Source organism: Protomyctophum parallelum (genome assembly GCF_964188405.1).
Source record: "Protomyctophum parallelum genome assembly, chromosome: 1".
NCBI classification, from domain to species: Eukaryota; Metazoa; Chordata; class Actinopteri; order Myctophiformes; family Myctophidae; genus Protomyctophum; species Protomyctophum parallelum.
In genome coordinates this window covers 61934237-62006325 of record NC_139697.1, presented here as the reverse complement: position 1 = coordinate 62006325, position 72089 = coordinate 61934237, and the positions used below count along the sequence as shown (strand labels likewise).

Genomic DNA, 72089 nt, shown 5'->3' with positions numbered 1-72089 from the left:
ACTTTGCTAAACCTCTTATCTTCTCACCCCTTGTGCTGGACAACTCACGGGGCCTATATGGGCAGTAAAAGTCAAATCTCATGGAAAGCCTCAAGGACACGGCTCTGGAGACGGTTCTTAATCAACAGCTCATCTCCACATGGACATTCGAGAAGAAACAACTGAAGCGATGAGACAGGTCGGTTGAAGATATACAAAAGGATAAAATAGGTGTACAATCTTAAATGTTATTGGCAGTGTGATACTGTAGCCAGCCTATCATTGAAGTCTTTATAGTTCCAAACACAGGGGAAAAAAACAAATAAAACAATGTATTAGGAAGCTATAACTACATTTGGGTTAAAGTAGGCCTAAATGTAAAGGTCTGTACTATGGCATCCCACATGGAACACACAGAATATAGCGCACATTATATATATATATATATATATACACATACGGTATATATGTATATAAAATATATGCACATTGCAAGCTTCCGTTCAATTCTTAAACACTTATTTCCTATTTTATGGAATTCCTTTCTAAATGAAATTACTTTGAAAGAAATCTTTGATTTGTTTTTAATTAATGATTGTTTCCCCTTTTTGAGAGGGGGGGGGGGGGTCAATAATATTAAATGTAGGAAACAAAAAGATAAAATAAAAGGGACCCATAAAAATTGGTCTGTGACTCACAAATAGGTCCCGACCCACTGTTTGGGAAACAGTGGCCTACAGTATAAACTCAGTATGTGGTATGTAGTATGTAGTATAACTTTTGGTTCAGAAAGAAAATAGAATACATAAAACAAATTATGTGGTATGGTAATAAAATAAAATCTTGTAGGACTAATGATACTAGTGGTGCTTAAAGGACAACTTTTGTTTTAGGTTGTTATTAGAGAAACTAAAAGGTGAGTGTTAATTTTCTTTCATTTGCTGCTTTCTTTCGTTTTGGGGATTTTAGCAGTTTTTGACAGGGGGGCGGGGGCATTCGAGCATGGGGCAAAATATGTATTTTTTTACAAAATATTATGGCGATTTATTATTTTATTATTTACTATAGTCCTAATATACCCCAGGAAATTACATCTGGCCACAGAAGATCACAGGATCTACTGAATGTGATCTACCTACTGGGGGAAGGCTTATACTGTGTGTATAGGCTCAATATGTCAGTTTGTCACATTCAATAGATCCTGTTATCTAATGTGGTCAGATGTAATTTCTTGGGGTTTATTAGGACTATAGTAAATAATAAAAAAATCGCCATAATATTTAGCTCGAATTCATGCTCGAATGCCCCCGTCCCCCTGTCAAAAACTGCTAAAATACCCAAAACAAAAGAAAGCAGCAAATGAAAGAAAATTAACACTCACCTTTTAGTTTCTGTAATAAACCTAAAACATGAACCTTGGTTGAAAAAAACTAAAGTTGTCCTTTAACATGTGCAGAGGCATTGAAGGAAGAGTTACAACTACTTCATGGGGCCAGTCCAATGGCGGCCCCTGCTGGCATAGCAACGAGCAGTGTCTGTGATGGATAGCCTAGGTGCTCTTGGTGGATTGATAACAGGAGCTGTTGGAGGAGCTATATGGTGACGGTGAACGATGGCGACATGATGCAAGGGGCTGAGATGAGGCTGAGTGGAGTAGCCGAGTGTAGGTGAACAACAGGAATGCCTACTGTGTTCATAGAAACAAGCAGTGGGTTGGACAGTGTGCCGGGTGCTTTTGGTGGTTTGTTGGCCCGCCTGCCGGGTGCTTTTGGTGGTTTGCTCATAACGGGAGCTTTTTTAGCTTTTTTGGTTTTTTGGCCTCCATCATGTCCATCAGATTTTCGTTTTTTCTTTTCACCCTGTATCTTTTTTGACTCAGCTCCTCCATTCTGATTGCAGCTTTTTCGCTTGGCTCCACTCTGTCCAGGAAGTCGACTAGAAACTCTTTGTCGACCTGGTAGCTCCCACTTTTTACTGTCAGAAGAATCAAACTGCCCAACCGATATTAATCTCAGTGCTTTATGAAATCCCACTGGAGTCGGCATAGGATTCCTGTATCGTACACAGCTGAATACACCCTCCAGACAGTCCAGGGTGAACCTACCCGTTAGGACAAACGTATGTCCTTTAGTTAGCATCTCCTCCTGTATTGCCAGCATAGAGCGGGTCGCCATTTCAACCCCCGTTTGTATGGGTGTCAAATCATCAGTCGTCCCAATCGAAATTTTGCCGAACAGATCAACTATGCCGTTGAGGAAGACCTTGGCGTTCTCATACTCCGGAGTCTTTAGACTGCTCAGTGCCGTAACTGGATGGCGGAAGGACATCAGATCAAACCAACGACTGACCTGCTCTAGGAACCATGCTGTTGCTAAATGGGATTGGGGTCGTCCTTCTTTCTCCACCATGTGTTTCAGCCCAGCACTAGTTGAGGTGCTGAAAACATCCTTGGCAGGGCCAACTTTCATGTTTTCTAAAGTAGACTCAATGGATTTCCTGGACAGCTTTGGGGCTATTTTTAGTGCCGTCCCTTCCTGGAAGTTTACGAGATCCTTAATGGGCTCTAGTGACACTGTGTTAGATGGCAAATTCTCTTTTTCCACAACATCATCAGGAATTGTGATCACGTGGACAAGGGCATTCATCATGTTTGTTACCAGATGGGGGACATCAGGCATAAAATACAGCTGCCTGTCAGGCGTCACAGGATGTGGGACGGATGTGTTGCTGTGGTCCACCCCAAAAGCTCTCCACATGGCTTGGTTGGGGCCAGCCATGTCAGTGGTGACGTCGACGACATGCAGCCCAATGGCTTGGGCTCTCTGGATGATCTCTAGGATGATAGGTTTGTACACTTCGCCTTGGGTTAAATTGCCACTGTAGTGGTAAGCTACAATCTGTTGCCACTGTGTTGTTGTAGAGCCAGCCAACATGAAAACGCAAGCGTGTGTTGCTGGCCCAGTGTGACCTGGCAGAGTGACATCCCCATACTGCCGTCCTGAGCCCTTGTGTACTTCAACACTGGGAGTGAGGGCCATCTCGCCCAGCGTTAAAACGCACTCCCTTTCCAGTTCACTCATCCCCACTGCCTTAATTTTCAGAATGTCAAAGACCTCCTCTAAAATCCCTGGCTCAAATTTAACCCCTTGCATTCTCCTCTGCAGTGTCCTTATTGCAGGCAGAGGGATGTGCAGATCTTGGAGGGCCTTGTAGCCCGTTGGTCCTGCAGCAAACATGATTTGTAATGCCCTTTCGATGGTGCCATTACTCCACAACATTCCCTGTGTATTACCTCTGCCTAATGCCCTAATCTGGTCTTCGGAAAATACTTTGGACAATTTCCTATCCTTGCATTCCATTCTCTTTAGCAAAGCTGCCTTTTCTTTTCTTACTCTTTTTAATGTGCGCCGTGCCTTATTGGCCTCCCTCTGTGCTTTCTGAGTAGCCCTCTGTTGCTTTTCTAACATTAACTCCAGCTTTCTTAGATTCATCGTGCCGATTCCTGCCGGTTGTGCTCTTTTTTCTTTTTTCTCATCGATCAGAGGTTCTTCTCTGTCAGCTGTCGGTCTATCCTCGCTTGGAATTCCCGTTTCTGTCCCGTCATTGGTTAGAATTCCTGTTTCTGCCCTGTCCTCGCTTGGAATTCCCGGTTCTGTCCCGTCCTTGGTTGGAATTCCTGTTTCTGCCCTGTCCTCGCTTGGAATTCCTGTTTCTGCCCTGCCATGGGTTGGAATTCCTGTTTCTGCCCTGTCCTCGCTTGGAATTCCTGTTCCCGCCCCGTCCTTGGTTGGAATTCCTGTTTCTGCTGTGTCCTTCTGTGGAATTCCTGTTTCTGCTCGGTCCTTGCTTGGAATTCCTGTTGCTGCACTGTCCTTGCTTGGAATTTCTCTTTTCACTCTGCGCTTCCTTGGCATTTCTTCTTCACCTCTGTCCTTGCGTTCACATTTAATCTCTGAAATGGATGTAAAGAATAGAGGCCACATAGTTAGGATTAGAGGACACAATGTCAGTATGAAATATAACTGCAAATAGATGTTCCCATATACCTGTGCCAGCTGCAGCTGTGTAATTGTGCTCTCCAGGAACAGGTACACCGGTGGTTCTAACTGTAGGTGGCTTTCTTTTTTTCACTTTGGCACAATGTGCAAATAGAGTAGGGATTGCATCTTTCCTTAGCCTTTTCTTGCCCTTTTTTGTTGTTTTGAATTGATCTTCCTCAAAGTGTGCCTGTAGAGTAAACCTTTGTTTATTTTTTGATTATTGTACACAAACACTACACATCAACATTATTTAGTACAGTGTCCTCACATTACCTCACATAGCTTTCTGTTTTTGGTGACATCTTTCAAGTCCATTCGCTTCACTTTAATCAGCCATTTCTTCTTTCTTTCAGGATCTACTGGGAAGGCGTACATTTTCATTCCTTTCTCCGAGCGGCTGCTGCATCCGACCGCCTCACAACCACCCATGTTGCAAGAAGCTGTCTAGAAGGAAAGAATGAGCAGAGCCCAAGCATTGACTTTATTAAACCATTAAGAAGACATTCTACAAATGTCTTCTAAATCATGACATCTTTATGAAAAACCTATGTTTCTTATCAGTGGTTTTCAAACTATTTCATGTCAAGGACCTCAAAAATGATATGTATTTGGCCACCGACCCATCTCAAAATATGTTGTACCAGGGAACCCCCAGAAGAAGCAAAGATATGTGTTCTGTGATAGTATATATTATTATTATATTCAAAGATTTGCGCCACATTTTCATGACTTTTCAAAAATTGACGCGTTGTGAGCTTGTATATTGGCTATTTTCAGCAAGTGTAAAAACAGACATTACGATGGCATCAAGGCCCGCCAAAATACATTTTACACGACCAAATCAACTGTAGATTTAGTTTACTAAAATCATATAATATTTAGTCCACTAAAACTAGACTAACACTAAAATGCGTAACTAAATAGGTAACTAAAATGTGACTAAAACAAAATGAAAACTATTTAAGAGACTGACTAAAACAAAAATCAAAATTTGCTGTCAAAATCAACACTGGCTTATAGACCCAAGTGTCATTAGATTGTGTTTAGAGTTAATTATCTCATTATGTTAACGTATGCTTCATTGCATTTATAATCTATGCAGACTTCTAAATTGTACTAGTCCTGTCAACGTCTGTGTAGGTAATGATGATGACAGCGTTTATTTTAAATTCCTTTAAACCCAGTTTGTGTGACTCTGTTCACTCTAAAACAATAACAGTACCATTTGGTCAATAGGTGGCAGTGCAAGACCACACAGATCAGACCTGAGAGGCAGAGATGTGTAGGCACTGGGCAGACCGGAGGGGCGGGCGGAAGTGGCTCAGGGGTAGAGTGGCCGGATGGGAAACGCAAGGTTGCCAGTTCGAACCCCCAGAGTTAGCCTCGGTACCCAGGCATTTATTTTCGCTTGCTACAGCTGAAAAAATAAAAGCCTGGGGGAACTCATGACATTTCATGGTGTAGGAGTGGGAGTGAACTACAGTGTAGAGGGGCGTCACTCTTCCACTGTTTGCCACCAGGGAGTGTAGGGGGTAGGGGGGGCGCTTGGGCGGTGAACCAATATTTCTCAAGCGCTTGCTCCATGCGTGCCCGCCCCTCTAGACCAGAAAGTACGCTGGCTGGGCCAGGCTACCCCAGAGCTAGTGTCGAACTGTTCTTGAGCAAGACTGGACCCCTAATTGCTCCTGATGTGCAGGGTGCCTTGCATGGTTTCCTCTGTTAGCGGTGTGTGAATGGGTGAATGTAATACACAATCTGTGTATGTGTGCCTTGGATAAAGGCTCTATATAAATGCACCATTTAGCCGTTGCTAACAGTCAAAACCCAGCTTCTTTGTTGATGTAAAGAAATATTACAGTTACGTCTTGTGTGTGTATAAGTAATATTACTGCTATTGGCCCAATACTAAAAATCATTATAGAAGAGTGACATACCTCCTGTCTTGGAAGAGTGACAGAACTCGCCCTTCTGTCTCAGAAGAGGACAGGTGAGAATTGACCCGTAGCCTTGGACAGCTGGAGGCGGATCCACTAACCGAGGTTCGACTGGCACACTAAAGGTGTTCTTTTCTTCAGCCACTGGATGGACCTGTTAAGCAGTGGTGGAAAAAGTACTGAAATGTTTTACTCAAGTAAAAGTATCAATACTGCAATATAGATACAAGTAGAAGTCCCGTATTCAAAATGTACTCAAGTAAGAGTACAAAAGGATCAAGATAAAAATGTGTACACAATCTTTTGAAAATAGCTTATCTACAAGCACACAATGTGTCGCATCGCAACACTTGAGCTTATAGATCTGCTATTTTAAAATTGAAATTACAAATTACAAATTTCAAATTATTGTAGTGGAGTAAAAGTATTGGAAATTACTCAAAAAATTGTACAGTACTTAGTTACTTTGTGTTTTCATGGTTTTAAACAAACCAGGATAGTATAATAGTAACTGTGAATGCAATAATACCATACACATATAATCAAGATGTCATAAAATGGCTGCTGGAAATAACTGACAGAACACAAGTTGGCAGTTACTGTACAATACTTTAAACAGTTGTGTTGCATACATACCTAAAATTGCCAATATTGGCGCGGCTTGCGCCGCTCTCGATGAAAACAATGTGTTCACTCCTGCTTGTCACTCTGGCGCTGTTTTCTGCCCCCTCAATGAAGCAACTCTCCTTCAGCCTCTCTGAAACATGTGTAAAGAAAATTGGTGATAGGTTACCCTGCGCGGACTCAGTTCATTTGCATTGTATTATAGGTTCAAGATTAAGACTGGACTGAAACTTTAGAGTTGTTGTGGTTGTTGTTGACAGCACCGGAAGATTTAGAAGTGGGTGTTACATATAAATATGTCCGGGCTGCAGCTGCACGCTGCATTATCAGTTCCTATACTTGTAGACTACTGCAGCATGGCTTAGAGGGGCGTTGGACGTAGAATAGATTCACGCGTGGTCAAATGTAACCTGACGGGGCAGCAGAGAGTACACTGGGTTCCCCAGAGAGTACACTGGGTACTCTCTGCTGCCCCATCTGGCGAAGTCAGGTTAGGTCAAATGCTCATATCAAATCAATGGCCAATGAAGCCACCTGGTGGATAAAAAATGCTACTGCCGTATGCTACTGTACTAAGACAAAACAGCCCTTGATAATGCCATTCCCTAGTATTTTTTTTTTTTTGGGGTGGGGTATAATGGGTATTTTACTAACCAGAATGCTTTTAAGAACTGTATCATGTAGCCATTTTGTGTTGATTTACCAGAGGTGCAACTGGGCTTGCATTTGAGGCCCAACATTTGGAGCTAAATTCATGCTAACTTTGGGACTTCTTATCTACGCTTTAGTTCGGAGCTAAAGCGTAGACATGAGGTTCCGAACGAAGATAGTTTCATGCTTGTGTGAATACAATACTCCTTTTCAAGTCCTCTATATTTGTCTTGTAATTATTATTGTACAGACAGTGTTATGCATACTTAGCTAATGTTGTTACTCCCGTGGTTGGAATGGCGACGCGTCTCGGAATGGAATGCCACTGTGACTGTCTCAGTCTGTTCCCCTTTTGCCCTAAACGTCTCTGAGGCTAAATGACTTCAGATTAAAGTTTAAACTCTGTACCTTTTCACCAACTAAGTAGAGAATGGTTACGGGCCGGCCGGCCATAGAGTAAGACAACTCCGTTCACTGCATGGGGTCAGACTCGGTACAATGGCGGCTCTTCTACATAGAATTGTATTGGCGAATAGGGACACCGGAAGTTTACAGAATGCATTGGAGTCTATGGGCTCGCGCGAGTACATGAACCACGTGACCGGGCAGTTTTCTGCCCACTCAATGTCGCAACTCTACTGCGTAGAGTTTCCATAGAGTAGAGTCTGGCTCTGGTTTTTACAGACAGTAAACAAACATACAGTAAGTATATTATGAATGAGCACGAAGCCATGCACAGCACCACCCAACAACCAAGCTTCCTTGCAACCGCAGTACCCCAAGGACTGTATAAAGAGGACAGGAAGCGAAGACCGTACGGGTGCCGCCATGTTGCTACATGGTGCTCCATGGAAGGAAAGAAACATGCGCAGTTGAGACCAGGAAGTTGGACATGCATATGGCACAAATGGCCCAGCAGATGGCGTGAGGTGACTAAAGACCTTGCTGAATGTAGGGACGCTTGTAAAGTTGTTTCTCACTCTTCTGCTAGCCTATATGCTGAAGCCAGCTTGGCTCAGTGCTCACCATGAACGGACTGACTGAGACAGCCGTGTCATGATCAGTGGATTCAGTGCAACTATAATATCTATATAATAGAATAATCAATTAAGGGGACAAGAGTGAATCAAAACGTATGTTTAGGAATATAATATGTTCAGTAGGCCAGTCCCGGAGACACACTATTCAAACCGAACTGTATGCCCGATGAATAAATCAACATGTAAAATTGATTTTGCCCATTGTATTGTACAAAATAATTGAAGCCTCCTGTAGCATGTGCCTGGATTCCCCGGTACCACGGTGTGATCATTCATTGCAGGCTTGGCATGGTATCATTTGCATGACATTCAGTAGAAAATACAAGAAGCCCTATAGGTCTACGCCTACCATCACATTGTAAGGAATAGAGTTAAAGCCTATAATAGTTTGAGAGCACATAACCCTAATAATTGCCTTTATAATATCATTCGGCTAGCCTACCTCTCTAACCTTTAGAGTTTAGAGTAGACCATACAACATGTAGGCCTATATTGCGTAGACATAAAAGTACAGAAAAGGGACTTGTGGCACATCCAGTCATTTATTTGATAAATGCAGACACATTTCCAAACAGATAAATAAAAGTAGGCTGACGTGAGCATGCAATAAATAACATTCTTCTTTCTTTTCTTTTCAAAATATTTTATTAAAGTTTTTGTGACAAACCCAGGGGCAAGTATTAAACAGAGTAGACATATCAAATATGAAAATAAAATTTAAACTCAATCCCCTATCCCACCCACCCAACCACCCACAATCCCAAGGATGGTCGGAAAGACAGTCAAAATAAATAACATTCTTTTAAACGAAAATCATGCTGGCCATAATAGGAAATAGTGCCATAACGGGAGACACTTGGAAAGGTAGCCTACCATTGACAAATGGTAAAATAAATGTATGTGTATATAAATAAATAAATAACACTTTAGTGCTGGCCATAGTTGATCAAAATAACAATTATTCTACATTCTCTTGTGTAGACTTATTATACAGATCTTTAACAATAATTGAACTCTTGAGAGTTTAAAATGAAACCAAATGGACGGGTTACGCTCTCAAGAGTTAAAGATCTATAAGAGTCCATTTGGTTACCAAGCTGGGGACTACCTAGCTGAAACCCCCTCAAGGGTGCTGGTGGTCCCCAGACCAGGTTGAAAACCACTGTATTACATAAAATTATATAGATATTATAGTTGCACTGATCATGACACGGCTGTCTCAGTCAGTCCGTTCATTGTGAGCACTGAGCCAAGCTGGCTTCAGCATATAGGCTGGCAGAAGAGTTAGATACAACTTTACAAGCGTCCCTACATTCAGCAAGGTCTTAAGTCACCTCACGCCATCTGCTGGGCCATTTGTGCCATATGCATGTCCAACTTCCTGGTCTCAACTGCGCATGTTTCTTTCCTTCCATGGAGCACCATGTAGCAACATGGCGGCACCCGTACGGTCTTCGCTTCCTGTCCTCTTTATACAGTCCTTGAGTACCCAAGGAAGACAAACAGCCAGTCTTGCCAGATTGTGTGAGAGAAATAAGCATCCTGCAGGACAAACCTGGTCTATAAAACAAACCAAAAAGAAGCGACTAGGCTCTTTGAAAATATTGTCGCCATTGTGAGCTTGTAGATCGGCTATTTTCAACAAGACAAATATTGGAAATAAGTGACAAATGTGTAATATTTTAACGACATAAATCAGGTATAGTCTTGTTCACGAGTGAGGGGAGGACGGAGAAGGAGAGCACTGTTGTGACGAAAAGAGAGTTGAGCCAAGGCAAAGCTCTCCGTCTACCGATCAATCTTCGTTCCTACTCTCACCTATGGTCATGAAGTATGGGTCATGACCGAAAGAATAAGGTCGCGAATACAAGCAGCCGAAATGAGTTTTCTTCGAAGAGTGGCTGACATCTCCCTTAGAGATAGGGTGAGAACTGAGAAGTTCAGTCACACGAGAGAGACTCAGAGTAGAACCGCTGCTCCTTCACCTGGAAAGGAGCCAGCTGAGGTGGTTCGGGCATCTGGTAAGGATGCCTCTCGGGCACCTCCCTAGGCAGGTCCGACGCACGTCCCACTGGGAGGAGACCCCGGGGCAGACCATGGCGCATTTGGAGGAAACACATCGATGGCCTTGGAACGTATCGGAATCCCCCTGGAGCAAGTCGCTGATGTTGCTCTGGAGAGGGAAGTCTGGAGCACTCTGGTGGAGCTGTTGCCCCTGCGACCCGACTACGGATAAGCGGTTGAAGATGGATGGATGGATGGAAATCAGGTATACAAAATATTTTTTAGATCTAGGGTCCTTTTGGACAAATACATTAGCAACTACACTTTAGAAACAAGCCCAAAGTAGCTTATAATTAGCGGACGTGGCAACATTGCAAACAGCCCTTCCACTGTTCACTTCGTCGTGCTACGGTGTCGCGGGCCGAATGTAGCCAATCTACAAGCTCACAGCGCGTCGCATCGCAACCGATCACGACGCGCTGTGAGCTTGTAGATCGGCTATATTCGGCATCAGGCTGCACACACCCACGGAAGTCATCGTAGAATCCGATTGGTCCGCCAATATGGAAACCAGAGAAATAGAACACATAGAAACTGATCAATTGACAGAATCTGTACACTTTGTACAATGCATATATTATAACAAAAAATCAATTTAAGGGCTTGTTTCCATTGTGTGGTGGAAATGGAAACAAGCCCTTATTAATTGAATAAAACCTAAAACGATGGCATGCATTGATTGATTGATTGATTGATTGAAATATTTATTAACAGTTTGCAGAATTACAGTACATTTCAAGCACAAACTCAATACAAAGACTGTTAACTGTGAGTGGACGACCCAATTAAGCATTACACTTGTTTACAACAGGGTCCACCATGTTCAATTCATCAAAACATTTAGAGACGTACAAATAGACACTTCTATATAGTTAAAGAACAGAACAGGAATTCATCATAAAGGAAGCAAAAAGGGAAAAGAAACATATACAGTGAGGGGGAAAAAGGGGGGGGGGGATTCAGATTTTACGGGGGCCAGTTTCGAATTGCAGCCGTCCGTAGGTGCCCTTTGAGAGCGGTTTTGAAGGAGTCAAGGGATTCACATGTCTTAATGACTGTTGGTAGGGCGTTCCACATTTTGGTGGCATAGGAGCGAAAATAATTTAGTCCCTTGTTTGTGCCGAATCTGGGTTGTACATGGTTTGTTGCACTCCCTCTGGTGTTGTGGGTGTGGAATTCGTTTACATTAAGGAAGTATTTAGACAGGTACATGGGTATCTTGGTGGTGTATCGAATCTTGTGGACCAGACCCATTGCAAGATGCTGTACTCTGTCGTCGACCCTAAGCCATCCCAGCCTGTCAAAGTGGGCAGGGGTGAGGTGGGTTCGGGGGGTGAGGCCAAGTAGGAGCCTGACCAGTTTGTTTTGGGAGGTCTGGAGCCTTGTTTTAAGGGCCTTTGAGGTGCTGTGGTACCAAGAGGTGCATGCATAGTCAAGAAACCTTGTATGAGGGCTCCTGTTAAGGTCTTCAAGGTGTTTTTGTTGACCAGTGAGGAGATCCTGTAAAGGAATCTTGATCTTTGATTGACTTTTTTGATTACGTTGGTGGCCATTTTATCACCGGAAAGATTGGCCTTCAGGATGGAACCTAGGTAGATAATTTCATCTTTTCGCGTGATAATATTGTCACCCACTCTAACCAAGAAGCCATCTGCCTTACTTTTTTTTTTTTTTTAAGATATTTTTTTGCGGCTTACGCCTTTTATTGATTTTTGAAGGGACAGACAGTAGACTGACAGGAAACGGGAGAGAGATGGGGGGATGACATGCAGTAAAGGCCGTGTCGGGTCCGGGAGTCGAACCCGCGGCACACTGCGACTGGATTACCAGTCCGGTGCCCAGACCGTTACGCTACGGCCTGGGCCGCCATCTGCCTTACTGAGATTACTATTTGATCTGAAGAGAATGGATTCAGTTTTTCCCAGGTGTAAGGATAGTTTGTCATCAGCGAGCCAGGTGCAGATCCTACTGAGTTCAGAGCTGAGGGTCTTTTCAACCTGCAGTTGCAATGCAGCAGCACTGCAGTGGGCAGCCATTTGAATCTAATTATCAGCTCTTAGCTATTAGGATACATAGGCTACGTGTATTATTTTTGATATGATGTATGATTCTGTGAAAGTAAATTATATATATATATATATATATATATATATATATATATATATATATATATATATATATATATATATAGAGAGAGAGAGAGAGAGAGAGAGAGAGAGAGAGAGAGAGAGAGAGAGAGAGAGAGAGAGAGAGAGAGAGAGAGAGAGAAACAAAAAAACTGTACATTTTGTACAGTAGGAGGTGTCTCTCTCTACTTGTTGTAGTTCTATGGCGGAAGCGGGGGTTCGGTTCAGAGGTGAATGGCCACTAGTAACCCGCTGGCGCATCACATCATGATCACACCACTTCTCTGCTGTTACATCGGCCCCTTGTAGTTGTATGTATGAGCTCATCATGATGTGACTTTTCTTTTTTCATCGTCATCTGCGTGAAAGAAATGTCAATGGAACACATTGAGTAACTTGTCTTTTGGAATCAACGTTTCAGGATTACGTGTCGGTATATCTCAGACGGTGAGTTAATCTGCCTGTCAAACTAACCCCTGCCTCGGTTCTGAACATCTCTGTTAAGACCACGCGTGGGTATTTCTGTTTAACCAGTGACCCAACTTAAACGATATAGTAAGGCGAACAGAACGGTTGTTGTGTCTGCAATGAGAGCTCATTTGTATTAGCATGGGGTAGTTTTCGAGTATAACCCGCAGTTGTCTCAGACAGTTGGTGTCGGTGATGTATTATAGTTGGCTCGCATTTTGTCTGACTGCTGCACTGCTCGGCTTGTTTTTCTGGTCTCGCCAGCAGCTATCGATAGGTAAGGAAGGTGTGCCTATACAGACTGCCCCACTACACTTGCATGACCATGGCACTGAGTGCACTTGTCATTTTGTGCTGCTGAAACTAGACCCAGCCCCAGGGTTAGCTCTCGCATTAGAGATATGGATCAGAGCTCAGCTACCCCAGGGTATCCTAGAGTTGGTGATACATTGGTCACATTCTGTGGTTAATTGTCGCAATGTTAGCAATGCATCCCTAAGCAGGCTACTATGCCTATAGCTATATATAGGGAGACAGCCTGTAAGAATACACTAACTATATTGATGTGTAGGCCAGGACACCATCATACTGTCTTTAAATCCCAGTAAAAGCAGCCTCGGAATTGTGCCATCATGTCACAAATTCCTCTGGGAATACTTATTGAAGCTCCCCGTTGTGCAGAGTATATGTTTGTATTGCCAGTATATTATATATTGATATAATAACTGTGCAAACAAATAGGCCAGTGGGATACTTAACATTAATAGACTTAACAGAATGAACAGTGGCACATACTGTACAAGTTAGAAAAGCAGTTGATATGAAGTTGCAGGCGGTTGGATGACAATAGCTCGGTCTTGTATGGGTGGGTGGACTGACTCCGGTGTGATTGGAGCATGTGAAGGTGTGGTTCAGTGTGGGACGGGTGTGTGGGTACCTAACCTCAGATGATGTCTTTTGCAAATTGCTACTGACAACTGATTTAAATGGAAATGCCACTAATGACCTATCAATCACCATCTCATCTGCATTGTTTTGGTGAGAGGTTCAGTGCTGCTAGACTGAGTCTTATGGATTGGTCATGCTCTCATACCTGCACAAGCGGGATGCCCTGCAGTTCCCTAAGCTACTTTTTAGTTAAAGACTTTTAAAACACTTTAAGAGATGATCTAAATAAACGATTTAGGCATTTTTAAATGTATGAATTTAGTTGATTTTCTTTTGCAGATAGGCTACTACTAAAAGGAGCCAGTTCTGTGTTTATTCTGTACTACAGTTTGCTGGCGATGGATTCATTAGGATTCTGATTGAAATTGGTGGTTATTAATGGAACATTAGGATTTGATTACTGATTCGTTAAAAATAGATCCCGCAATACAGTTGTATTTCAGTGTAACATATTGTTATTATCCACAGGGTCACAATTCGATCTCCAAACCATTTGTTGGACCTTTGTAAATGAAGTGTTTTCAAAGGCATATTTTTCATACACTTTTTCCATTAAAAAAGGTGATACCCGTCCCGTACCTGTTCAGAAACTGTACCCTATGCCACAGTACTCTTGGGTTATAGTTGGTTGGTTATAGTTTTGCAACGCTTGCATTATCAATATCTATCTCTTAAGTTTATGCAACCCACTGATGCAATATGGCAAACAGAAGACTGTGCCAACCGTGGCACAACTCATGTCATCGTGTGCTGTGCTTTTTGGACTCCGTGTCTCCTTTATAACCATACCACTGCCCTGTGTCCCTGCACAGTGTTTGCAGCCTGTTCGTGTCAACCAGCCATGGCACAACAGGTCGCGCCTGCCAAGAAGAAGAACCCCGCGGTCGCAGCACTGAACTCCCACTTCATTGTGGGCTCGGTGTCGGAGGAGAACTCTGAGGATGAGACCCTGGGGAAGCCAGAGGCACCGCTGGCGCTGCTGGAGGAGAAGGAGGCTCGCTCGCTGTCACCATCGTCTGTTAGTTCAGACAGCAGCAGCACCTTTGAGATGGGCTTTGACCACATCGATGGCCCCTTGCACAACCTAAGGTCAGGATTATGGCCCTTTCACAATTCTCTCACACTCGCATTCATCAGTTATAGTCTGACACTATTTAGTGTCAATGTTATTAAATCAAGTTATCTATCATTTTATTTACTACTACTGCTAATAATTATTATTTTTATAATAATTATTATTTACAAATGTATTAATCTATTGCCATACAGTTTGGATAAACATTCCTGAACAATAAAAGGCAGCCTTCGCACACTCAAGCTGTGCAAAAATCTGATTTGATTTACTGAAAGTACTCTTCATGTGACCACTGAGCTCTGACTTTAGGTGCGTTACCCGTTCAAATGTCTCCAGTTCAAAATGCAAGAATAAATGATTGAAATGCAGTCTTGGTGTGTGCACAGCACAGTTTACAGTACATAGGCTGCCTTTTCATTTTCACTTCATTTAGTTTCATTTTGGCTCCAGCACCTCAAGTTTATTGACAGATGAGCTGTGTTTTCTTTTTGTCTAATAAAGGGCTGTGTAAAAAAATATTCTGATATGAACCTTCGGCCAATCTTTCAGAACATCTCCAAGCTTTCCTGTGAAGCTCTCTGACTCTGAAAATCAATCAAAATCAATATTGTAAAATATTTTTCTAATTGATCATCAGAAATGGATACTTCTTTAATGCCAGCATCACATGCAGTCTGTCTAGTGTCTACTGCTCTGTATAAATAATCCACATTATGATGTTATGAATTGGACAACAAAATTGTTGTTTCATGGCTACGAAACGTGAAATGTGAGTGTTGTACCCCATATCGAGAAAGATTGGCTCTTTGAAAGATGTCGTCACAAGGCGAGTCTGGGAAGCGGGAACCCCTTTTGGTGGTTGCATACATTATGTTATAATTTTGCTATTTTTGATTTTTTTTTTAAATGTGCCTCAAATCTTTCAGAAAATTGTCATGATTTAGAAAACATTTGTATTAAATTTCGACGTCGGGCCTGAATGGGTTAAACAAAGTTGAAAGTACACCATGTTCAGTCGAGCTCCCGACACACCCGACTGGATGGCCCCTTTTCTCCAGCAAGCATGTGTGAAAAAAATGTGGTCTCTCCTGCTTTCCACTTCCACAGTGTATCTCTGTATGCTCCTCATGAGGCTGACGGGTTTATGCTCCTGAGACTGAGAGGTTAGGCCCTGCCAGCTCCAGTTATTTCACTGAGTTGCCCTTTTCATTCCACTGCTCCAGTCCTTTCACATACCACTGTATCAGGTTTCTGAACGCTGAGGCACTTTACTTCAAACACAGCAGAACACTTTTAAGATTCATATTGTTACATCTTGCAGTCTACAAGTACACAAGAGTAAATGTAACAGCTAGACGGCTGAATTTGAGCCTTTAAACCAGGAAAAGGCAATACTTGATTATCTCCTAGTACCGTAGTCTAATATCACTATATTGAGGATATTGCTATATTGCCCAGTCTTACTTATCAGTGTAAAGTTCATGTGCATGAATATGCAATATCGTAATACAAGAGATATGGTGAGATATTGGCACCGGTGTGCTGTGGTGGTGGCACAAGACTGATGGCTGAGCACTGTGGAATAGCGTGTGCCAATATTATCATTATGTGGTATATCACAAGCTCGAGAGTATAATGATTAGATGGCAAATAAAGCATGAAAATTACAGCTGGCAGCTAAGTAATGGCAACGGTAGCGGTGAATATATGTTCAGACTCGGAGGTGCTGTTAATATTGATGTATATTGAGTTATTGACATGCATTATAATGCATTTCAGCCAATTACAACGCAAAGTTGGAAACTAACTGTGGCATAATCGGTATTTGATTAGGAACTTGTTGTCCCTTTCTTGTGGATAGTGATGTACTATGTTGCCTGACTGTTATGCTACGCTACTCTGTAAGCAGGGCCCTTCATCTTATTGTTGATTTATACTTGGTTGCACACCGAAAATAGCTGATCTACAATCTCGCAACGCGTTACATTTTTGTTGTGTGACAATGGTGTATAAATCAAGCTGTAGACCCTTACCTTTTTAGACTTTAGAATCTCTCAGCTCTCAATATTTGACTAGCACTGTTTGCGTGGTCGGCTTTAAAAGAGTGAAAAAGCGTTGCACGAGGCTGAACATGAATAGATGATGACCAGACTGTCAGAACTAGAAATATTGAATGGGGCCATGTGTGTTTGTCTCTTTTCCTTGGGCCAAGGGGAGCCCATTCAGTTCTGTACAGAAGCTGCATGCATGCCCGGTTTAACCCCAAAGCACCCCTGTGACACTGACGCAACCGTGTTGTCATGATGCCACTGAAGCCAGCCAGCCAAACGAGCTCGGACACTCCACTCCGCACACTCTTCCCTCCCACTGTACTCCTCTTTCTAATGGCTCACTCTGAGGGTGGAGTTTTGAAACGCCAGACACTTGCTCAAGCCTGTAAACGCGTTCCAAGAAGTAAGCCACGCTGAGGATTAATTTCTTAGCACCATTTAGACTGGCGTTGTCTGTGTCTGTCTGTCTGCTGTGGGCAAAAAACAAAAAACACTAAAAAGCCATAAACTACATGACCGGTCTGCACAACCAGGAAATAGATGCCTGGTAAAGTGAAAGTCATGTTGTGTGAAAGTTGGACCGTACGATGATCATAGTTGAACATGTAAAAACGTTCAGTGAATATTACACCCACATTGTTCTTGTTGATCACCTTTGTACGGTAGTATTTACAGCGCACTAGTTGGCATACCCTGTCGCAGCCAGTTTGTCAATGTGGGGATGGTGTCACGCTGCCATCTGGCTTTGTCCTGTATTGCACAGCTTTGTCGCTGATCAACACATATCTATAGCAATGTGCATATGGCCAGTGCCAAGCAGACACAGGCCCTCCTGGCAAGGTATAATTTACGACAATTTAATTAAAAATAGCATCTTTTCGAAGGTTCTTTAGCACAAGGTGTCACTAAGTCGTAAAATTAGTCTTCACTTAGTTCAACAGGCTATGCTTCTTCAACAGGCCCAGCATGTCCGGACTGCACTTAGTAAAGCAGGGAAGGGACCGCCGTCGCATTGACCTGCAGAGGGATTTCACTGTCGCCTCGCCGGCTGAATTTGTCACCCGTTTTGGTGGCAACAAGGTCATCGAGAAGGTATTAGTCTATGTATTATTAGGGATGCACCGATATGGAAATTATTGCCCGATACAGATGTTTAAAATAACAATTTTATTAATTTATTTTTTATTTCCCCCTTTTGCCAGGGAAACAAATACATCTTCAAAACAATAAATCTACAGCTTGGTAGGCTGCAGATAACCAACACACCATAGCCAACTCAAAATGTATGCTTATCAACAACCGATAAATATCGGCTCCTGTCACCGGTTAATGTCAGTTTTATTTGCCAATACCAATATTGACCCATAACGCCAAATATTGGCCGATACCGATATGTGGCCATCGGAGCATCCCTAATAATTATTTACCATGTTTGAACGGCCTTTCTGTTCATAACTGTACACAATACTATGGTGAGACGTCAGCACTTGCTTGTGTCTGGCCTGGCCTGTGCCTGTCTGCCTAATATGCATATAGTCGTCATTAATGACTCAAAATGTTTCCATTCACCAGGTTCTCATTGCTAACAATGGCATTGCAGCGGTCAAATGCATGCGTTCCATCCGCCGCTGGTCCTATGAGATGTTCCGCAATGAAAGGGCCATCCGCTTTGTTGTCATGGTGACCCCTGAGGACCTGAAAGCCAACGCAGGTGAACTTTGCTATTCCATCTTAATGGGGTAAAAGCTTTAGTCAATGTGCTCACTGACTGGTGCTTAATGTCACAGCAAAACACCTGACACAGCCACGATGTGGCCCTAGTTAATGTATTTAAACAAAGGAGTGGAAGCTCAGATTGATCAAGCCTCATGGCTTTAAAGTATTCCATTAGCACTAGCAGAAAGGAGAATAATTGATAACGCAATGGGCTATAGTAGTAAAGGTTAGCCCATTCTTTTAAAATTGTGAATATAGCCACGTTAAATATAATGAAGTTTGATATTTTCGTATGGCAACATTCGTAGGTGACCACAAGCTGTGAAAATTAAAGTAAAACATTTGCATTAATTATAAACGTGCACTCACGTTGTCATGTGTTCCTCGCCCACAGAGTACATCAAGATGGCGGATCATTACGTGCCTGTGCCAGGAGGCACCAACAACAACAACTACGCCAATGTTGAGCTCATTCTGGACATTGCTAAGCGCATACCTGTTCAGGTAAGTTCAGACCTTTTGTTAACATCTCATGCAGACACAGTAAAACCTCAATCTCAAGAGGGGGAAGTGCACCGGATTGTCTGGTTTGAGTCATTATTTGGAAATTATTAGTAGTCAATGGACCGTTGGCTGAGAAACAGTGGGATGTATTACGCATGGGATGCATAGCAAGTGTTACAAAAGCACAAATCTTAGCCCATATCCCCAAACCAACACAACAGTGGTCCCCAAGTTGATTCTAAGTCAGGGGGTGGTGCCGGTGGTCCTTCGTTCACAATCAGTTGAAAACCCCTGCACTAAATGAACACTGATTTCACTGTATACATTTTCAAAGCGAAACTGAGGCTGTGCTTTGGAGTATTTTCTATTGTTGAACAGCCTTATTTGTATGTTCTGTACAGGCAGTGTGGGCTGGATGGGGCCATGCCTCTGAGAACCCCAAACTCCCTGAGCTGCTTTACAAGCATGGCATTGCTTTCATTGGTAAGACAAGGCTGTACCTTTTTACTTGTTGTGTACTTGTTTTTTGTTGCATTGTCGTTTTGTCCAGAGTGTTGAATGTGTTTAATGGTCCACAATGGAAACAAGCCTGTGGCTTTTTGTGTCATCCATTTGGCATGTTTTTAAATCGTTTTACTGTCTGTACCTTTATAGATTGTCAAAGTATTCAATCCATCAATCAAACTCATCAAAATGATCTACCCATTAGTTGATCTCTTTGACTGTTTTTATTTCACAGGTCCCCCAAGCCAGGCCATGTGGTCTCTCGGAGACAAGATTGCCTCTTCTATTGTGGCTCAAACTGCTGGCATTCCAACCTTGCCCTGGAGTGGGTCAGGTAGGTTGTTTTTCTCCGAAACCTTTTTCTCCAAAACTTACGAGAAGAATCTATGGATTCTTCTCGTAAAACTGGAAAGACTACTTTGGAAATGCATTCAAATAGAATGTGTGCAAAGGCTAAAATGTAATTTAAAATCTAGATGCCAGGCCATGTATAGACCTGGCATCCTATAGTCTGTACTCTCTATAGTTTCAATGTACAGATTATTGATAGATTTTCTTAAAATATTATACTGTTTAGACTGATCTGGTTCTTGGTTTACCTACCTATGTTTACCTATGTATTACCTCGATCTCGATTGCCTAAGTTGTAAATTGCAAATTGTGTTGAGAGATTACTCAAGCGCAACATGGAAAGTGGTTTACCTGTGAGCGGCCTTCAAACTCAGTGAACCGCAGGGAGGACATGATTACTCATGGGTCTTACCTAATGGGGGATCACTTACTGCCAACGAAAACAGACAACCATACTCGCGTCACCATGCATAAACTATAGGCGAGTGGAACCACACCATTCAAACAAACGGAGGATTAGAACCGGCACAAACCCAGGGAAGAAACTCAGCCCTGCCCGAACGAGCCCGTTGTCATAACTGCCGGGTGCAACAAGCTCTTGTAGTGCCCGTTTTCGTTTATTTCTGACGTTCCTTTGTTGGTTCACTCATGGTGTTTTGTTATGGCTTTCCTATAGCTCCAGTTAGCTCCTAACATTAGCTGCTGATGCCTCTCGCTCCGCGTTGCGGTGTTCAGAGTTTATGCCGTTCAGACTCCCATTGGCTTAGAAGGCAGCCAATCATCATGACAAGTTCGCTAGGAGGCAGCCAATCATGACTAGGTTGTGTTTAGAGTCGTCTTTACGGTCGTCAGTAGTGCAAATGTAGGCCAGGCTGCTTCGCACCTGGCAAAAAACAACTGCCATTCATGCCACGATTGCCACGTGTTGTGAAAATTAGTACTGTAAAAAATTGTTGGATGTTTCTGTGCTTGTGTCTCAGGTCTGACGGTGGAGTGGTCCGAGAGTGACCAAAAGAAGAGAATCATCAATGTGCCCTCTGACCTGTACGAGCAAGGCTGTATCCACGACGTGGAGGCTGGCATGAAGGTGATTGTTTCACCTGCTTGACGTGATGCTTGAGACTAACCAATCGGCCGTGGACTTTGGCCTTATGGTTGCATGTATGTTGATGAGCTGTGTGTGCGCGTATGTGTATTTTGCCAGGCTGCGGAGGAGATTGGCTACCCTGTAATGGTGAAGGCCTCCGAAGGAGGTGGAGGAAAGGGCATCCGCAAGGTCAACTCTGCCGACGATTTCCCTAACCTCTACAGACAGGTTAGTGCAGACTTTGTCCATAGTCGAACTGACATCATGTCATGTGTTTTGTGTAATGTAGTATCAGTGTCAGTGATTTTCAACCTATGTCATATCAAGGCCCATTATTTATTCGGCATTTAAGCCGCGGACCACCATTTGAGATTTAGAGAGATGGCAGACGTTGATCAAAATTCGAAAATTGTGTAGACTTCTTTTTTCAATTATGTAGAATAATGCAGGTGTTTAACAATAATCCATTTGGTTTCATTTTACGCTCTCAAGAGCTAAATATCTACTAAGGGTCCATTTGGTTCCCTACTCTCCATAATTTAGCTGGGGACCACCTGGAATCCCCTCAAGGACCACTGGTTGAAAACCACTCTAGTATGTCATCGCTGTTGGGGTGGACACATTGTATGATCCCAAACCGTTACTTCATAGGGAGATGTAATATAGATAGAAGTGTTCCCATGGATACAGTGTCATTATTATTTCTTTAGTCACAAGGCTCTTGTTGTTAATACTTTTCATTGGTTGAATATTTATCAAACTGATTTACCACATCTTGTGAAACCTATTTTTGTTTGGCTTCCTTCAGACAATGCAGAAGCATAGATAAAATAACATCAATCACAGCAAACAACGAGTAAAAAAAAGAGTGTTTTCCCTGTAGTAGCAAAGTTAGGCAAACCTTTTGTGAACATCTTCACATTAGGTTATGTTCCATACATACACATAACACATTTTAGTTCAGAAAAGGTGCAACTTCGAGCATAATAGTGCTCGGCCAGTTTTCCCAAAATAATTTTGAGGAAATACAGATATGCGAGGTCACCACATGATTACGAAATAAGCTCAACTTCCTCCCCGTCTGTCTCCAGGTCCAGACGGAGGTTCCGGGGTCGCCCATCTTCGTCATGCAGCTGGCGAAGCACGCGCGGCACCTGGAGGTGCAGATCCTCGCCGATCAGTACGGCAACGCCATCTCGCTGTTCGGCAGAGACTGCTCTGTGCAGCGGCGGCACCAGAAGATCATCGAGGAGGCCCCCGCTACTATCGCTACCGCCGATGTGTTTGAGGAGATGGAGCGGGTATGGACCCCCCCCCCCTATGTTACACACTAACCCATTTAGACCCGAGGACGATTCTACACAATCGAAATCATGACTGTTTTCTGATAAACCTCTTGTTTCTATGTCAGTGGTGCTCAAAACTATTTCATGTCAAGGAGCCCCAGAATGATATGCATTTGGCCGCCGACACCCATCTCAAAATATGTTGTTCCAGGGACCCCCCCCCCCCCCCAGAAGCAAAGATTTGAGTTAAAAATGTTCACTCTGAAAGAATATATATATTCAAAGATTTGCGCCACATTTTCACGATTTTTCAGACCTACAAGCTCGTACACGGCTTGTAGATCTGCTATTTTTCAATAGCTAAAGTATAACGTAATGCTTAAAACACCAAAAGAGGTTCCCGTCCAGAATGGGCTATACATTCCAGTGGTGGAAAAAGTACTCAAATGTATATTTGATTATATTTGGCAATCTGTAATGACCTGGTGCTCAAAATATGGACTCCTGGCTCCAGTTTGAAAGTTGTTAAAATGCACAAAAACTAACTTGAGAACGGTTCTTTCCACCCCATCCAGTGTGCGGTGAAGCTAGCCAAGATGGTGGGCTACGTGAGCGCCGGTACGGTGGAGTATCTCTACAGCCAGAACGGCAGCTTCTACTTCCTGGAGCTCAACCCTCGTCTCCAGGTGGAGCACCCCTGCACTGAGATGGTGGCCGACGTCAACCTGCCCGCCGCACAGCTGCAAGTGAGTCTCACTGACGCACTTCAAATCAAATTAGCTTTTTTTGGCATGAGAAAACATATACGTTTACATTGCCAAAGCAAGTGTCGCAATATAATAAAACGGTTGAAAATGGGGAAAGTATTTACAGTTGGAGGGGGGTACAGCATTGTGTAAACAGAGCTATGTCACATTGTGTCGTTATATGCATGTGCAGGGTATAATATTATAGGTATAAATCTTTTGAAGTAACTTTGGGACAAATGGCAGCATTTTCCCTCAAAACTATTTAAATAGTATACAAAAGGAAAAATAGGAGCGGGTCTAGTCAATACAGGCAGTACTAGTGAAGTCCTTCCATTCCATTGGCTAACCTTTAATCGGAACAGTTCACAAATCTTGCTGCTGTGTTCTCCCAACATGCAGACACACATGTGCGTGTACATACAGTACGTACATACGTGAGCTGCTTGGGAGGGTATGTGTTACAATCACGTGTTGTCTACTCGACCGGTGTGTGTTTGGTTTTGGGACAAAGCTGGCATGCTTCACCGCCCAGTGCTAGAGTAGGCCCCTTTAATCTCCATGGCAACCGACCAAGAAGAGAGGCGATACGCAGAAACTATAGTTGCATTAGGCTGCTGTTTAGGTTTGTGTGTGTGTGCGTGTGTGTGTGTACACACACACTCAACAGTAAATGGGTCAGTTGTGCTGAAGCTGAAGGGTAGTGTTGCGAAGCAACCATGCGTCGGCCAAGCTCATCAGACTTCTGTGTGTGAAGGAGTAGGACAGCATCTGTCCTCTACATTGACATCTCTCAGCTCTTCGTTTTATTATCACTTTATTACCACAAATCGGAGCTGTGTTGGGGTTCAAAAACGAATCTATTCTGAAGTACCTGGTTCATTCTACGTGAATAGATGTACATTATACCGTACGGCGTACATATACCGTACTATGGCCAAAACAGTCCACCTCTATAATTATTTTATACTTTCGAAATGTTTCAAAAATAGCAGACATACAAGGTCGCAATGGGCCTTGTCGATTTATTCTTGAAAATATTCTTGAAAAACATGAACAACACCAGGTTGAAAGTAGATAAAAGAGCATGGACAATGAAGTGGAAATAATGATGGAAATATGACATTTATTTTATTTTTATCCAACTGTTTGTATAGAGAGGAATAGAAACTATTCTAATAATGCAAAATAATTGCGATTAGCTCAAATAGTTGCAATCAGGCGATTATATAATAATTGTGACAGCCTGGCGGAGATATGTGCTCTGTGGTGCACCCCTCTCGTTTATGCACGTGCAACTCAAATACTGTACAAATGTAACCAAATGGACCCTGTGAAGTCGGGCATGGTAGCAGCAATCGTCTATAAAAGGCTACGGTTATATTTGACTGATAGTTTGTTCCGTGTTTCACTTTGTCCAGTGAAGAGAGCATCATGTAAATCCTTAACGTCTCCTGTCTAGATTTCCATGGGAATCCCTCTGCACCGCATCAAAGACATCAGAATGCTGTATGGGGTCCAGCCCTGGGGGGACTGTCACATTGACTTTGAGGGTCTGTTCACGGCCCCTTCCCCTCGAGGCCATGTCATCGCAGCCCGCATCACCAGCGAAAACCCCGATGAGGTATGTGCCAGTGGCCACGTTTACATGCAAGGCTGATCATTCCGAATAAATACTTCAGAATAAAATACTTCGGTAGTAAAAAAAATTGCTGCGAGTTTACATGGGAAATGGTCATTCCGAATGATTGTTTACATGGAGACATGATATTATAAGACATGATACATGTTAATTCACGTGAAACTACGCCATCTGTTGGACACATACAATATAGGCAGTTCATTCATTGTGACTGTCTCAACAATACAAACATTACAGACGAAAGACGATACTTTGAAATCCCATCATTTCATTCCGCAGTAGCTTTGAGGCTGCTGGTTGGATAGGGACGGGCATATATGTTTACCGTCTTTTTTTCCCCCACCCGCTGCGGCTCCCCTTCTCCGCTGGGAAGGTGATCATCTCGTTTTTATTTGTACTTTATTATCTACAGCACGGCCAGGGCACGCAACACACTGATTATTATTGTATCAAGGGTCGCTCGTTATTTTTTAGAGAGAGAGAGAGAGAGACTGTTGAACACACACACGGATCAGGGGGATCATCATCTGCTGCTGCTCCACGTTCTTTTGTGTGGATTTCGGATCTGCAAAATGCACGAAATAACTCCTCGGCGCGCCTTGGAGTTGGTGCGCCTTGGAAATGAGCATGCTCAGAAAGACCAGAATTAACTTACATCCGAAGCAGTGTATACATGAGTCCAATTTTCTTTCAATCGCATTAAACATCGGAATCTCTCTCTCTCTCTCTCTCTCTCTCTCTCTCTCTCTCTATATATATATATTTGGCCGCAGACCTCCATCTCAAAATATTTTCTAGTTAAAAATGCTCGCTGTGAAAGAATATATATATTAAAAGATTTGCACACCTTTTCAAAAAAAGAAAGCAGAAAGTTCCGTGTCGCGCAATGAGCTTGTAGATCTGCTATTTTTCAACAGCTAAAGTTTAAAATAATGGTTAAAAAGTGGTTAAAGGCTAAGGCGACACAGATGTGTTCCAGGTCTTGTAATGGGTTAAAGTCCAAATTGAAGGGCCCTGATTAAACATCTGTGAAATGTGTCGTCGTTGCTGTAGGGCTTCAAGCCGAGCTCGGGAACGGTGCAGGAGCTGAACTTCCGCAGCAATAAGAACGTCTGGGGTTACTTCAGCGTGGCTGCGGCCGGAGGCCTGCACGAGTTCGCCGACTCCCAGTTCGGACACTGCTTCTCCTGGGGGGAGAATCGCGAGGAGGCCATTTCGTGAGTATACACTCACGTACACACACCCAACACTTTTGGCACTATTTTTCCTACTCAGAGATGCAATCGATAGCTACTTTTGAGAGGAGCTTCTAGACATTTGTGAATGAATTGAACTCAACTAGGTCATAAGCTCACCATTCGACCTAGCTTCTAACTGCATGCCGTGACATTAATAATACGTTGTTAATGAGTTTGTTTAATTCTGGGTAAGTCAAATCCAAACTATCCCTTTTAAGCACTTAAACCCTATATTCTTTGTTGACCGGGGTCCTCCAGTGGTCTAATACCTTCATCCCTTCTTTTTTTTGCCTCTAGTGTGCAACAAATCTCTTAATCTGTAATGACATACCCCGCATAATTAGGACGCTAGGGCTAATGCGGTTAATAGGTTTTATGTTTTGTATGATGTGAAGGTACCCGGCGAGATGTATTTACAGTTGTCTTTGTCTCCATGGATTAAAGTTCTCAGTCGCCACAACCGATTTCAGTCATTTGGATTCCATAGAAGTCTGCATGTCTTCTATAGAAGTGGATCCTGCACCAAAAATAGGCTATCTACAAGCCTATCTACAAGCTTTTTATATTGTTAAGCACTTTGTGACACTGTCAAAAAAGGTGCTATATAAATAAAGTTTATTATTATTATTACAACATGTTGTATGCTTGTAGATAGCCTATTTTGGGTTATTAGTCATTTCAGTCTTCCAGAAAACCCTAACGACCGTAGATATTTCATAACCGCTATCATTAATGCCTCAACCTGCAATTTCTTCAACTGGTTAGCTGTATGGCTACCTAAACATCGTACTTTTACCTCTTGTGCTAAGTGTGTAGGACACACGCTGTTTTAACAAATGACATATTAGGCCCAGAAAGTAAAATTTTTCAGTTGTGAGATTTAATTTGGCTTTAATCCATGTGTCTCTCTACGCAGTAACATGGTGGTGGCTCTGAAGGAACTGTCTATCAGGGGAGACTTCAGGACCACGGTGGAATACCTCATAAAGCTCCTGGAGACGGAGAGCTTTCAGCATAACACCATCGACACTGGCTGGCTGGACAGGCTCATCTCGGAGAAGATGCAGGTATACAGCCATGTCTCTCATTTGGGTGAGAGCTATGAGGAGCACGTGTACTACTAGCATGTAGCATCGCGTTTCTTAGTGCGAGGGCTCTCAAACGTTTTGATTTCAAAGACCCTTGTATCTCTCAGTGGTTGCTTAACCCATTCTGACCTGAGATCAGATTCACACGAGGTTTCCACTGGACACACACTGGTCTGATTAATACCATAAGACAAGTGGTTCTCAAAGTGAGGTCAGGGACCCGCAGGGTTCCTTCCTCGAATGGGCTTCAAATGGCCACTCGGCTTTAGTTTTATGATTTGAAATTGCATGCTCACGTGATAAACGGATGAGTTTCTAATGCTGTGTGTATGCAGGCAGAGCGTCCCGACACCATGCTGGGGATCGTGGCCGGTGCGCTCCACGTAGCCGACGTCAACCTGAGGAACAGCGTGTCCAACTTCCTGCACTCTCTGGAAAGGTACAAAACTGCCCCTAGATCGGTCTATCTGTTGGATAGAAAACACATCCACAGGGCATCTAGTGGAACAGCGGTAAAGGTCCCACCACTGCAGAGACTCCGCTGGGCTCCCCAGCAAACACAATGGGCTCTATGCACACATGCCATTTTGGGAAGACAGGTGTTACCGCTGATAGTACGAATGAAGGCTCTGTTCCATTCTGGGCAAACAGAGTCAGGGCGCTGCTATTGTGCGTGTTGGCTCACTGGAAACACTCTGCCTACACCAGGGGGTCTCAAAGTGTCCTTGAATGGGTTCCAAATGGCCCCGTACGGGTGTGTAACTCACAGAGTTATGGGGGATCCTTGAAATGAAAAGGTTTGAGAACCACTGTACACTAAATGCAACAGAGCCTTACTTAGTGTCATCGGTAACACCTGTGAAGGAGGTACGGAAGTGGCCCAAGTTCTTTCCAAAATGGCGTGTGTGCATAGAGCCCCATTGGCTGTGTTTACGGGTGGGAGGCCGGGGCGGACAGCTTGGGTCGGGACCTGTTCAGCAGGATGGGGAAACTGAGAGGAGGAATGGCATATTCCACCACATGCGAAAACCGTGAATTGGCATAACGACTAAATTGGGAAAAGGGGGGGAAAATAAATGCCTCACTAACACACACCTTTGTATCATGTACTACGTCAAAGATTGTATAGATGTGGAAACCTGGATCTGATATGGTTAAGCGACGCAGAGAGAGGTTTTGAACATAAGATATTCACACTTGCAGAATATTTAGAGAAAAGTGTGGGACAAGCGGACAAAGAAAACATATACGTGATGTATATTTATTTCTGGTTTTGGGTATTAACCAAATATTTAGTTTTTGTTTTTGTGTAGTTTCTGTGTTCAGGTTGTGATTTTGTTAACTCATCGTTTGTTTCTGGTGTCTTTATAATCCTGTAAGGGATGGATCTGTCATGGAAATAAAAAATTGTTTGTTCGTTCATTCATTCACACACATCTCCCACTGTCTTTTCCAGGGGTCAGGTGTTACCCGCGCACACTCTCCTCAACACGGTGGTGGTGGAGCTGATCTACGAAGGCACCAAGTACGTGCTGACCGTGACGCGGCAGTCTCCCAACTCCTACGTGGTCATCATGAACCAGGTGTCCGCCGAGGTGGACGTCCATCGCCTCAGCGACGGAGGCCTTCTGCTCTCCTACGACGGCAGCAGCTATACCACCTACATGAAGGAGGAGGTGGACAGGTACGTTACTGTTTAACTATACCACTCTACATGAAGGAGGAGGTGGACAGGTACGTTACTGTTTAACTATACATGAAGGAGGAGGTGGACAGGTACGTTACTGTTTAACTACACATGAAGGAGGAGGTGGACAGGTACGTTACTGTTTAACTACACATGAAGGAGGAGGTGGACAGGTACGTTACTGTTTAACTACACATGAAGGAGGAGGTGGACAGGTACGTTACTGTTTAACTATACATGAAGGAGGAGGTGGACAGGTACGTTACTGTTTAACTATACATGAAGGAGGAGGTGGACAGGTACGTTACTGTTTAACTATACATGAAGGAGGAGGTGGACAGGTACGTTACTGTTTAACTATACATGAAGGAGGAGGTGGACAGGTACGTTACTGTTTAACTATACATGAAGGAGGAGGTGGACAGGTACGTTACTGTTTAACTATACATGAAGGAGGAGGTGGACAGGTACGTTACTGTTTAACTATACATGAAGGAGGAGGTGGACAGGTACGTTACTGTTTAACTATACCACCTACATGAAGGAGGAGGTGGACAGGTATGTTTAACTACACCACTCTACATGAAGGAGGAGGTGGTCCGTACCTTATTTAGCCTTCATCGTATGACACTGTGGCACGCTGAAAATAGGCCATCCTCAAGCTCTCAACGCGTCGCACTCTGCCGCGTTGCTTGCAGATGTCCTATTCTCGGCGAAGTGACCAATGCATGTTGACTTTCTATTTTGGCATTTTGTGCACAATCGTCTCCGGCCATTCTGACTTTGTAAATACATTACTCAGTGGTTAAACTCGGTTGGCGCCGTTGTTCTTTTGTATTTCGCAGGTATCGCATCACCATCGGGAACAAGACGTGCGTCTTCGAGAAGGAGAACGACCCGACGCTGCTGCGCTCGCCCTCGGCGGGGAAAATCATCCAGTACACGGTAGAGGACGGCGGGCACGTGTTCTCCGGCCAGTGCTACGCTGAGATCGAGGTGCGCGACATCCACGTGAAGGAGCATTAACGGGCACATTTGCCGTCATTTCATAGATGCGAATTTATAGATGTGTAAACGTGCGTCAACGTGTGTGTGTGTGTGTGTGTGTTGTTTTGTCCAGGTGATGAAGATGGTGATGACTCTGACGGCTGCAGAGTCTGGGTGTATTCACTATGTGAAGAGAGCCGGGGGAGCTCTGGAGCCTGGCTGTGTCATCGCCAAGCTGCAACTGGACGACCCCAGCAAAGTGCAGCAGGTACTGTAGATCACTGTTCCACAAACACTGGGTCGGGACCCATCTGTGGGTCGCATGGGTCCCTTTGTTTTTTGTTTTAAACAAATGTTTAACAGTTAAGCTGCATAACCCGTGTTCCACACTATTTAATCCATGTTTCGGTGCTGCTTATTACGCTAAACCCGCTATTTGTTTTATGTGTTTAATTCGCCGTTGTTTAATAATTAAAAAAAGAGCGGATTTGTCACGGACCTGGTGACGAGAGACCGTCACGTTATGATGACGAAACCGGAAATCGAGCCGTGCTCTGGGCTGCAAGGGGCTTCTGGGAAAATGAGTTCAATGCAAGTGAACGGTGTGTTTTTTTTTGTCCCCAAGGCGGAGCTGCACTTGGGGGCCCTGCCGGTCATCCAGGCCGTGGCGCTGAGAGGGGAGAAGCTCCACAGGGTGTTCCACAGCACACTGGACCACCTGGTCAACATGATGAACGGCTACTGCCTGCCCGAACCCTTCTTCGGCATCAAGGTACCCAGAGTCCACGCGTAGCATAAAGGCCTTATTCATAGTCCAGTTGTCGGTGAAGAGGTTACCACCGGAAACTACAACGTGACGTCACGCCGCGGTGGTCACCGCTCACACAACACATCTCTCTGTTTTACTAACCACCTAAGTCACCTCTTCACCGAAAACTGGACTATGAATAGACCTTAAGAACCCCATATCAAACACCTTAGCTCATAGCGACACAGTAGGCGGTTGACATCAAATGCCATCCATTTTAAAAGGTTTTCAAAAGATTATTTTCATGCAGTTTGAACTTGAGTAGGTTGAGTACTAAACTACTTTAAGTACATTTTGATGCCAAAGCTTTTGTACTTTTACTAAAGTACATTTTGAATTCCAAACTTTGACTTGATATTTTTTACATAAGTAAAGAATGTGAGTACTGATAAACGCTCCGTTCCTTGTCTCCCCCCCCCCAGCTTAAGGAGTGGGTGGAGAGGCTGATGAAGACCATGCGAGACCCCTCGTTGCCTCTGCTGGAGCTGCAGGACATCATGACCAGCGTGTCGGGTCGCATCCCCCCCGCCGTGGAGAAGGCCATCAAGAAGGAGATGGCGCAGTATGCCAGCAACATCACCTCGGTGCTGTGCCAGTTCCCCAGCCAGCAGGTAACGCACGCACGCTCTCTTTTCTGAATGAGCCTATGGGGCCCTGTCTCGTGCCACCCCTCATCCCTAAAAGGTTTTTCAAAATAGTACAAGATGGCAAATAAGTTTAGGGGTAAGGGGTGGTGCAAGATATAGCCCTTTATGTTTATTCTGCTTGCTTGTGGTGCAAGAATATTTCACAATACTTCTAACTGATGGAATGCCAGGTCTGAATGAGCGGAGAAGGAGAAAGAAGCCAGCAATTCATAGACCTTTAATACACACTGCGTGTGTGCGCGTGCCGCGCTATAGACGGGTTCTTTCTTACTTCAAAATCAAGAGTTTTAATTCTGAAGATGGAATGTTCTAATCACTCCTTTCCAGATCGCCAACATCCTGGACAGCCATGCTGCCACTCTGAACAGGAAGTCAGAGAGAGAGGTGTTCTTCATGAACACCCAGAGCATCGTGCAGCTCGTTCAGAAGTGAGTACGTCCTGAGGCATGAGGTCAGTCCCGTTGCTCTCCCCCAGGTTGGCAGAGGGAGTGCGCAGAGCCCAGGATTACACTAGGCAATTGACACTGGGTGAAAGAGAAATGTGTGAAAATAGCAGATCCACAAGCTCACAACGCGACGCTTCGAGCCGCGTTGTGAGCTTGCTATTTTCACTAGTCTGTGTCCCGGGGCAAACGTTTAATTTCTCTTTTGGGTCACGGGGCTAAGACGTTTGGGAACCACTTGTCTAAACTGACTGCACACTCGTCTGCCAGGTATCGCAGTGGCATCCGCGGTCACATGAAGGCTGTGGTGATGGATCTGCTCAGGCAGTACCTCAAAGTAGAGATCCAGTTCCAGAACGGTGAGAAATAACATCTATACACCAACATTTTAGCTTTAAGGATCATGTGTGCGTGCGCATGTGTGTGTGTGTGTGTGTGTGTGTGTGGAATAATGTTTGGTCTCTTTTAGAAGTTGCCCAAAAGCGTTGCAGTTCCTCAATTTGACCAGTTGAGAGCACTGCCGCACAACAAACGTTTTGTACCCCTCTTACCACTTTGCCTGTAGATGTCCGAACTAACCATTCCTTATGCAATGTGCTTGTTCACACAGGAGTGACAGGGACACTACGATAAGTCCTAATATGCATGTTCTTGTTCACAGGACACTACGACAAGTGTGTATTTGCACTACGTGAAGAGAACAAAAGCGACATGGCCAACGTGCTCAACTACATATTCTCCCACGCCCAAGTGACCAAAAAGAACCTCCTGGTCACTATGCTGATTGTAAGTGTCCACTTAACGTCTAGTCATTCATTCATCCATTTGTCATCAAAGATTTGATAGATCTTTCAACAACGTAACTCACATGACTTACATATGGCAAAGAAAAAGACAAAAATAAAAACAAGACAAGAAAAACAAAACGGAAACAAGCAGTCAAAAAAACTGCACTAATAGGACAACACCCCCTCTACGCTCTATAGTTATAACAACAGTGATTTTATCATCTGTAATGTATTGCACAAATGCTTAATGCACCAATCAATCCTTTAAAGTTTAATGTATAAAATATTATAAAAGTAGTCCCATGTGATTTGCACGTTGTTCCTCTTGCGTTGTCCAGGACCAGCTGTGCGGGCGAGATCCCACGCTCACAGATGAGCTGATGACCATCCTGACCGAGCTCACCCAGCTCAGCAAGACCACCAACGCCAAGGTGGCGCTTCGTGCCAGACAGGTCTGATGAACCCCCCACGCACCATTCACCTTACATTTCCTTGCTATATAGTATATACAGAACACACAGTGTACAGTAGGCCTATAGTATATTCCCCTCTCCTGAAATTGCTCATTTCATTGCTATTTGCTACAGTACAGCACACGTACAATGATGCACCGTGTGGAACCGTTAGCCCCGCAGAGCCATGAGGCCCAGGAGCCTATCTCTCCTGACCTGTTTCCTTAGCGTGAGGCAGCTTGATGTACAAGTTACACCCCCTGGACATGACGCTAGTATGTCGCAGGGACTTATCCCCCAATCCAACCCTTGATGCCGAGTGCCTTCTTTGGTATGACCCGGGGGCCCAGGGCGCACAGTCAAACACACAAGGCCACTGAGACCGTTAAGTCGCCACTTAATCATTAAGGGGTGACTTCATTAAGGTTTAATGCATCCTGCAGCAGCTATATTAATTTATTATGACCAACTGGAAATAATGATGATAATTATTTGCCCCAGGTGCTGATCGCCTCCCACCTGCCCTCCTACGAGCTCCGACACAACCAGGTGGAGTCCATCTTCCTCTCGGCCATCGACATGTACGGACACCAGTTCTGCATCGAGAACCTGCAGGTATATATATGAGGTGTCAGGCAGTGGTGGAAAGTAACTAAGTGCATTTACTTAAGTACAATTCATAGTTATTTGTACTTTACTTGAGTATTTCCAATTTACAGTACTGTTACTTCTACTCCACTACATCTCAGAGGCAAATATTGCACTTTTACTTTTGGTACCTTTGTAAGTAAATTGTAATGTACTCAAGTACATTTTGTTCAGAACTTTAACTTGTAACGGAGTAGTTCTACAATGCAGCATTGATACTTTTACTCAAGTAAAACATTTATATACAGTACTTTTAAATACTTTTCCATCACTAGTGTTGGGAAACAGCTTGTGTGTGTGCACCATGTGCTCTTCTTTTCTTTTTTATCTATAATTCTTATCCCACGAATTTGTAACCCTTTTTTTTCCACCCAGTGTCGATTCTCTAATGTAATCCTAAGCTGTACACTCCCTCCGCCAAACCTGGGGAGAGCAACGGACTGACCTCATGCTTCAACCAAGTGACAAGTGCAGTGACAAAGTCTGTCTCCCTGTCTTTGTAGAAACTGATTCTGTCGGAGACGTCCATCTTCGACGTGCTCCCCAACTTCTTCTATCACAGTAACCAGGTGGTCAGGATGGCCGCTCTGGAGGTAAGCTAAGCTGTTGTCTTTACTGCTGTTGCTGAATGGCCTCCGTGTTTGATGTATAATGGTCCCGCACCCCTCCTACTAGTATGGACCGCGACGGAGCACTGGGAAGCAGTGCCGTCTCAAAGCAAACTTGAGCCACGAGAGAGACACCACCTATAGCATGCCAAAGCACGCGAGTTGCCGTGCCGAACGTTTGCAAGGTTCGCTTAGGCCCGTTCGAGTTGGACAGAATAGTTATGTTCTGGCAATGAGAATTTGCCCCGACTGCCCCTCAAAGTGGCTGTTTACTGTTTACTGCTCAAACGCGAAGGCCATTCAGACATGTACATGTAGCACGTATTCTTTTTCTTTTTCTGTTTCATCACATTTTTTGTTCAGATTTCTTTTTTTTTTTCTTCTTCAGTAGTTTAGTTAGTTTTAGTAGCTTTTATTAGTTTTTAAAGTGGGATTGCCTGCCAGGTTTTAGTTAGTTCTGTAAACACAAAATACAGTGTAAGTTGTTCTGAAAAGACTCGCCTATATCTACAAGCTCATGGCTTGCTATTTTTCAACAGCTAAAGTATGGAATTAGTGTTAAAAGTGGTAACCTAAAAGCTCCAGGTCATATAAACGGGTTAACTCCATATCTCCACTTCCCTCCCTCTCTCCCTGTGCGTGCAGGTGTATGTGCGCAGGGCGTACATCGCCTACGAGCTCAACAGTGTTCAGCATCGTCAACTGAGGGACAACACCTGTGTGGTGGAGTTCCAGTTCATGCTCCCCACGTCGCACCCCAACAGGTAACAAACAAACAAATATGGTGCACGGTGGCTCCATATTGAGAGCTTATTTATTTATTTTTTGTTAAATGAACACTTTAGATTTACAGGGCACATAGGTTAATACATAATCTGGCTCTGCATAACACCCCCACAGCCAACCCACCCTGCTCCTGACATCTTTTGTTGGCGGGTGATGGGGGGGCCCATGCTAAATAAAACTAAAAAGCACTAATTTGTATTAACTAGCCTTCAAATCGTGTTGGTTTGAATAATGTGTTCCTTCCACACGTTACGTCGTCCAACCAGGGAAACTCCCCCCCCCCTGTCAGGCGAAAAGAAGCAGCTTGGACTCCTCATGCATAGAATGAAGCATGAGGTCATTCCGTTGCTCTCCCCAGGTTGGCAGAGGAAGTGTAGTGCCCAGGATTAGTACATTAGATAATTGAAAAAATGGGTTGCGAAATCGTGGAATAGAAATTAAGAAAAATTTATAATTGTTCGTTTACTGAGAGCACGTTGTTCTGTGTTTTTATATAGACCATAATGCCTAGCGGCGTGCGTAGTCACCACTTGCCAGATGCTGTGTGGTTTTGGTGTAGCAGTAAACCCTTGCTCATTAAAAGCAAAGTGGTGTGTTTATCGCTAGAAAAAAGTGATAATATTAATGAAATAAGCGTACACGCCACAAAGGATTACTGTATATCTATTTAAATTAAAATAAACACAATGATTTTGAATACCAGCTATAGCTGCCACTCACTACGACAAACTCCTGTACACGCATTAAAATACAGATGGTAACAGGATAGGTGGGCACAAGGGACATCTGGGCCAATTTGGCATAGCCATGTCAAATTGGCTATTTTGTATCCATTCAGATATGCACTTACACGCATATACAGATATTGCAACATATACGTACATACATACACCTAGAACAATCTGCACAATTTAAGTAAAAATAGTATCTTAATTTAGTATTTTCTTTCCCAGTCAGCAACTTTTGTAATGTGCTTTAAAGAATTGTTTAGCACTAAACGAGAAACTGCTATGGACTTCCAGCATGGCTGCTAGACATTAAGGTCTCTATAGAAAGACCAAAACAAAAAAATGTTATGCTCTGAAATTAAATTCTTCCACACGTGCCTTTGACACCCGATCCCCACTCCCCCACCTGTGCTGCTGGAAAAAGGCATTTGTACAAAACGAAAACTATTTTGCCTGGTGCCATGTTGAGTCACAAGGAGGGCACACTACAGCAAAGTTTGTGTTGAAAGTGTCCTCATTTACCCTGTCATTTATTATTTATTTACTTAACGTTCTACCAGTGTGGTTGTAAATCCCTGTGTGTGGATGCATTGGATGTATGATCGATGTGATGATGTATTGCATTTCCTGCTTGCTGCTTTGCGGTGCACGTGTGTGTGTGTGTGTGTGTGTACAGTATGTGTGTGTGTTGTGTGTGTGCTTTTCTTTGTCATTGAATCACCAGGATCAGGTTTGTCAGTGGAGTTGGATGCAGCCACAGCTTCTTCTAACAATCATTGTATGCTTGTTTTATTTGCATGCGTCTGATTCCATGTTGGTCTGTGGATTACACCCTGCGTGGTTGGTGTGCTGTTAATGATGAACAACGGCATGCGAATGATTTCATGACATGAGAGCGTATTGTGGCGGTCACTCCAGCCTCCTACTTACTCTCTTTTGAATTTTGCCCCAAGGAGATCTCATGTTGCACATTATCCCATTCTGACCTGAGATCAGATTCATGCGAGGTTTCCACTGGACACACACTGGTCTGATTAACCCATTCTGACCTGAGATCAGATTCTAAAAAATGTCAGTCGCTCTTCGATTTTTCAAAAAATAGCAGACCTACAAGCTCGTATCGCGCCACTCGGTGGCGCGATATGATTCTGTAGATTTCCGATTCTTAGTACAAAACATTAACCACCTCAGTCCTATATACATTTAGACCATTTGAAGGTAGCCGATCTACAGCACAAGAAATGGGACATTCTGCACACTGAGTACTCAAGTACTTAACTTTGTTACTTTTTGATGCCAATAATACTTTTGTACTTTTACTCAAGTAAGTTTTGAATTCCGGCCATTTACTTCTACATTGCAGTGATGATTCTTTTACTTAAGTAAAACAATTGAGCGTCGTACTTTTTTCCCACCACTGCATATTCCTGAATTGTGACTGATTGTTTTCTGATCGACTGCCTGCCACTAACCATTTAGTAATCAATAATGTTGTTTGATTGCAGAGGGAACATCCCCACTCTAAACAGGTATAGTAACCGTTCTTCTTATTGAAATCTATATCCCTAAAGACATGACTGTAGCTAGCATGGTAGAACACTCCTCCACATAATGAAGTCATGTTGTGATTGGCTATATGCTACTTTATTGCTATAATGAATCTGATGTTGGAGACACTGGACTGAGGTCTGGCTGGTCAGCTTGATATTCCTTAATTTACTCACAATAAGAGCATGGCCTTTGGCGGTTTCAGCCTCCATGTCCCAACCTTGTGTGTGTGTGTGTGTGTGTGTGTGTGTGTGTGTGTGTGTGTGTGTGTGTGTGTGTGTGTGTGTGTGTGTGTGTGTGTGTGTGTGTGTGTGTGTGTGTGAGACCTGTCTAAATATCGTGTGTGCCATGTATTTGAACACTGTCGAGGGCAACTGCAATATACCATCGTGAGAACAATTTAAGTATATGTAATTTCATTATGCTGTAAAACAAAACATTTTAGATTTTTTTCTTTTTTGGTGGGGAAACGTTTTTGTAACGTTTTTTTTACGTTGCTGTATATGTGCACTGAAATGTGTGAACTGTCCTACCAGGAAAGTGTCCGTTCCGATTATCATGGTTGGTAATTTTCAAGCCGCTAAGACCCGGGAGGATCTTAAAACACAGGATAGCAAAAGTCAAGATACAAATACAGAGGAGAGTAACACTTCAGATTCCGAATCTATGGACAGGTTTGGCCCTCACATAAATATACCTCCTCTAAAAACTGGGGCAACTCTTTTTCACTTTAAAGGGACTAACATTCAACAATGTGGAACCCTTCGGGATATGAAAAAATATCTCTGGTTGGGAACCTGCGTTCTTTTCGGTGTCTTTTTTTTTTTTACCCCATCATACCTGATGTTTGGGTTCATAAATATTGCAATCACTGTTCGGCTTGACTAACATGGTCTTTCCTGTGTCCGCTGCACATGCCCTCTGTAATTCTCTTATAGTAATTTTCATTGATACATGACGATGTTTTTAGTGAGGTCCAAATAATTACACTTCTTTCTACTCTGCTCTGACCCACATTCACAGTAGGGTTTTCTTTAAGCGTGAATTTGGAGCCAGATTGCTGTATTAAAGCAGTTGAGAACCGAACTAGATATGGGCATGATGGAAGCCAGGTGCACAGGGTGACCAGATGTCCCCCTTTGCGTGGGACAGTCCCTCATTTCCAAGACTTTTTGCAGGCGTCCCACAAATTGAGACCCTGTCCCACATTGTGATTGGCAGGCATCAGTGTTCAAATGCCCTAATAGTTAGTCCCCTAATAGCTGGCTTTCTTGTTGTCTCTTTTCCAGCAAGATGTGTTTTTAAGCCCATTATAATGATATGAGAAATATCCCCTAGGCTACAGCACCAAGTCGCCCATACCACCCATAATTTTAAAAACAAAATGTGAGACTCCAGAGGGGTTTAACCCATTCTGACCTGAGATCAGATTCATACGACGTTTCCACTGGACACACACTGGTCTGATGAACCCATTCTGACCTGAGATCAGATTCTAAAAATATCAGTCGTTGTTCGATTTTTCAAAAATAGCAGACCTACAAGCTCGTAGCGCGCCACTCGGTGGCAAAATGGGTTCCCGTTCAGAATGGGTTAATGAAAAAAATTATAGGCCAATATTAGGCCTATGCTCGAATATGACATCAAGACATTTTGATAGCAACCTTAAGTAATATGTTTCTAACCTCGTCCCGTCCCACACAAGCGACACTTCAATGAACAGTTTGGATCTGGTCACCCGGCGTGCAGGGGGGGGGGTAAATCCCCCCCGACCCCCCCCCCCCCCCCCCCTCTCATCCACTCTGCTAAAGCTCTGGGCTGGGGGGGGGGGGGAACTATGTACCGTTGGGTTGCACGCCTCCTCCAGTGTAACGTTGTTGTTGTTCTGTGTGTGTGTGTTGTCGCCGTCACTCTCCAGGATGTCGTTCTCGTCCAACCTGAACCACTACGGCATGGTGCACGCGGGCGGCGTCAGCGACGTGCTGCTGGACACCTCCTTCACGCCGCCGTGCCAGCGCATGGGCGCCATGGTGTCCTTCCGCTCCTTCCAGGAGTTCACCAGGTCCGCTCTTAAACCTGGAATGGGCTATATGCACAGTTGTACTACACAAGCCATTTTGGAAAGAACTTGGGTCCCCCATTTCCCTACTTCCTTCAGGTGTTACCGCTGATGGTAAATGAAGGCTCTGTTCCATTCTGGTCAAACAGAGTCCGGGGTGCTGCTATTGTGCATGTTTGGCTTACTGGAAACACTCTGCCTACACCAGTGGGTGTCAAAGTGTCCCTGAGTGTGGTTCCAAATGGGCCCCGTACAGGTGTGTAACTCTGAGAGGGTACAAATAGAACCAAATGGACCAATTTGTACACTCTCAGAGTTTACGGGGGGTCCTTAAAATTAAAAGGTTTAAGAGCCACTGCCCACTAAATGGAACAGAGCCTTAATCAGTATATCATTGGTAACACCTGTGAAGGAAGTAGGGAAGAGTTATTCTGTGTGCCCCCCCCCAAGGACCCCTGATCCCACGTTTAGAACCGGGGGTCTATATATTCTGTGCATAACGGCTCTGTTGTAAGCGATAAATAAAGCTCCTTTGAATTGAAAATGTAACGTAACTAACCCTGACGATTGGGGCCCGTCTCTCTGCAGGAACATTAACGACGTGCTGAGCTGCTTCTCAGACTCTCCGCCGCCCAGTCCCACCTTCCCAGAGGGAGGCGGCAACCCCGTGCTCTATGCCGAGGACGACGTCAAGGTGAGGACACAAAGCAGCGCAAGCTTGGTGCTGTTGACACCTTCCCAGTGGTGGAAACTTTCTATCACTGGGAGTCAACTGTCAACACCACTTTACTGTACCATTTTCTAAAAATGTCTGTCGTTCTTCGATTTTTCCAAAAATAGCAGACCTACAAGCTCGTAGCGCGCCACTATAAATAGCTAAAGCATAACATGATGCTAACACCAAAATGGGTTCCCGTTCAGAATGGGTTAAGTACAATTCATAGTTATTTGGTACTTTACTTGAGTATTTCCAATTTCCAGTGCTTTTACTTCTACTCCACTACATCTCGGATCCAAATATTGTACTTTTACTCTACACTATGTTTATTTTAAAACGTCAGTGCTGGATACATAGCCGATAATGAGTACTTTTACTTTGGGTACTTTTAAGTACATTTTGATGCCAATACTAAGTACATATATGAATTCCGGACTTTTACTTGTAAAGTAGTATTTCTATATTGCAGTATTGATACTTGATACTCAAGTAAGAAATGTGAGTACTTTTTCCTCACACCACTGATTGCATCAAAACAAATGCAATCTCTCCTAAACATTGCCAGTATGTTGATGGAGGCTGTTCCTTTGTCCCCTTGCAGAGTATCCAGGACGAGCCCATTCACATCCTGAACGTGGCCATAAAGACGGACAGCGACATCGATGACGACGGCCTGGCGGCCATGTTCCGGGAGTTCACTCAGTCAAAGGTCAGAGCTCAGCCTGGCCTTTGATTCCTCCTCTGTTCAACACGCTCAGCCTAGCCTTTGATCCCTCCTCTGTTCAACACGCTCAGCCTGGCCTTTGATTCCTCCTCTGTTCAACATGCTCAGCCTAGCCTTTGATTCCTCCTCTGTTCAACATGCTCAGCCTGGCCTTTGATCCCTCCTCTGTTCAACAGGCTCAGCCTGGCCTTTGATTCCTCCTCTGTTCAACATGCTCAGCCTGGCCTTTGATTCCTCCTCTGTTCAACATGCTCAGCCTAGCCTTTGATTCCTCCTCTGTTCAACATGCTCAGCCTAGCCTTTGATTCCTCCTCTGTTCAACATGCTCAGCCTAGCCTTTGATTCCTCCTCTGTTCAACATGCTCAGCCTAGCCTTTGATTCCTCCTCTGTTCAACACGCTCAGCCTAGCCTTTGATTCCTCCTCTGTTCAACACGCTCAGCCTAGCCTTTGATTCCTCCTCTGTTCAACATGCTCAGCCTGGCCTTTGATTCCTCCTCTGTTCAACATGCTCAGCCTAGCCTTTGATTCCTCCTCTGTTCAACATGCTCAGCCTAGCCTTTGATTCCTCCTCTGTTCAACACGCCATGTCGTGCTGCTCAGTTTATGGAGTCGAGCGACATGTCTCCTTTTTTGGTGTTGCATGACGTTCCGGGGTTTGGCCATTCATCATTTCTGCGACTCGCCAATAACTCACTTCTTCTTTACAACCAGTCAGAGTGTGCCAACATTTTAGGACGGCGTCTGCGACCATACATTTTTCCAGAACTATGCGACACCACCCCCAGTGCAAGGCTCTCCCGTGACACATTGCTGCCGTTTTTGACAATACGTTTGTTTTGCCGAATGCGTTGCTCGACACAGCATGAATAGACCTTTTATTTCTAGGTTCTGTTACAGTTTGGGAGAGATCTTCTCATTCTAACATCGTCTATTTTTTTTTTTTTTTCATCCTAGAAATCGGTGCTCTTCGAACACGGCATCCGCAGGCTGACGTTCCTAGTGGCTCAGAAGGTGAGGACCTCCTTTCTTATCATCCCAGTGCAGGACAACCCCGTTTCCTTACAAGCCACTCCCTTGCTTATCACTAAATCCCTTTATCTCAATAGACTGTATCAAATGTAGCACAGATTGTTTTGTGCAATTTTGTTTGTGTGAAATGACGTAATTGCGATAATCTAAGCCCAGTGGTTCCCAAACGTTTTAGCCCTTGACCCAAAGGAGAAGTTGTATGTCTCCACGGGACCCAAACTAGTGAACATAACAGATCTAAAACCGTAGATTTCACTACTACTTAAAAGTATGTTTTCCAATTCATGAAATGTCTTTGATTTTTCTTTTATTTCTTCATGAAATTACTGGAAAAAAATCATTGAATTTTCTTATAATATAACATTGAAAGATGTTATGTTATACTTTTGGGGAATGTTTTTTGAAAATAATATAATAATAATAATAATGAAAAGCAAAATGTAGGATACAAAAAAAAATAAGAGGACCCATAAAAATGTGTCCGGCCCACAAATGGGTCCCGACCCAGTGTTTGGGAACCAGTGATCTAAGCCATTTTTAAGCTAATTAACTTGTGAAATTTGGCTGCCACCCTTTTCTGCCTGTGTGCACCCGCTCATCATCTCCTTCCCTGTATCTCTTTTGCCTTTGCTTTGTTTTCACGCTGGCAGGATTTCAGGAAACAGATCAACTATGAGGTGGACCAAAGGTTTCATGTGAGTAGAGGAATCTAGTTTATTCATCCTGTGCTCTTTCCACGTGTTCATAACATAAAATGACATTTTTTAGTAAATGTTTATGTTTATAAATATCCAAAAGGCATTCCCGAGCTCGGTGGCGTTATTACCTTGTTCTACAGTACATAAATATTACTAGTACTACACGGGTCCATGTTTAATCACCCACAATCAAGCCTTTGTTAAAAAAGTACACCCACTCATTTCAAATTAAAGGTGTTTCTTCTTCCCCTAAAGAGATATGGGGGAATGTCTTTGCAATCATGGTGACAATAGTCCTTTGATTTTCCTGGCCGTGGACAACAGACTCTGATGAGAATTAACCCATTCTGAACGGGCACCCATTTTGGTGTTGGCATCATGTTATGCTTTAGCTATTGAAAAATAGCAGATCTACAAGCTCATATCGCGCCACCGAGTGGCGCGATACGAGCTTGTAGGTCTGCCATTTTTGAAAAATCGAAGAACGACTGACATTTTTAGAATCTGATCTCGGGTAAGAATGGGTTCATCAGACCAGTGTGTGTCCAGTGGAAAACCTCGTATGAATCTGATCTCAGGTCAGAATGTGTTAATGGCGTTCATTTGTGTGGCGCCGTCATTTGCTGCCACTTGTTAAACGTATAGCGGCACTCAGTAGCTGTTGAACAAGCCTGCTCACATTCTAAACCAGACTACAGTATGTGATCACGCCACCATGGTTCTCAGAATACTGCAAAAATGAAACCCAGCATTAAATCGTGACCGTACAGGTTATGCCGTGCCGTGTACAATTACAGTCTTGTTTTCATGCAGGCTTTGAGTCAGCAATCATTGCGCATACTGACAATTGGTCCGGTATTGTCCTGACAAGTGGGCACTTCTCCCGGTATAACGTCTCTTAACAAGCCAACGGATTTACATTTAGGAATTCAGATGCATCGCTGGGAAAGAAGGCGGATGTTTTATTCATTGGCGTCTTGAATGGTGCTCCAAATATTGTCCATATCGCTGTCGTATAATGTGAGCGTTTGAATTTAATGCACTGTGATTCTCCTGTGAGATAGACCAGTGGGTTTTCAACCACATTTCATATCAAGGTCCATTATGTATTGGGTGTTTGAGCCACAGACCGTCAGTCGATGACATTTAGCCTCTCAGACCAAACCACCTGGACCCGTAAGGACCACTAGTGGTCCCGGACCACTGGTTGAGAACCACCGATTGAAAGAGCACAGTGTGTAAAAACAAGCTCCAGGTGATGGTGGCATAATAAACCATATTCGCTGGTGTAACAGTTCATCCATCACCTGCACTTATTAGCTTTCAACAATGCTGCATATGTGTCTGGCTGTTGTTTCTCACTCTCATGCCATGCATGCACTGCCACTAACCAGAATAGCTGGTATTGAACATTTTAAGATTTACAATTGAGGTGGTGTTTACCATCCGTTGTATGTTTTTCTTGAATTTCTCGTCTCTCTCTCTCTCTCTCTCTCTCTCTCCCCCCCCCCCCCCCCCTCACAGAGAGAGTTCCCAAAGTTCTTCACATTCCGTGCCAGAGACAAAGTGAGTATCTTATCTTCATACCATATTGTGTCAGTAGTGAGTATCTTCATACCAAATAATAAAAACGAAATGAGGAAAAGTGGTGGAGGCTCCACTTTCCGCTTTAATATTTGACTCATGACAGAGCTTCCGTTGCTGCAGACTGTAGAAAAAAGAGAGAGAAATTACAGTCTCTCTCTCTCTCTCTCACCACTAAAACTCACTCCATGATCGGCAATGGCTCTTCCTCTCTATCCCCCCCCCCCCCCCCCCACGATGGTTTCACTACAATGGCACCACCAAAACCCATTACAGTAATGAACTATTCAATTATGTCTCCCATTTAACCCATTCTGAACGGGCACCCATTTTGGTGTTGGCATCATGTCGTGCTTTAGCTATTTAAAAATAGCAGATCTACAAGCTCATATCGCGCCACCGAGTGGCGCGCTACGAGCTTGTAGGTCTGCTATTTTAGAAAAATCGAAGAACGACTGACATTTTTTTAGAATCTGATCTCAGGTCAGAATGGGTTCATCAGACCAGTGTGTGTCCAGTGGAAACCTCGTATGAATCTGATCTCAGGTCAGAATGGGTTAAGAGAAATGACGCCCATTAGCGGGCCTCTGAGTTTAGATTGCCTTTGATTTCATTTACTTAGTAACCACCACAGCTCACGGGAATCTCTGGAGTTGATGACGGGAGAAGCCAACTAGTGAATGGAACTTTGAACAAATCATTCATAGCAGTGGTTCTCAACCTGCGGGTCCCTGATTATATATATATATATATATTTGTGTAGAGTGTAGAAAAAGTATTATGTTTCCAGACTATTGACTTATAATAACTTTTAACTTTAACCAAATCAGTTGAAACAATATACGACAATACCTTTGAATTGCATACATGGCGTCACAAATAACATTATGACAAATACGGTACTTGTCTGAACATTTATTAATTTGTTACGCAGTGTAGTTATTAGAAAATCTACATGTATATATTTTTTCATAATATAAACCATAATTGTTTCTCCATGGACACTTCCCAGACGGCACAAACATTTAATAATTTAGTTTGCCTCTTATTTAGAAAAGAGATTCATGGAGAACAATTATTACTTTTCCAATACATTAAGGGGAGTATAGGTAGGACCGTTTCAGTTAGTTTACTTATGTATAATTATAAATTAGCGGTTTGATTTTAAAGGCATTTAGTTACATAACATAAGCATAGGTATTTGCACTCAAATGTCAAATATGGTGTAAATAAATCTACAAAGAATTCTGGATTTTTTTTTTAATCTAGAAAAATATGGAATTTTAAAATGAAAATGTGTAGGAGACCTGAATGTAATGCCTCAACGCCTTAACCCATTCTGAACGGGCACCCATTTTGGTGTCAGCATCATGTTATGCTTTAGCTATTTAAAAATAGCTTGTAGCTTGTAGGTCTGCTATTTTTTGAAAAATCGAAGAGCGACTGACATTTTTAGAATCTGATCTCAGGTCAGAATGGGTTAATCAGACCAGTGTGTGTCCGGTGGAAACCTTGTATGAATCTGATCTCAGGTCAGAATGGGTTAAATTCCAAGTGCGTGTCAGGGTGGGGGGGGGGGTCTGATTTATTTTGGGGTCATGGCCTGAAAGGGTTGAAAACCTCTGGTTTTATAGGCTTGATATAGCTTTTATACGACTGTGACTCACTGGCCTGCTTCCGTAGTTTGAGGAGGACAGGATCTACCGTCACCTGGAGCCGGCGCTGGCCTTCCAGCTGGAGCTGAACCGCATGCGCAACTTTGCCCTGACGGCCATTCCCTGTGCCAACCACAAGATGCACCTGTACCTGGGCGCCGCCCGCGTGGAGGCGGGCACGGAGGTCACCGACTACCGCTTCTTTGTCCGCGCCATCATCCGCCACTCGGACCTCGTCACCAAGGTGAGAGCAGAACCAACAGGGTTTTTTTTAAGAGACTATACATTTGCCTAATTTCCTTTCCTATTTTTTTTTTTGAGGGGCAGAGCTTTGTGTGTTTGTGTGTACCACATTTGCTTTGATTGGCTGTGCACGGAATGTGTTGTATGATGATGTATGACGATAAGAGTGCCCCTCACGTCACACAAGTGTGATCCCCCCCCCTTTCCCATTAGCTTTTTTTTCTGGTTGTATTAACCGCCCAGAGCTTTGTGTGTTTTCACATTTCATTCAGGAACTCTAGCATCCCTTTTCTGGGGTCATTATTAGTAGGTGAACATTTGCAGGAAATGGCACAATTCCACTTGACCTTTTGGCCCTTCCTTCTCTGTAGGAGGCATCGTTCGAGTACCTTCACAACGAGGCAGAGCGCCTCCTGCTGGAAGCCATGGATGAGCTGGAGGTGGCGTTCAACAACACCACCGTACGAACCGACTGCAACCACATCTTCCTCAACTTTGTGCCCACCGTCATCATGGACCCGTCAAAGGTTAGTCCAATAACCCATTCTGACCCGAGATCAGATTCTAAAAATGTCTTCTGTGTCAGTCGCTCTTAAAAATAGCAGACCTACAAGCTCGTAGCGCGCCACTCGGTGGCGCGCTACGAGCTTGTAGATCTGCTATTTTTAAATGGCTAAAGCATAACGTAATGCTAACACCAAAAGGGGTTCCCGCCCAGAATGGGATAATCAACCCACGGTTCGGTTCAGTTCAATTTTCAATTCAAAGGGCTTTATTGGCATGAGAAAACGCACGTTTACGTTGCCAAAGCAAAAAGTGGTGGAATAATACAGTCAAAACAAAATGCATGTACAATTGAAGTTTAGGTATAGGGTTAGCATTTGGTAGCGTTTTACTGAGGTTAAGGTTAGGTTTAACCATAGTTTACATAGGAATACCATCCTGAGCAGTTCCACCGACTTGTTTTGAGGCGAGTTCATTGGTGTTCTTTTCACGTGTGTTGCTATTGTCTTCCTACTGTTTTTTCACCGTTCATCACGCCCGTGTCTTCAGATCGAGGAGTCCGTGCGGTCCATGGTCATGCGTTACGGCAGCCGCCTGTGGAAGCTGCGCGTCCTCCAGGCCGAGCTGAAGATCAACATCCGGCTTACGCCCACGGGCAAACAGATCCCCATCCGCCTGTTCCTCACCAACGAGTCGGGCTACTACCTGGACATCAGCCTGTACAAGGAGGTCACCGACTCCCGGTCGGAGCAGGAGGTCGGGCCCAAAGACCGACAGGTGGGCCTCGACGTCTCTCCTTGTCATTCATTTTAATACCATCCACAACTTTGGCTGGTCACTACCCTAGGTTTCTCTAAAAAAGGAGCTTATAAAATGCAGGGGAAAATAAGTTATTTGGAGAAGTGACACTGTCTCTGTCCGTCTTGTTTGTCCAGATCCAGTTCCAGGCCTATGGAGACAAGCAGGGGCCTCTGCATGGCATGCTCATCAACACGCCATATGTCACCAAGGACCTGCTGCAGTCCAAACGCTTCCAGGCCCAGTCCCTGGGAACCACCTACGTCTATGACTTCCCTGAGATGTTCAGACAGGTAGGATGAGTCCCTATAGGAACCACCTACGTCTATGACTTCCCTGAGATGTTCAGACAGGTAGGATGAGTCCCTATAGGAACCACCTACGTCTATGACTTCCCTGAGATGTTCAGACAGGTAGGATGAGTCCCTATAGGAACCACCTACGTCTATGACTTCCCTGAGATGTTCAGACAGGTAGGATGAGTCCCTATAGGAACCACCTACGTCTATGACTTCCCTGAGATGTTCAGACAGGTAGGATGAGTCCCTATAGGAACCACCTACGTCTATGACTTCCCTGAGATGTTCAGACAGGTAGGATGAGTCCCTATAGGAACCACCTACGTCTATGACTTCCCTGAGATGTTCAGACAGGTAGGATGAGTCCCTATAGGAACCACCTACGTCTATGACTTCCCTGAGACGTTCAGACAGGTAGGATGTTACATTAAGGCATAGACCAGTGGTCCCCAAACAGTGGGTCGGACCCATTTGTATTGTGGGCCACGGACACATTTTTATGCGTCCCTTTCTTTTTTGTTTCCTACATTTAGATTTTTAGTATTATTATTATTTTTTAAATAAAAAAACATCCCCTTAAGTATATTTACTTAAGTACAATTTAGCGGGGGATTTTTTTCATTAATTACGTCAATAGCGTCAAGGTCAATAAGAGGGTTAAGTACATTTTGATGCCAATAGCTTTGTACTTTTACTCAAGTAAATTGTGACTTTTACTTAACAGAGTAGTTCTATATATATTGCAGCATTCAAGTACCTTTTCCACCACTGGCATAGACCTTATACCCCCAGTGAATTCACAGCAGTGTTAATTTTTAATAACACACCTTTAATCTTAATTAATCTTAGTCTTTTAGTCTTGGTCAACAAAATGAACACTGAAACACAGTAACACATATAATTATCCCATTCTGAACGGGAACCCATTTTGGTGTCAGCATCATGTTACGCTTTAGCTATTGAAAAATAGCAGATCTACAAGCTCATAGCGCGCCACCGAGTGGCGCGCCACGAGCTTGTAGGTCTGCTATTTTTTGAAAAATCGAAGAACGACTGACATTTTTAGAATCTGAACTCGGGTCAGAATGGGTTAATCAGACCAGTGTGTGTCCCGTGGAAACCTCGTATAAATCAGGTCAAGAATGGGTTATTTTCTCTCATTCCTTGCCAGGCTCTCAGGAAGCTGTGGCATTCCACGGAGGCGTTCGCCTACCTGCCCAAATGCCCTCTACCCTCCGAGCTGCTCACCTTCACTGAGCTGGTCCTGGACGCCCAGGGGCAGCTGGTGCAGATGAATCGACTGCCAGGAGGAAATGAGGTACGTGAGACCTCACTTCTTCTTCAGCCACACGGGGAGCGACATTTCAAAACACGAGGAGTGAATATGAAAAAGTATATACTCTTAACAGCCAATTACCATGCCCAATGTGGAGCTTTTTTAAACATGATGTCCCTTTATACGGCGCAGTTTTCCTTCTCGTCTCTAGGGGTCTCTGTATTTCTTTGGATGGATACATTCATTGCTTAGTAGTGGTTATATTTTACATCTTGTTTTTGTGTTGCGTAGAAGATTAAAAAAAAATCACACGTGTAAGCGAGCAACCTCAAGTCCTTAGTCCTGGCTGGCAAAAAATAACATCAAACTGCCCTGAACACACATTAAAGTCTATAGACTTAGCAGCGGACGGGGAATTCATTAATTAGGCTCTAAACAAACATAAAAAGTCGATAGACTTGGCTGTCCTATGACGCAATAGTCACAGTCATTGTGTTTGTTGTCATGATTTGTCATGATCGGAGTTTGCTTTGTCCACGGCTTACAGATCTAAACACTAAATACTTTTTGAAAAAAATCCATGGGGAATTATTTCCTGGGCCTGTCATCGTCATGAAAGGGGACACGGGACTTGCGACGCTCCATTTCAGAAAGCCATGTATTTGAGTGCAAAATGCCTCTGAACCCCAGAAGGATGTACAGTATACTACTGTATATAAAATGTACATGCGTGTTCCCTCTAGATCGGCATGGTGGCGTGGCGGATGACCCTGCGCACGCCGGAGTACCCGGCGGGCCGGGAGATCGTCGTCATCAGCAACGACATCACGCACAAGATCGGCTCGTTCGGCCCCCAGGAGGACGTGCTGTTCCTGCAGGCCTCGGAGATGGCGCGCGAGAGCCGCATACCGCGCGTCTACATCGCCGCCAACAGCGGCGCCCGCATCGGCCTGGCGGAGGAGATCCGGCACATGTTCCACGTCGCCTGGCAGGACCAGACCGACTACTACAAGGTCAGTCTGCAGCGCTATGTATTTTGACCCATTCTGACCTGAGATCAGATTCATACGAGGTTTCCGTCGGACACACACTGGGTCTGACGAACCCATTCTGACCTGAGATCAGATTCTAAAAAATGTCAGTCGCTCTTCGATTTTTTCAAAAATATTATTATATAATAAAAATGTGTAATATTATATTTTATATATAAAATTGAAAAATAGCAGACCTACAAGCTCATATCGCGCCACCGAGTGGCGCGATACGAGCTTGTAGGTCTGCTATTTTTCAATAGCTAAAGCATAACATGATGCCGACACTAAAATGGGTGCCCGGTCAGAATGGGTTAAGCAACGCTATAGGATCTATGCATAGCTGTGGTTGCCAGTAGTCGTGTTTCCCCGAAGATGGCATACCCGTCTCCCGTTCATTTTCTCACATAGCTTTGTTTAATTGGCTTGGCAGCAGTGGCAAAGTTCCAATCGAACCATTTTGAACCTGCCGTCCCTTTTTTGGGCTTATCTAAAATAGGGAATTTTTTCATAGTGGCCTGTCGATAACTCTTCCTTCTTCCGGGTTCGCTTCCCTACTTCCTTCACAGGTGTTACCGATGATATAATTAAGGCTCTGTTCCATTTAGTGTACAGTGGTTCGCAAACTTTTACATTTCAGGGCACCCCCATAACTCTGAGAGTGTACAAAATGTACACTCTCAGAGTTACACACCCATATGGTGGAACCCACTCAAGGACACTTGAGACCCACTGGTGTAGGCAGAGTGTTTCCAGTGAGCCAACACGCACAACAGCAGCACTCGGACTCTGTTTGACCAGAATGGAACAGAGTCTTCATTAGTATTAGTGGTAACACCTGTGAAGGGGCCCAACTTCCAAGTTCTTTCCAAAAGGGCGTGCGTGCATAGAGCCCATTGCGTGTGCCAGTCTTTTGTCTTTTCAAACGGTTGTTTCTGTTGACCACAGGGCTTCAAGTACCTCTACCTGACACCCCAGGATTACAAGAAGGTCTCGGCCTTAAACTCTGTGCACTGTGAGCACGTGGAGGATGAGGGAGAGTCCAGGTGTGTGTGTATAGCGTATTGTATCCACGAACCCATGAAGACCTGGAGCGCATCTGTGTCACCTTAGCTTTTAACCACTTTAAACCGTTAATGTAAACTTTAGCTGTTGGAAAATAGCAGATCTACAAGCTCATAGCGCTGCACTGAGTGTCGATTGAAGGGCTGCAACTATTGATTATCTCTATAGTCATGTGATCAAGACGGATCTGTCCCATTTTTTTTTTCATATTCCATCTTAGCCAATATTTTATATATATATATATATATATATATATATATATATATATATATATATATATATATATATATATATATATATATATATATATTGGCTAAGATTGGCATGTGAAGTTTGCAGGAGTGGCCCATTTTGAACAAATTGAAACAACTCAATTTATTAACGCAGCGTCCGATTTCTGTGAAAGTTCACACACACCACCAGGAGGCAGATGAATTGCTGGCCCACAATAACCTACCTGACATGTGGAGACCTGTACTTTGAGGAGCTCTTTTTCTAGTTAATTGATTTTAGTATTAAGTATATTGATTATCGATTGTTTTTAAATGATCATTACATTGATTAGTTGGATCAACCGTTGCATGATTGCATTCCTAAAAACCCTAAAAAACAGTGACTTACTCTGCTTTCATTTGACAAATAATTTGTCAATGCATTGATTAGCCTGGTAGACCATTCCGGTCGCGTTGTGAATTCCGCCCTCGGGGGGGGGGGGGGTTCACCAGGCAATGTATTGATTGGACGCTTTAAAAGGGCTTGAGGTTTGGTCTGACGGGTGTGTCCATGTTGTGTGTATGGCGTGGCCTTCCAGGTACAAGATCACTGACATCATTGGGAAGGACGAGGGTCTGGGCGTGGAGAACCTGAAGGGATCTGGGATGATCGCAGGAGAGTCCTCTCTGGCTTACGAGGAGATCATTACCATGAACCTGGTAAGAAACAGTGGACACACACACACACACACACACACACACACATGCAGGGCCTTGTACTCCGTTATTAACAATTTGGCTGCCGGGGAATATCTTCAGAATAAAGGCGCTAGGACTGCCATGCAGATGAGGGAGATTTTAACTCTGAAAACGGCCGACTTTCATTTCCCCATATTACCGGGAGGTGAAATCTTTACTACATCGCCGTCGTAAAACGGATCTCTCTTTAGAAGCGTTGATATTCTAAACGAGATGCATGATGAAGTGACAACTGAATAGGAATTGCGGAGGAAGTGGGCACACACACAGTGAAGCCCCAGTAATCTCCTTAGGAAACGGGTGGATAATATCTGTGTTCTATGCTGTACTGTACTACTTAACCCATTCTGACCGGGCACCCATTTTGGTGTTGGCATCATGTTATGCTTTAGCTATTGAAAAATAGCAGATCTACAAGCTCATATCGCGCCACCGAGTGGCGCGATACGAGCTTGTAGGTCTGCTATTTTTTTTTAATTCGAAGAACGACTGACATTTTTAGAATCTGATCTCGGGTCAGAATGGGTTAAATACTGTAATACTATGATTGGTTTTGGTCCTTTTTACATATGACTGTAGATTGGTGAGCAGATGTTGTTGTTCTACAGGTAACGTGTCGAGCCATAGGGATCGGAGCGTACCTGGTGAGGCTGGGCCAGCGCACCATTCAAGTGGAGAACTCTCATATCATCCTGACTGGAGCCGGAGCTCTCAACAAGGTACACATTCTGTACAGTTACATCATCCTTTTCCGTGCATTCTGTTGGCACTGCTGCGAGAGCTCTGCAGTCAATGGCGGCGTGGATTCCGTTAATATGCCACCATCTTAGTGTAGCCCCTGTGTATGAATTGTGGCTCCACGACAAATGAGCCCATTCATACTGCAGGACAAAAGGCGACGTTCTGTTCTGCTCTCCTGATGCATTGTCACATGTTTCCGAAATATAGGAAAGGAAGCATGGCGTGTGCAATTGTGGGCTTGTGCACTCGCTGTGCCCTAAATAAATGCCATTAATGCATCTGCATTTTAATCTTCAATTTACGACTGCCATGCATTAACGGCATTCATTCTGTGACTGGCAAAGGAACCTGATAAGGAAGTGGATGTGCGTTGGGTTGGTGGTAGTGAAATTGTAATTGCGGAGAGGTAAAATAAAGGAGTGCATTCTGAAAGGGCAAACGGCAGCACATGGTGGTGATGTCTAAATCATAGACATTGTATGTGGTGTAGTGTGTGTGTGCTGCGTTCCGGCTCAGTGGCCATGCGTTCTTCTACTAGCCTGTTCTACGTTGATTCCCTTTCGATCCCAGCCTGCCCGCTCCGACTGGAATAATTGAAAGTGAACCGTGCAGTTGTTATTTGCATAGAAATGGTGTGACATGCCGGAGGCTGCAGCCTGGGACACACATTTGTTTCTAATCAAAATGAAGTCTCGCTGTGTGTGTGTGTGTGTGTGTGTGTGTGTGTGTGTGTCAGTCAAGTCACATGGTGTGTTGCAACAGGACAGAACAAGTAAACCATTTGCACCTATCTTTGCTGGAAGCACCCCTGCTTCTTTCAAATTGAGACCTAATGAAAAATGAATTTTTCAACACCTTTAGATCACATCCACGTTCTGTATTGTGCACCCATTTAATAATATATACCAAAACGAAATGCATTCTCGTATCAAAATACAAGAAATGTTCCATATTCTGGGGTTGGCGTTCTACTACAGAAATAGCTGATCTATCTGCTATTTTGTCAATTGAAGACAGGAGGGGGGCCTGCCTAGTAAGTACAGAGCCCTTGGGAATCCGGTCAACTAAGTGTGTACTAGGTAGGGTCCTACTCAGGGCTCCCAATCCAAGGAAATATCGGAATGTGCAAGTACTGTACCGAATTCAGCAGTAGTGGCCATTGAAAGGCGTATGCCATGTGTAATTCATAGCACATGATATTGAACATAAACTACAGTGTTTACTGTGATTGTAAATGTGTCAGATTCAACGGAGAGATTCAAAGTGATACTACTTTTAATGACGGCTCTCGTGTATCGCAGAGGGATGAATGTCCTATTCCGTCATGTCCATATGTTGTGCAGTTTCATGGCTATTAACTTTAACTTAATGGAGAGGAGGCTTGCATCCAGATCCAGAGATCGTAATTTTGTTGAATGCCGGAAATACCTCAGTTTCTTTTTATGGGGGCTGAATAGTAACTACTACCATCCAAACCCCCCAGTGGACAACTCTGTGTGCCCCCCCCCCTCCTCCTCCTCCTCCTCCTCCTCTTCCTCCTCACCTCTCTCACACTCAGACGCACGCAAGCGCACGTGCACACACACACACACACACACACACTTCACACCTCCTCACTCCCTCACTCTCAGTCCCTCCTCCTATTTCCTTCTCTGCTGTCTAGTATGGAATCTTAATGAAGCAGGCACTCGCCGCAGGCTCTCTCTGTGACTGTGTGTGTGTGTGTGTGTGTGTGTGTGTGTGTGCGTCAAGGTGACTGCAATACTTCCTGGGGCCACAGTCTGTGCTGACAGCTTTAGGAGAGTGCCCCAGATTTGTATCCAGACACATAACCATTAATGGTAATAAAGAAAGTAAATGATGGCCGAAGAGGTGAGAGCCGAGAGTAAAGGATTGAGCTCCTCTCAGGTTTTTTTATTTTATTTTTTTATATCTTTTTATTTTTTTTATGGAACCGTGTCTGGTCCGGGCCACCTGTTCCTGGCTGCCTGACAAGAGGGGACGCTGAGATAGTGGGGTATTTATGGGTCGGGGGGGGCAGTTAAAGGAGCCGTTTGGATGCCAGAACGAGTTCTGTGGCCTCCGCGTCCTTCTCTATTAAACCCCTGCCACACCTTGGGGATGCACAGTAAACCAGGACCAGCACAGTCCAATATTATCGGCGCCGTCAGGCTCTCCAAAGCTGTTGGCTATTTTTTTGCTACTTTCGTATGTACACTGTACTATGACGTCGTAGGAGCATTATTAATTATCCGGACGGGTTTGAAATATGTGGATACGAGATTTCTGCCCGACAGTGACGATATGCATGTTGCGTCCGTACGTGCATATATTTGTGCGTGTGTTGGGGGGGGGGGGGGAATCAACATACGAGGCTGGGCAGTCGATAGCGTGTGTGTGAATAGAGAGTATCTGGGAAAGAGAAAGGGCAGGTGTTAATTCACTCCCGTCTGTCACAAATAACCCTGAGGGGAGAGGCAGGGTGCTGGCAGCCCTCCAGCCACCACCGTGATGGAGGGATCCCTGGCTGCCCATCAGCGCTATCGACGGGGTCCACTCCCCCCCCCCCTCACACTCTTTATTGGTTGAATATTTATTTATAAATAAATACCCACGGGTAGACATAACCATTTTAATTGTCTAAAAAAACTAAACTAAACTAAAAAAAATACAGAGATTCAGGGTCCCATCCTGATGATGACGATATCCGTTGTGTGTGTGTGTGTGTGTGTGTGTGTGTGGGGTGTGTGTGTGATCGTATTGATCCAGGGCTATCGCTACCACAGAGCGGGTGACAGGCCCCTCCATTCCCATGCACGGTGGCACTATACAGTATATCTATCGCTACCACAGAGCGGGTGACAAGCCCCTCCATTCCCATGCTCGGTGGCACTACAGTATATCAAACCGTCTCCTCTGTTGGCCTGGTGCTTCACGTAATGGCTTGGGAGGATTATTTATGGAGGGGCTTGTGCAGCGTCCATGTTAGACACTGTGTTGTTGGCCCGTGTGAAGCATACCGTAGTCTACTTTATAACTGTTTAAAAATGTTGTGTTTTGATGACGGAGGTTTCGTTTTTTGGGGGGTTTTTTGCGACCTACTCAGAAAACCTGCAAAATCTTGTCAGTCCGTCCATCCGTCACACCTCGTGACATGCTCCATATATGGACAATTCAGATCTCCATATATGGAGCTGATCTGTTTTGACATTTCATATGTTGATCTGACGTCATCAAACCCTTTACACTCAAGACACTGCCCCCCGCTGCCACCCTTAGATCTCATCAAACGCTGTACACTCAAGACACGTTCCATATATGGCCAGTACAGAATGCATTCCATATGTTGCTCTGACCCCCCCCATGCCAAAGCGCCAGCGCTCGCCCAGCAGTCTGCCGTCACCCAGGCGGATGAGTGCACGCGACCTCGCCCTTTAGGGCGTCTTACTGGTCGAAATTGAGTTTATTTGTTGTTTATTTAGATAGTTATCGATATTGTAGAAGTTATTATAAAATTAAAAATGAAGGTTTGTTTGTTTTGAAAATTCTACCAAACATTTAAATAAGTAGCTTTGGGGCCGGCCGGCACTATACTTGGTATGTTTGTTTCTTTTACTTTCTTTTTTTTTTTTTTTACCTCTCCACCAGATCTCTTAGCCACAGAATTGGGACGCTATGGTTCACGTGGTTAATTGTCTTGTTATCTCCCCTCCAGGTGCTGGGCAGAGAAGTGTACACATCAAACAACCAGCTGGGAGGCGTCCAGATCATGCACAACAACGGTGTGACCCACTGCACCGTGACCGATGACTTTGAGGGGGTCTTCACCCTCCTGCAGTGGCTCTCCTACATGCCCAAGGTAAGATGGTGATGTGTTAATAGTACATTACTACTGGAACATGCAACCTGGCCTCACCCAAACGCGGTGAAATAACACGGATTGGCAATTCCGTACATACAGTAGACTACTAGAAACCCCCCCAAATCCGTACATATAACACTGAAATCCTCCCCATAGACCGTGACGGAGGGGGCAACGTCTCAAGCGAACTTGAGCCACGAGAGCCGCCACTGAGCGAGCTAAAGAGAGCGAGTTGCCGTGGCAAACGTTGCAAAGTTTGATTATGCCGACTCAGCCCCGTCCGAATTGTGACCCAATAGCACAGAATCGTAAATAATGTCAACCCGAACTCACCCAAACACGGTGAAATTGCACGGATTGGCAATTCCATACATACACTACTAGTGAAAGCCATTTGAAAATTTAGAAACCCCTCCAAGGACCCATGGGGGGGGTCCCCAGACTCCACGTTGAGAACAAGTGCTGCAGGATACAGTGTCACTCATTCATTGAAGTGGATGTGGTTTTTTGTGCCGTTGCAAAGCATGGTTTCTTTTTATTTCCTCCAGTCTAAACGTAGTCCCGTGCCCATCCTCAATGCCAAGGACTCCATAGACCGCCTTGTGGAGTTTATTCCCACCAAGACCCCTTATGATCCTCGCTGGATGCTGAGCGGACGGCCCGCCCAGAGTGAGTACATATCATCAGTGTTTCTCGAACCTTTTGAGGGCCCCTCCTATGCCCAGCTTTGTGTGTGCGTGTGGATTTTTGCGATGATTTGATTGGCTGATCACCCCCATAGCGATGATTTGTTTGGCTGAGCAAAGTACATATTGACTTGAGGATAAAAAGTGAGGGCAGGAAATTGAAGACGCTAATTGTGTATGTATATATATATATATATATCAAGGACCTCCAGATTGGTATAATTATTATGCATATTAGGCCACAACCCGCATAACTCTCAGTGACAGACCTGTAAAGGTCCACAATCAATCATTTTCCTGGGGACCCCCCTGGAACCACCTCAAGGACCCCTGGGAGTCCACCGGACACCACATTGAGAACCACTGTATTACATGAATATAGTTTCATGCAAAAGTTGGCAAAACCCTGAATAGTGTTCAGTGTTCTTGTTATATCCACGCCACCACCACCACCACCACCCTCATAAATGCTGTATCAGCAACTTTGAAGAGCCGGCCCTTCATATTTATTTTTGTGCGTGTCATTTAGAGGTAAACGCGAGGTGAGGACAGTCGGGTGTTATCGTTTCAGGCAGATATCCCGCAGTGTCAAGGGTTAAGCTAATTCATGACTGGGGGCGGGGCCATTAGGAGATGGGGAGGGTACTTATTCACTCACTAAAAGAGGCCCAGAGAGCGGCCCGCCATCACAGCCACGGGATCAAGATAACTCCACGATGGATGTTTTACACAGCGGGTCAGGACCAGGCAGATTCCATATCAATGTAATTACAAGTCAGGTGCGCAACGAGATTGAGCACAGCGAGGGGGAAGCCAGCCCCGTGTCTTTAGTGGTGATGAGTGCCGCGGCTTAATTGAATGGTATAACCCTCTCCGGCTGGGCCCATGTTTCTCTCTCGCTCTGCAAGCAGCCACAAGCGCTGACCTAGCCCCTTTATACAGTCATCCATCATGGCCTCTGCCAAGATGGCAGATTACAGGTGAACAATACACAACTTCTGACTGCAGCTGAGATGACAGCAGTGTATAATCGGGAACACTGCAGGGAGGGCAGAATGTATTTACTGAAAGACAGACGAAAAGGACAGAAATGTGTCTATATTTCTAGTGTAGCGGTGAACAGCCCAGGCGCTGGATTAAGTCTGTTTCTCTTCTTTTTGACTCGCTTGTCATTGTACCCTTTCTATTGCTGTCATTTCTCCATATATCTCTATCTATATCCTTATTGTACCCTTTCTATTGCTGTTATTTCTCCATATATCTCTATGTATATCCATATATCTGTACCCTTTCTATTGCTGTCATTTTTCCATATATCTCTATGTATATCCATATATCTATGTATATCCATATATCTCTATGTATATCCATATGTATATCCATATATCTCTATGTATTGTATATCCATATATCTCTATCTATATCCATATATCTCTATCTATATCCATATCTCTATCTATATCCATATCTCTCTATATATATCCATATCTATATCCATATATCTCTATCTATATCCATATCTATATCCATATATCTATCTATATCCATATATCTCTATCTATATCCATATATCTCTATCTATATCCATATATCTATCTCTATTTATATCCATATATCTCTATCTATATCCATATATCTCTATCTCTATTTATATCCATATATCTCTATCTATATCCATATATCTATCTATATCCATATCTCTATCTATATCCATATATCTCTATCTATATCCATATCTATATCCATATATCTATCTATATCCATATATCTCTATCTATATCCATATATCTCTATCTATATCCATATCTATATCCATATATCTCTATCTATATCCATATCTCTATCTATATCCATATCTCTATCTATATCCATATATCTCTATCTATATCCATATATCTATCTATATCCATATATCTCTATCTATATCCATATATCTCTATGTATATCCATATATCTATATCTATATCCATATCTCTCTATATCCATATATCTCTATCTATATCCATATATCTCTATCTATATCCATATATCTCTATCTATATCCATATATCTCTATCTATATCCATATATCTGTACCCTTTCTATTGCTGTCATTTCTCCATATATCTCTATGTATATCCATATATCTCTATCTATATCCATATATCTCTATCTATATCCATATCTATATCCATATATCTCTATCTATATCCATATATCTCTATGTATTTCCATATAACTCTATGTATATCCATATATCTCTATTTATATCCATATATCTCTATTTATATCCATATATCAATCTATATCCATATATCTCTATGTATATCCATATATCTCTATGTATATCCATATATCTCTATCTATATCCATATATCTCTATCTATATCCATATATCTCTATGTATATATATCTCTATGTATATCCATATATCTATCTATATCCATATATCTCTATCTATCTCTATTTATATCCATATATCTCTATCTATATCCATATATCTATCTATATCCATATCTCTATCTATATCCATATATCTCTATCTATATCCATATATCTATCTATATCCATATATCTCTATCTATATCCATATATCTCTATCTATATCCATATCTATATCCATATATCTCTATCTATATCCATATCTATCTATATCCATATATCTCTATCTATATCCATATATCTCTATCTATATCCATATATCTCTATCTATATCCATATATCTCTATGTATATCCATATATCTATATCCATATATCTATATCTATATCCATATCTCTATCTATATCCATATATCTCTATCTATATCCATATATCTGTACCCTTTCTATTGCTGTCATTTCTCCATATATCTCTATGTATATCCATATATCTCTATCTATATCCATATATCTCTATCTATATCCATATATCTCTATCTATATCCATATATCTATGTATTTCCATATAACTCTATGTATATCCATATATCTCTATTTATATCCATATATCTCTATTTATATCCATATATCTATCTATATCCATATATCTCTATGTATATCCATATATATCTATGTATATCCATATATCTCTATCTATATCCATATATCTCTATCTATATCCATATATCTCTATGTATATATATCTCTATGTATATCCATATATCTATCTATATCCATATATCTCTATCTATATCCATATATCTCTATCTATCTCTATTTATATCCATATATCTCTATCTATATCCATATATCTCTATGTATATATATCTCTATGTATATCCATATATCTCTATCTATATCCATATATCTCTATCTATATCCATATATCTCTATCTATCTCTATTTATATCCATATATCTCTATCTATATCCATATATCTCTATCTTTATCCATATATCTCCATCTATATCCATATTTCTCTATGTATATATATCTCTATGTATATCCATATATCTATCTATATCCATATATCTCTATCTATATCCATATATCTCTATCTTTATCCATATTTCTCTACCTATATCCATATATCTGCAGCGCCGAAGGGTTCGTGGCAGAGTGGCTTCTTTGACCAGGGCTCGTTCATGGAAATCATGCAGCCGTGGGCACAGAGTGTGGTGGTCGGTAGAGCCAGGTACGTCCCAATGAGAACAATATTAATCCTAATATCCTGTTTCTACAACATACAATACAAGTACAAATACAAGTTATGTCCAACCACACCCGGAAGCCCGGGAATTTAGTTCTAAAGTGATTGTGTACGTTAGTCCCTTTACAATTTAGGCATTTAGCAGAAGCTCTTTTACAGTACAGTAAGCAAGAAAATCACAACACAAGTACCGGTACATAATACATCAAATACATGAAAAAATAGTCCTCAAGAATCATAAGGAAGCTAATAACCAGCATCTGTAAACTGTAGAAAATCTGTACAGTAAAGCTATGAGTATACACTATAGAGTGCTATGTCTACATAAAATGCTATCTAAATTTCATAAGTTTAGCCTTTTGCATACCCCTGTAAGGTCGTCGAGGCCTTTAAACTGAAGATGGAGCTTTGTAAAACAAAGAATGACGTTAATGACATGGGTTTCCAATTTCTACCTGGTGTCTCTGAAGGCTTGGTGGGATACCTACTGGAGTGGTGGCTGTGGAAACCAGATGTGTAGAGCTCTCAATCCCAGCTGATCCAGCCAACCTGGACTCGGATGCCAAGGTAAGGTTTGCTCATGGTATGGGCCAGGGGTCCTTGAGGGAGTTCCAGGGGGGTCACAAAATGGACCCTTATGGGTCTGTAACTCAGAGAGTGTACAAATGGACCGTGACGGGTCCATTTCGTTCCATAACTTCCATTTGTATACTCTCAGAGTTAAATTAACATTGATTTTACAATATAAATTGGTGTGCCAGGGATATAAATGCCATTAAAGGTGAATTACGCCCCAAGTCGTTTTCTTACCGTAATATGATGACGATAATCCATTGATCATACAAAAAAGAAAGTCCATTCACTTTTTCCCTTAGAAACTGTCCATCGAGTCTCGCTAATGTTGCCACAACATTTATGCCATTTGCCCTTTGCTCATGCATGTGCAGTGTGCACCCCACTGCAGTTTGCATTGTAAAGCATATTATAATATAACAAGGGGGAAGCACATTGATAATTCAAGGACTTTAGGGTTGCTGAGTCTTGGAACTTCCTTCACTGGAAGACAATGTCCGCTGTACAGTATCTCTCTTTGCATTGACTCACCTGATGAAATGTTATGATGAATTCAAATGGATACCGTCATCATTGTCAAACACCTTTCATCACTACCGCCATACCCTAGTGTGCGCACACATAAATTAGTAATTAGTTGGCTTTCTCTAGAAGGGTGCCTACTCTTGTCGTTTCCATTCATTATTCAATTTATATTATTCCCCCAAAAAACATTGGACCAGTCCTCTTCCTTCAAACTTTCACCTAGAAACGTAATGTAATGTCTGGCTTGTTTGGAAACCGTGAAGACTTTTTATTAAACTTTTGAAATATTGCATTTTTTTTTTTTTTTTTTTTTTCATCAGTGCTGTTCAATATAGCAAAAGTATATTTTGAATCTGTGTATTTCCTTTTTCTTTGTAGCTTATCGTACAGGCTGGCCAGGTGTGGTTCCCAGACTCTGCCTTCAAAACAGCCCAGGCCATCAAAGACTTTAACAGGGAAGGCCTGCCTCTCATGGTGTTCGCCAACTGGAGGGGCTTCTCTGGAGGAATGAAAGGTACAAATCATCCTCCATGGAATCAATGGCTACTTTAGAGCAGTGGTGGAAGGTTTTCACTACTTTTTCTTCTGCTCCACTACATTTCAGAGGCAAATATTGTACTTTTGCTCCACTACAATTATTTTAAAACTTTAGTTACTTTGTAGCTTTGGATTATTGTTGCAAAATATACATGAACCACTTCAGCCCTATATATTTTGGCCATTTGAAAATAGCCGATCATGTACATTTTAAATTCTGGACTTTTACTTGTAACTGAGTAGTTCTACGTAACATGATGACAGTATTGATACTTTTACTTAAAGGGATTGTGACATTAAAAAAAAGGTTTTGGAATTGTTCTTATTTTTTTTTAGGTTTTCTAATCTCAATTGCACCCAAAAAACATGAACTTTTAACATTCAGTAGATTTTCTGTGATCTGGGGTTTTCTGGCTCAAACAGGTGCTCTGATTTGCCGGCAGTAAGTGATGTAAGACCCTGCAAATCCCATATATGTCAATGGGATTTGCCAGCAGATTTTCACTGTTTTCACTGTGTTGCCTGTTTTCATTGTAGCTCAAAAGGCTTCCAAACCCCAAAGAAAACTTCAGACCACAGAAAATCCACTGAATGTTCAAAGTTCAGGTTTTTTGGGTGTAATTGAGGTCATAAAACCTCAAATAAAAAATAAATGAAAATGAATGTCATAAAACCTTTAATTAAAACAATTGAGTACTTTTTTCCACCACGGCTTTTGCGACTACTAAAAAAGTACGACATGACACCAAAGTGGATGGCATAGCTATGACATATGACTCCACATGTGGGCAAGGTTTCAGCCTGAAACAAATTGAATGGAACATACACACACTCGCACACACACACCTAGCTAGAATCCTACCATACAGAGCCACACCATAAGTGTGAGTGCGAGAGTTGCAACTACATATACAGTAAATTAAGCGTTACATGATCACAGTAATGACAATCATAATAATATCTCTGTTTTCCTGCTAAGAATATGCAACAGCAGACACATTGGTTCTAGTGATAACTAGTAATTTATTGGTATATTTCAGTTAATTGTCCTGCCGTGTGTACTTTTTTTTTAATTATGCAGCCTAAAAGCCAAACAGAAATATATTCTATTCTGGAATATATTTTATTCATAAGGTTCCAAATGTCCAATGCCAGAAAACACAATTAAATCGTTAATCGCAATTTAGTTTGTGTGACAATTAATCATCAAACGTCAATGTGTAACGGTGACACAGCCCTTGTATTCAGTCCCGTCATATTGTGGGAATTCCCTCTCTCTCTCTCTCTCTCTCTCTCTCCTCGGATATGTATGACCACGTGCTAAATTGTGAATTCCCTCTTATCTCCTCAGATATGTACGACCAGGTGTTGAAGTTTGGGGCCTACATCGTGGACGGCCTCAGGGAGTACGAGCAGCCGGTGCTGGTGTATATCCCGCCGCAGGCCGAGCTGAGAGGAGGGTCCTGGGTGGTCATAGACCCCACCATCAACCCCCGCCACATGGAGATGTACGCCGACAAGGACAGCCGGTTAGTGTTGTTTTTGTCACATTAACGCATTCTGACCCGAGATCAGATTCATAACGAGGTTTCCGCCGGACACACACTGGTCTGATGAACCCATTCCGACCTGAGATCAGATTCTAAAAAATGTCAGTCGCTCTTCGGTTTTTCAAAAAATAGCAGACCTACAAGCTCGTATCGCGCCACTCGGTGGCGCGATACGAGCTTGTAGATCTGCTATTTTTAAATAGCTAAAGCATAACATGATGCCGCCACCAAAATGGGTGTCCGGTCAGAATGGGTTAAGGTCGCCTGGAATGTTTTTGTCTACTAAATATAAGATTTTAGTTGACTACATCTACGGTTGATTTAGTCGACTAAAATGTATTTTGGCGGGCCTTGATGGTGCCGTAATGTTGTGAGCTTGTAGATCTGCTATTTTCAGCATACAAACGAGCATAAAATGACTTGTCTTTTACTTCTACTGGATCTATTCTCTACTAGTCCCTTGCTAACATTTTAGTCTAGTTTTTATTTGTTGACTAAATTCTCTGTGTTTAGTCACTATGGCTTATTTTTCATTTAGTTTTCATTCCGTTTTCCTCAGTGTAAAACAGTGCAACATTTTTCATCCTAGTTTTAGTTGACGAAATCAACACTACACGAGCCGGAGCCAAAGCTGGCCATAGGAGGGTCTAGCGCCCCTCAAAAACAGAGAGGCCAGCTTGCAAACAAAAATAAATGGCTAATTGCTCTTTCCCTGGTTTCTCCACTCATCCGCAGAGGTGGAGTTTTGGAGCCCGAAGGCACCGTGGAGATCAAGTTTAGGAAGAAAGACCTGGTGAAGACCATGAGGAGGGTCGATCCGGTCTACATGGGCCTGTCCGAAAGACTGGGTGAGCCCCTGTGTGTGTGTATATCTGCAATGAGCTTGCAGATCGGCTATTTTCACTACACCATAAAGATTTGTTTTCTGATTTGTGGGATTTCTTCGATTTTTCTTTCATTTATTTCTGAAATTACTGGGAAAAAAAAATCATTGAGTTTTGTTTTCAATTCATGAAAAATGTAGCTTTTTTTTTGTAAATGTTTTGAAATAATATTAATGATCATACAAAATGAAGGAAACAAAAAACAAATGGGACCCACTGTTTGGGAAGCGGTGCATAATATAGTCTACCTGGTTCTTATTCATAGCATCTTCCATCGCTCTCCCCGTGTGTGTGTGTGTGTGTGTGCGTGTGTGTGTGTGTGTGTGTGTGTGTGTGTGTGTGCGTGCGTGTGCGCATACAGTATGTAAGGAGAGGTATAATACATCAGGTTAGGAGCATGTGCAGTGTCACCCTCGTTCTTTATCTGAGGTTGATGGTATCGTCCCCCCCCCCCCCCCCCCAATAGGGAGACATGTCAATCACAGCGGTGCTCAGATCAATCAGCAGCTGCACTGTCTCTCCTTCTCTTCGCCTATTGATTTCCCCCAAGGCCCAGATTGGCGGGTGTGGGGGGGGGGGGGGGGGGGGGGTGGGTGTGGACTGAAGGAACGGAGGGGTGACCAGGAAGGGCCGGGGAGAGAGTTGAACGATTGAAATTGACAGCAGAAGTCAAAGTCAGCCCAGGCGTTTGTGGTGGAGGTGCTGCTAACCACCAGCCAGCTAATTCAGACTCATAGTCTTCCTCCACTAATAATATTTGTGGGAAGGAAGGTTTGAGATTATTTTTATACTGAAATAGTATGTACAATCGCACGGCGTGTTGTAATTGATTGATTGAATACTTAATGTATTAGTAAAACAATATATAAAACTGTCAGTATTTAGAATTGTAGGGTCCTCGGGGCTTAATGGGTTAGAACCCATTCTGACCTGAGATCAGATTCATACGAGGTATCCACTGGACACACACTGGTCTGATTAACCCATTCTGACCTGAGATCAGATTCTAAAAATGTCAGTCGTTCTTCGATTTTTCAAAAATAGCAGACCTACAAGCTCGTATCGCGCCACTCGGTGGCGCGCTATGAGCTCGTAGATCTACTATTTTTCAATGGCTAAACTATAACATAATGTTTAAAACACCAAAAGGGGTTCAACCCGCTCAAAATGGGTTTTAATCTGCTGTGTTCCTGAACCGTCCAACAGGGACTCCAGAGCTGAGCCCCAGCGAGCGCAAGGAGCTGGAGACCAAGCTGAGGGAGCGCGAGGAGTTCCTCCTGCCCATCTACCACCAGGTGGCAATACAGTTCGCCGACCTCCACGACACCCCGGGACGCATGCAGGAGAAAGGCGTCATCACGGTGAGAGGGTGGTGGTGTGGCGCAAGGTTATTAGTTAACTAAAACGAACGAATAAAACTAACAGTTCTACTGCGTAACCCCGTGTTCCCCGCTGTTTAATCCAATATTGTACACTGCCTAGATTGTCTTACCTTTGGAGCATACGCCGAAGTATTTGCGACGCGTTGTGAGCTCGTAGATATGCTATTTTCAAATGGCCCAACCGAGTGAGCAGAGCTGAAGTGGTTACTGTATGTTCTAGGTTTTTTTTGTTCAAAACCTACAAAGTAACTACTAACTAAAGTTTTCAAATTAATGTAGTGGGGGCAAAAGTACAATATTTTGATCTGAGATGTATTGGAAATTGCAAATAATCAAATACCTCTAAATTGTCCTTAAGAACTAAGTACTTAAGTAAATGTACTTAGATACTTTACACCACTGGAAATCGCGGTCAAAGTCAGACGGCATCGACGCGATCGACGAGGCGATCCTTTTCATCCGATTTGTATTTTTCTTTGTGTTTTGAAGCCATCTTTGTCATGCACGCAGAGGTAGTAAAGTGTCGCATGTGAATAAAGCAGTGCTGCATGAACCTGCCTATGGACGCCTGGAGGCTAGCATCAGTCTAGCTGCTGCTGCTGCGCGCACCTCCCCAGTGAATAATGTTGTAATCTCGCTCGGCGCTATGAGACGCGTCTTCACAATTATCTTCTGATGACCCTGGTCAATCACCTCAGCACAGCCTAGCACAGACCTGCCCGGGGCTACCCCCATCCTGCTCCATCCCAAAGCCATCCTTCACACATAAATACAAGTGTGTGTGCTCTCTCCTCTCTCTCTCTCTCTCTCTCTCTCTGCGAGTATATGTGCACACATACAGTATATCGTGTGTGTGTGTAGTCTCTATTGGAAGCATAGATTGATAGATAAGCAATCGGACATTCTTATACAGGCTTACATGCCAATGGTTCCACAGTTTAGAGACAGACCTGACCAAACTCAATACATTTATAAATGATGCTGTTGGCTGAATCAGACAGCCCTATACTTCATACATGTGTACTTGAGGTTCTACAGAATCACACAGCCAACATTAGGCAGTACATGAGGTTCCGCAGCACAGCGGAACAGGCGGGTACACCGATAATAGCTGATACAAAATGTTGCCAAAAAACTCAAAGTTAAATTATGTTCCAAACCGATATACTGTACCTGCTTGGATCAGCTCTAATATATATCTGTATGCTAGTGGGCTTGTTTTCCTCACACGGTTGACATTCACATTTTATAAAATGACAAATTAGTTTCCCTTCGATATTGAATAACAAAAGTTCCTCATTAATTTGTAACCAATAGTGCTGTTATATTCAATTTCAGGGGATCGGTTCACCTTTTCGCTGCTTCGTGATAGGACAGTGTAAACGAGAGAGCATAGAAGAGAGGCAACACAGACAAAGTCTCGGAGTGGGATTCCAGCGTGGTTTAAATATATAGTCACGTATCTAATGAAAGTGATAACACGACGACAGCTTTACATAGCGAACGGGATAAGGAAACCAACCATCGAACCTCAGAATCTGCCATTTGTTTTTTAGAGAGGAGCTATTTTTGCCGGTGAAAATCTGTTTTTTTTTTCTTCACAATTTGTGTCAATTTGAACATTTCCCAGGATATTCTGGAATGGCCGACGTCCCGTACGTTCTTCTACTGGCGTCTCCGGCGTCTGCTGCTCGAGGACACGGTGAAGAGGAAGATCCAAGCGGCCAACAGTGAGCTGACCGACGGCCAGATCCAAGCCATGCTGCGCCGCTGGTTCGTGGAGGCCGAGGGCGCTGTCAAGGTAAGACCTGCTGCTGCATGCTGACCTCCTTCCAGATCTCCTTTTCACTGTTCATCCTTTGGGATTCTTCATTATTTAGTTTTGGTTCGTTTTTCCCAATTCAGTTCACCTTTAACTCGGAGTGCACAAATGTAACATGCATTACATTACATGTATACACTCTCAGAGTTGCAAATGGCTACATTAACACAGGATTTTACTTTCTACTAAACAATTTAAAAATAAATACCTGCACACTTGCAAGACTGTGTGCCATAACGCCATGTTAAAACAGCAGTTTGACTACATGAAAGCACTTTAAAAAAAGCAAGATATTATAACTCAGTATTATCCCGCTTTATCCACTCTCACGCCTTTCCTACAAATAATGACTGTCTTGGCATTTTCCATTTAACTGCAGTTTGCAGAATCAGCTGTATTCATTTGCAACAGAAAAAAATCCTGGGAGACCCAGGCAATCTAGCTCTGATAATTATAGCTTTCAAGCCATAGTGTGTTATAACTAAGGTCCAGCTGACCCACAGAGTCCATGGATATCCATTTCCACTCAAAGAAGTGCATGGTAACAACTGGCAGTATTATTTCAGTAATGTACTGTATGTACTGTAAGTCAGACAATTAAACTGCAAGCATTCTTATTACTGCCTGGCGGTAATCCTACTCTAATGTAAACAATCGTTATATGCATTAAGTGGAGCTGAATTGACACAGTATGTAAAAAAAAAAATAGCAACACCCCATGGAGATAAACGCTGTCCACCGCGGGTCAGACCGGGGCTAGAGGACTAGCTGCGGGGGGTTGCTACAGCCAGAGCAGCTTTTGAAGAATCTCAAGTAGTGACCCTCTTGTTGGCTAATGCATTACTCCAATTGGGATTGCCTGTCTTAAGCTACAATTAATCACAGCCCTGGCACGTGCAGATAGGAGAGCAACACGCTGTTTCTTAATTAAAAGCAAACAGATTAAAAATGATTAATAAGGGGCATTAAATGTTCTAGTGGACTACAAGCAGGAGTGTTCATAAAAAGGCACCAGACCATTAACGCCCTGGAAATCTTTGCTAAGCCCCCCAGCCTGGCTTTGTTTGGGATCAGGCATGCCAGCACTCATGAATACTAATTTTTTTCAGTACCAGGTCCAGTCACAAGACATTAAGCTTTTTTCTTTTGATGTGCGTGCGCCGTGCGTGCGTGCGTGTGTGTGTGCGTGCGTGCGTGCGTGCATGCGTGCGTGCACTGTAAGCTCATTTCTACAACAGCTGCCATTTATGTTTATCCCATTCTGACCGGGCACCCATTTTGGTGTCAGCATCATGTTATGCTTTAGCTATTGAAAAATAGCAGATCTACAAGCTCATAGCGCGCCACCGAGGGTCTGCTATTTTTGAAAAATCGAAGAACGACTGACATTTTTTGAATCTGATCTCAGGTCAGAATGGGTTAATCAGACCAGTGTGTGTCCAGTGGAAACCTCGTATTAATCTGATCTCAGGTCAGGATGGGTTATTTTCAGCTAATTTCTACAACAGCTGCCTTTTAGGACCATTTAGTACTTGGCTGTATCAATTGTAGATCTTTATTTTATTTTCACTGGACCTTGAAAAAAACACGACTGTCACCACGAATCAAGCTCTCATTTCTCCACGCCTGTTCGCCCATCGTTGATGGCTGATATCATGAGGCCTTGCTGGATATCTGAGCCCTGGTATCCAATGCCAAGTCGTTCCTCGTTGCAGCAAGGTTATAATAGTTTTGGATTTTTCATTATACTTTAGCTTTAATTTGTTTTGTCTTTTTTTTTTTTTTTTTTTTCTAATTCAGTTAGTTTTTGTTAGTTTTTAGAGTGGGTTTGCTAGTTTTCATTAGTTTTTATTTTTGTGTCAATGCTTTTAGTTTAGTTTTTTTATTAGTTTTATTGTTGGTTTTAGTTTTCTCTGCCATTTTCAATCCTGCACCTGACAAATAAGTCCAGGTGCAGGATTGAAAAGGGCCAGAGTAGGTATTTTCTATCATTTCAGTTAGTTTTGTAAACACACAATACAGTTAGTTATTGTGTTTCTTTTATTTAGTTTTTTCGTTAGTTTTAGTTAACTATAATAACCTTGCGTGGCAGGCCTATCTGTGGGACAGCAACGAGGAGGTGGTGGAGTGGTTGGAGAGGCAGCTAGCCGAAGAAGAGGGTGCGAGGTCCGTGGTCGACGAGAACATCAAGTACATCCGCAGGGACCACATCCTCAAGCAGATTCGCAGGTGACACCTCTCAATAATGCACTTTGACAGAAGTGGGATATTGCTTTGCAACGCCAATTTTCACCAGTCCCATTCCCAGTCTCCCCCCCCCCCCCCCCCCCACACACACACACACCTCTCTCCCAGCACCATTTGCCAGTGATGGAAAAAGTAAAAGTCCGGAATTCAAACTGTACTTGAGTACCTAAAGTAAAAAGTACTCATTGTGCCGAATGCCTATCTAAAAGTAGATCGGCTATTTTCAAATGGCCGAAATGTATAGAGGGCTGGTTAATAAATAGTATGTTTTGTAATAATAATAAAAATCTACAAAGTAACTTAAATTTTTAAATACGGTAATTGTAGTAAAAGTAGAATATTTGCCCCTGAGATCTAGTGGAGTAGTACTGAAAATTGGAAATACTCAAGTAAAGTACAAATACCTCAAACCTGTACCATTTTTATTTACCATTATTATATCGTTTTCTCACACGAGTGTGTCCTCCTCCTTTCTTCTCAGCTTTGTTCAAGCCAACCCAGAAGTGGCCATGGACTCCATCGTTCACATGACGCAGCATATCTCGCCCACACAGCGAACTGAGGTGGTTCGTATCCTGACCACCATGGAGGCTCCGGCCTCCTCCTAGAGAATGACTGGGGGGGGGGGACGCGGAGGGTGGGCTGCCCTCTCTCTCTCTCTTTCCTGCCTGGCTCTGCTCAGACCACACCCCACATTTTAGCCAGGCCTGCTCCTCCCTGACTACACTGTAGGACCTGGGCTGGGAATCTAGAGCTGGAGAGGAGCCAAGCTGACTGGCCTCTTGACGGCAGCCAAGTTACTGATGAAGCTTGTCGGCGATGATTCTGAGCAGGGGGAGAGAGTGAGACTGACCTGACCTCAACCTTTAAACATTTTGTAAATGTTCTGACATGTGGTGGTACAGTAGTGTGTGGAGATAAGTTAATTGTATTGTGTATATTTAAGTGCAATTTGGGGGAAAATGACACAGAGACCAGAAATATCACAAAATTGCGGGTCGCAGAGATGTTGCACGGTTGGCTGTTATCGTTTTGTGATAATCAATTGGGCCTCTGTTCTGTTTGCACTGGAAAATGCATAGAAATAAATAATAATAATAATAAAATATATTCGGGATGTAGTCCAGAAAAGGCACCTTAATGTTTTTTAAGGTTTGCACATAAAGATTTGAAGCAATTGATGCAAAATTGGAAAAGTTACCACGTTGCCGGGAGTGATGGTGGAGAAAAAAAAAAATCACACGTCTTACTAGGGAGAACTTAATTACTGGTCAAAAACTTGGAGAAGGGGGGGGGGGGGCACCATAGCATGTACATTGGGGGGGGGGGGAGGGTGTTCTTGTCTGCTTTAAACACGAGGGGACAGAAGAGCCCAGCGGGGCGTAGGTACAAGGTCCCATTCAGACCCTTGCTGTTTCACAGCCACCCCGGAGTGAGCTGTGGGCAGCCAGCCACACAACAAATCCACGGGAGACGGAATAGCAGCTGCCACCTCTGTTCTCCCTCACACTGCACACACACACACATGCTGCTTTGAATGCACTTTACTGCTTACTGGTCCCTCCACCGCATCCGGCAGCACACACCACACGCACAGTGTTGCAGTGTTGAGTCGGGTGTGTATGTGCACAGACACTCACTCCCTATCTCTCTCACGCACACTCTCTCTCTCACCCCCCCCCCCCCCCCCCCCCCCAAAAAAAGATAACACAATCATTAAACAA

General features: G+C 43.3%; 2 protein-coding genes across 8 annotated transcripts; one reads left to right on the top strand and one right to left on the bottom strand.

Moving 5' to 3' along the window:
* Positions 1–1543: 1543 nt before the first annotated feature.
* On the bottom strand, positions 1544–7889 carry LOC310856719 (uncharacterized protein). Of its 3 annotated transcripts, XM_083762190.1 has the most exons (6): positions 7495–7889; positions 6590–6710; positions 5954–6107; positions 4293–4463; positions 4026–4206; positions 1544–3931 (listed from the first exon to the last, which is right to left on the bottom strand). In XM_083762190.1, exons 4-6 carry the CDS (start codon positions 4446–4448, stop codon positions 1572–1574), a joined length of 2697 nt encoding a protein of 898 aa, XP_083618316.1. In that variant the 5' UTR covers positions 4449–4463; positions 5954–6107; positions 6590–6710; positions 7495–7889; the 3' UTR covers positions 1544–1571. The 3 variants fall into 3 exon arrangements, with proteins under 3 accessions (XP_083618316.1, XP_083618317.1, XP_083618318.1); XM_083762191.1 differs by lacking the exon at positions 7495–7889 and having other exon boundaries at positions 6590–6802; XM_083762192.1 differs by lacking the exons at positions 5954–6107; positions 6590–6710; positions 7495–7889 and having other exon boundaries at positions 4298–4456.
* A 4844-nt stretch (positions 7890–12733) lies between these two features.
* acaca (acetyl-CoA carboxylase alpha) lies at positions 12734–71321 on the top strand. 5 transcript variants are annotated; one of them, XM_083779886.1, is made up of 55 exons: positions 12734–12905; positions 14687–14963; positions 17960–18092; positions 18573–18711; positions 19111–19220; positions 19622–19703; positions 19960–20058; positions 21056–21162; positions 21280–21390; positions 22254–22463; positions 23024–23194; positions 24657–24818; positions 25890–26053; positions 26991–27141; positions 27498–27601; positions 28619–28846; positions 29695–29845; positions 29970–30104; positions 30462–30608; positions 31067–31255; positions 31619–31719; positions 32005–32093; positions 32396–32520; positions 32861–32974; positions 33476–33589; positions 34126–34215; positions 34876–34994; positions 37250–37273; positions 37829–37966; positions 39211–39354; positions 39940–40045; positions 40671–40778; positions 41750–41806; positions 42475–42519; positions 44047–44088; positions 45790–46005; positions 46376–46531; positions 47058–47285; positions 47444–47599; positions 48777–48923; positions 49625–49894; positions 50861–50958; positions 51789–51909; positions 52557–52667; positions 56405–56548; positions 57100–57220; positions 60734–60830; positions 61316–61412; positions 62322–62457; positions 63832–64009; positions 64766–64878; positions 66121–66275; positions 67927–68097; positions 70211–70347; positions 70847–71321. In XM_083779886.1, exons 2-55 carry the CDS (start codon positions 14716–14718, stop codon positions 70971–70973), a joined length of 7236 nt encoding a protein of 2411 aa, XP_083636012.1. In that variant the 5' UTR covers positions 12734–12905; positions 14687–14715; the 3' UTR covers positions 70974–71321. The 5 variants fall into 5 exon arrangements, with proteins under 5 accessions (XP_083636012.1, XP_083636015.1, XP_083636014.1 ...); XM_083779887.1 differs by having other exon boundaries at positions 12752–12769; XM_083779889.1 differs by lacking the exon at positions 37829–37966.
* Positions 71322–72089: the final 768 nt, after the last annotated feature.

What these genes read in the sequence shown, in the direction of transcription:
- LOC310856719 (XM_083762190.1), bottom strand. Translation starts at nt 4,448, where the DNA reads ATGGGTGGTTGTGAGGCGGTCGGATGCAGCAGCCGCTCGGAGAAAGGA. An exon ending in AAAACAGAAAGCTATGTGAG is followed by an intron (nt 4,207 to 4,292) that starts GTAATGTGAGGA and finishes TTTACTCTACAG; the next exon opens with GCACACTTTGAGGAAGATCA. An exon ending in CACAGCTGCAGCTGGCACAG is followed by an intron (nt 3,932 to 4,025) that starts GTATATGGGAAC and finishes CATCCATTTCAG; the next exon opens with AGATTAAATGTGAACGCAAG.
- acaca (XM_083779886.1), top strand. Translation starts at nt 14,716, where the DNA reads ATGGCACAACAGGTCGCGCCTGCCAAGAAGAAGAACCCCGCGGTCGCA. An exon ending in AATCGCGAGGAGGCCATTTC is followed by an intron (nt 26,054 to 26,990) that starts GTGAGTATACAC and finishes CTCTCTACGCAG; the next exon opens with TAACATGGTGGTGGCTCTGA. An exon ending in AACCCTTCTTCGGCATCAAG is followed by an intron (nt 30,609 to 31,066) that starts GTACCCAGAGTC and finishes CCCCCCCCCCAG; the next exon opens with CTTAAGGAGTGGGTGGAGAG.